We start from the raw sequence: 72,089 nt of genomic DNA, 5'->3' as shown, positions 1-72,089 counted from the left end.
GACAAAGAGCTTCCCAGACAGAAAAAAAGCCTAAGGAATTCATCACCAACAAGCCAGCATTACGAGAAATGTTAAAGGGTCTTATGTGAAAAAAGAAGAGGTAAAAAAGAAAATAGAAATAACAAATATGAATAATAAAATAACAGTAACAATGTACCTATCAGTAATCACTTTAAATGTAAAGAAATTAAATGCTCCAATCAAAAGACATAGGGTAACCAAATGGATAAGAAAACAAGACCCATGTGTATGCTGTCTGCAAGAGACCCACTTCAGATCAAATGACACTCAAAGACTGGAAAAAGATATTTTACACAAACAAAAATGAAAAAATAAGCTGAGGTAGCAATACTTATATCAGATAAAATAGACTTTAAAACAAAGGCTATAATAAGAGATTTAAAAAAGGGCATTACATAATAATAAAAGGATCGATAAATCAAGAGGACATAACTCTAGTAAACATATATGCACCCAAGAGAGGAGCACCTACATACATAAAGCAATTATTGACCGACATAAAAAGAGAGATCAAAAGTAATACACCCATGGTAGGAGACTTTAACACTCCATTGACACCAATGGACAGATCTTCCAGGCGAAGATCAACAAGAAAACAATGGGCCTAAAAGACACACTAGAACAGATGGACTTAGTAGATATTACCAGAACATTTTATCCCAAAGCAGAAAAATATACATTCTTCTTAAGTGCAAATGGAACATTTTCAAGGATAGACCATATGTTAGGACACAAATCAAGTGTCAATAAATTTAAGAAGATTAAAATCATATCAACCATCTTCTCTGAGCACAATGATATGAAACTAGATATCAACTACAAGAAAAAAAAACTGGAAAATACACAAACACATGGAGGCTAAATAACTTACTACTAAACAATGAATGGATTATTAATGAGATCAAGGAAGAAATCAAAAGATACCTAGAGACAAATGAAAATGAAAACACTATGACTCAAAATTTGTGAGACACAGCAAAAGCAGTCCTAAGAGGGAAAGTCATAGCAATATAGGCCTACCTCAAGAAACAAGAAAAAGCTCAAATAAATAACCTAACCTTACAATTAAAAGAACTAGAAGAACAGGAAAACACAAAGTGAATAGAAGGAAGGAAATGATAAATATCAGAGTGGAAATAAATGAAATAGAGTCTAGAAAAACAATACAAAAGATTAATGAAACCAAGCGTTGATCCTTTGAAAGGATAAACAAAATTGACAGACTCTTAGCCAGACTCATCAAGAAAAAAAGAGAGAGGACTCAAATAAATAAAATCAGAAATGAAAGAGGAGAAATAACCACAGACTCCACAGAAATATAACGGATCATAAGAAAATTCTATGAGCAATTATACGCCAACAAACTGGACAATCTGGAAGAAATGGATACATTTCCAGAAACATACAATCTCTCAAGACTGAGTCAGGAAGAAACAGAAAATCCGAACTGACCGATTACAACCAATGAAATCAAATCAGTAATCAAAAACCTCTCCCAAAACAAAAGTCCTGGACCAGATGGCTTCATCGGAGAATTTTACCAAACATTCAAAGAAGAATTATCATCTATTCTCAAACTATTTCAAAAAATTCTAAAAGAGGGAAGTCTCCCTAACTCCTTTTATGAGGCCCACCATAACCTTGATTCTAAAACCAAGCAAAGACATTACAAAAAAATATAACTATAGGCCAATATCTCTTATGAACATTGATGCAAAAATCCTCAACAAAATATTGTCAAATCGAATTCAGCAATATATTAAAAATATCACATGACATGATCAAGTTGTATTTATTCCTGGGATGCAAGATTGGTTCAATATCCACAAATCAATTAATGCAATAGACCACTTTAACAAATTAAAAGATAAAAACCATATGATCATATCAATAGATGTAGAAAAAGTGTTTGACAAAATCCAGCATCCATTTATGATAAAAACTCTCAGCAAAATGGGAATAGAGGAACCATACTTCAACATAATAAAGGCCATATATGGCAAACCTATCGCTAACATTATACTCAATGGGGAAAGGCTAAACGCATTTTCCTTAAGATCAGGAACAAGAAAAGGATGCTCACTTTCACCACTCCTCTTCAACATTGTATTGGAAGTCTTAGCCACAGCAATAAGACAAGAAAGAGAAATAAAAGGCATCCAAATTGGAAAAGAAGAAGTAAAACTCACTATTTGCCGATGACATGACACCATATATAGAGAATTCTAAAGAGTCCACCAAAAAACTGTTAGAACTGATCAATGAATTCAGTAAAATATCAGGTTATAAAATAAATATTTAGAAGTCGGTGACATTTTTACACACCAATGATGAACTTTCAGAAAGAGAAATTAAGAAAACAATCTCATTTACCATTGTATAAAAAACTATAAAATACCCAGGAATCAAATTAACCAAGAAGGTAAAAGACCTGTTTTCAGAAAATTATGTCATTGAAAAAAGATATTGAAGAAGATACAAATAAATGGAAGCATATTCCCTGTTCATGGGTAAGAAAAATCAACATCATTAAAATGGCCATACTACCCAAAGCAATCTATAGATTCAATGCAATCCCTATCAAAATACCAATGACATTTTTCAGAGAGCTAGAACAAATAATCCTAAGATTTATATGGAGCCCTAAAAAACTCTGAATAGCCATGGCAATCTTAAGAAAAAAGAACAAGGTTGGAGATATAGCGCTACTGATATTAAACTATACTACAAGGCTACAGTAATCAAAACAGCATGAGATTGGCATAAAAACAGATATATAGATCAATGGAACAGAATAGAGAGCCCAGAAATAAATCTACGCCCATATGTTCACTTAATATATGACAAAGTAGGTAAGACTATACAATGGGGTAAAGACGGTCTCTTCAATAAATGATGTTGGGAAAATTAGACAGATACATGCAAAAAAAAGAAGCTGAACCACCTTCTTACACCATATATAAGAATGGATTCAAAATGGATTAAAGATTTAAATGTAAGATCCCAAACCATAAAACTTTTAGAAGAAAACATAGGCAATAAACTCTCTGATATTACTAACAGGAATATCTTTTCAGATATATCTCCTCAGGCAAGGGAAACAAAAGAAAAAATAAACAAACTGACTACATCAAGCTAAAAAGCTTTTGTACAGCAAAGGAAATCATCGACAAAACAGAAAGACAACCGACTGTTTGGGAGAAGATATTCGCTAATCATACATCTGATAAAGGGTTAATATCCAAAATTTATAAAAAACTTATACAACTCAACAACAAAAGCAATCCAATTAAAAAATGGGCAGAAGACCTGAACATCTACTTCTTCAAAGAGAAAATACAGATGGCTAACAGACATATGAAAAGATGCTCAAGATCACTAATCATCAGAGAAATGCAAATTAAAACCACAATGAGATATCACCTCACACCTCAGAATGGCTACCATCAATAAATCAAAAAATAGCAAGTGTTGGTGAGAATGCGGAGAAAAGGGAACCCTCATACATTGTTAGTGGGATCTCAAATTAGTACAGCCGCTATGGAAAACAGTATGGAGGTTTCCTAAAAAATAAAAATGGATATACTTTTTAACCAGCAATTGCACTTCTGGGTATTTATCCAAAGAAAGCCAAAACAATAATTTGTAAAGATCTATGCACTCCAATGTCCATGGCAGCACAATTTACAATAGCCAAGATATGGAAGCAACCTAAATGCCCATCAACAGACGATTGGATAAAGAAATTATGGTTTATGTATATATATAATGAAATATTATTCAGACATTAAAAAAATAAATCCTATCATTTGAAATAGATGGACCTAGAGGTTATTATGCTGAGTGTAATCAATCATACAGAGAGAGATAATTATCATATGATTTCACTTATATGTGATATCTAAGGAACAAGAAGAACAAACTAATCGAAAACAGATACAAATATAGTGGACAATTTGGTGATGGACAGAGGGGAGGGAGGCTGGGAGAATAGGGTAAAGGGTTATAAAAGTACAAATTAATAGTTGATAGTTGGGCACGGGGAGCATGGCAGAGGGAAAGCAGGTAGCATTAATATGATGGCTAAGAGGAGGACCAGGGGAGGGAGGGGAGATGGTTTTATGAACATATAGATGCCTAACCAATGTACTGTATACTTGAAACTAATTTAAATAAATAAATTTATTAAAAATATAATAATGCTTGTTTTATATCATTTGGCATCAGGATTGCAATACTAAGTTCTAGGAGACTGTATGAAAAAAGAAAAGAAAATTGTGAATAACCAAAAGTTGACCTGTATCATGGCAATAACCAAAGAATTGTATTGTCTTTTTAGATAATAACCAAGAAAGTATGCTGTTTTTCTAGATAAGTAAATAAAGTCTACCAAGAATGAGGGTAGGGCCATCTGTGTCACATGTTGCTGACGGGAGAATGGAGCAATTGCCATTGGATTTGCCATCACAATATCATTGGGAATCTTCACAGTCCAAATTTTACGAAGGTGGTAATAAAGGCATCATCTGAGCTCTATTGCAGAACGGAAAGAAAAAAAAAAAAACTTTGGAGAAAAGATGTCTATGTTTAATTCCTTTATAGCTATAAGAAGGAAGATGCATGTTTCTATTGTTTAATTGTTCTCCCCAAAGTCTGAATTCTAAAGGATTCTAAAAATTTCTTCCTTTAGAAATATAACATCTACAAAGTCTTAGTTCTAGATTATGTTGAGTTAAGAGTATTGGACATCAATTTATTATAATCGTTCTTTCATTTCCTAATGATTACTATTATGACTACAGTAATATAAAAGAGCCTTACATAACATCATACACTAACTTACCCTCAACCTTAAAAAAAAATACATTATGGAGAAGTTTTTAATTTTTTTTCTTTACCATCTAGTTACTTATTATTTGTACACTTCCATAGAGAAAGGTGCAACGTAAGAAATAACACATTTAGAAAAAACAAAAACAATACAAGAGAACAAACAAAAAAAGAAAAAAACAAAACAAAAATGTGATCATGGAGCCCTTAACCATATTATATGAAAGAGTATTTTATTAATACTATACACAAAGCACATTATTCTAAGTCATGTAAGTTCTTGTCCCTATATCTTTTTTGTGGGGTATTTTAACTTGTGAAATATAAAACTGTAAATAAATAGACAGTAGAGATTTTTTCCATGGAAGTGAGGCTATAGGAGACAATTTGTACTGGGGAGTTGCACAGAACATATGCAAAGTACGAACATTAAAAAACACTCTTTATTTTTTTTTAACAAATATTTTGTATTTCTACCTTGTTCTAGCATATTGCATTTATTTAAAATGTAAAATGTTTTATTTTAAACCTTTATTATTTAGTGGTTTGAAGTAGCGGCTACAGCCAGCCTTACGTATAATCATAAAGGCCAGTTGCATGGAGCACACTATATTGGAAGTGTTGTAAGAATCCTTCCACATACAAAAATTTTCCCAACTCTGTGCTATATGTATAAGCAAAATTCTTTTAAAAAATCCATTCCATAAAATTGAGGATTTTTTTTTCTGTTAATTCGTGTCATTTTAAATTTAATTTTGCATGTATAATACATTGTACCATTAATCTCTTAGCACCCAAAAGTCACTCTCTTAACTTTTGTCATCTGTACAGTGGGGATAAGAACTAAATCTGTCCTTATGGAATTTTTGTAAAGATTAAATGAGTTAATTTACTTCTAGAAAGATGTTTGGTATAAAATGTGTTCATATATGTTAATTTTCTTTTCATATAGTCTATTTATTGAAACCTTAACATTTCAGGAATATTTTGGTTAACCCAGAGAATAATCTTGTTAGTTAGTAATATTATTATCCATATTTTACAGATATTATACATTTACAGATCTAGTGAGATAAACTAGGATTTAAAAGCTCAACAACCTGCAGAGCTATTAAATAATGCAATCATTATTTTACTACATGTCTTTTATTTAATTTTTATGTCCATGCATACTGCATCTCAAATTATTTATAATTTTCTGATCTGAGTTGAAAGATCCTATAGAAGGAAAATTCAGGAAGTTCAAAGAAAAAAAGACTTTGAAGAAAAAAAATGCTGTAAAAGTTACTTACTATGAAAAATAAGAAATTTTTACTGAATTTGTCAAATATGAAACAATTTGTAATCATTAATGTAAATTTTATTAAAGTACTTGAATAGAGGCAGATTTTAGAAATATTAGAAAATAATTATGTCCAGTGGTTGGAAATAATGGATATGCAATACACTTTGCTAATACCAATCTTTAAAATGCTTATTCTGGATTAGGGACAAGTTTGAGAAGTTTATCAAAAAAACAAAGAGAATCAGTTAGCCTGTATCTAGAGTTAATAAATTTATAGAAGATTTGGACATACATGTATGGGAAAATAGATATGGTTGACTCTTTTATTCATAAATTTTTCTGTTCTTTTCATACATTCCATTTATTTCACACACACAAAACAACTCTGAATAAGAATATTTGATTATGTTCTATATTGGCTTAGAAAGCAGATATATAAAATCTTTGATTTTGATATCAACAATAATTTAAATTACCGAAACTACCAAGAAATAACAAAAATTCTAAGTTTTAAATTCTGCATATCAAGTATGTGTTTATAGATGGGAAATTCTAAGTTAAATTTCAATTAATAGTCTGATCTTGGAAGCTAAGCAGGATCGGGCCTGGTTAGTACTTGGATGGGAGACCACCTAGGAAGAACAGGGGTTGTAGGTGTAAAGAAAATAAATAAATAAATAAAAATTGAATTAATATACTTTTTTTCTTTACAAGACACTTTAGTCCTTTTAAATTTGATTCTAAGTCAGGTTTATTAGATTCTGAATTTATTTTAACTTTTTTACTGATTTCAAGAGTTTGACTTGATAAAAGCTTTAGAAAAATTACTTATTGTGCAGCATATATTACTCTCAGTGTGAAATACATTTGCATGAAGTGAGTGTTCAACTATGTAATTAAATATGCTAACATAGTGATTACCTGTTTTAATTATGATACATAATTAGTATAAGCGCATATAATTATATAGTTAGATGAAACATCCATGTGATAAAAAATTTTACATTATTATTGAAAATTAAAATGATGAATTAAATAGTAAAGTGAATTAAATTTAGAGGAAATATTCATGGCTCTCAAGGTATGTTCTGTAAATTTCTTCCCTATTGATTAGCAGTTGTTTGTTTAGGCTAACTAACTGAACTCTTACTGTTGTTTTTAAGTTACAAATGAAAGAAAGAAGAAAATTAGTTCAAAATATTGCATTGAGTTATTTAGGTGACTATTTGAATCACCCAGAATAATTTGTTCTCTAATGGAAAAGTAAGAGATTTCCTAACGTCAAGAGTGCTTAACAGGAGTTCTATGCAATTGATTTTAGAAAAACTTAGAGGAAACATTTTAAAATTAAGGTAATTATATTTGATAGATATTTCTACAGATATAAATTATTCCTTCATATCTAAAGAGTAAGTCAAAGTAGTTATTTATCTAGAAATCTTTTTACTATAATATTACCCTGCTTACTGTTAGTTTTTTATCAGTAATATGTTTTTACTTTTATTTTTTTAATGTCGAAGGTAGGAAATTGGTAAGAGCTGCTTTAAATTTTCATTGAGGTAAAATTATGAAGGCTGTTGCACACAGCACCAATCACATATAATAACCAGTTATTATAAATATACATATTTACATAAATATGTGTTGCATAATTGAGTAATTTAATTAACTCATTAGTAAATGGAACCATATAGAAATAACTCTTGGCCACATTCATGTGCTCATTCCTGTGTTAGAGCAGAATTAGAATTTTTTTTTAAGAAAAAAGTGGAGGATGAAATAAGATGCCCTTGCATTCAGTTATCCTGAAGGATCTATTCAATATTTTTAAGGTATTAACCTCAGCTCCTGGAAGTCATACAACATGACTATCCTTAATTGACAACACAGAATGTTGATACACCAAGCGCTTGTCAGAAAAATATAACCCTTTGATAAATTACACCGAGATTATCTGAATATTCATTGAGAATTGCCCAAAGGATATTCAGTCCATACTGTTTTCCAAATAGTCCACATTTAATAGAATCCCCAATTTGCAGCATATTTAAACCATATTAAGTTAACCTGTCATTGAATTGCCTGGAATGAACTGTACTCTTCATTTTTATATAAAAACTCTGTATCTCAACCTGGAAATGCCAGAGAAACATCCATAGAAAAAAAATTCCTTTCTAGCTTGCACAGACTGTCAATGTAAAAACAGATCTAGAAGACTATTGTGTTCAGGGGTCTGAAGAAATGGAATCAACAGTTGTTGATATTAAAACATTTTCTAGATTTGGCAGAAAATCTCATTATGAATATAAAGTCTTCTGAACACTACATAAGGGGTCTGAGTAGAGTAGAAAAGTAAATGAAAGGGATCATTGCTTAATAGAAACTTGTAATATAAACAAGGGGACACAACATATATTAAGTAAATATACATGATATATCAATCTGCATTTAATGATTAGGCCTTCAATCTTCCTACTGTCTGTCTTTGTAGTTAGCAGGTTCCTCTTTGAAATTCCTGGGAAATGTAGTATATACATATATTATATTATATATTAACTATATATATTATATGATATGTAATATATATTAACTATATATAATATGATATATAATATATATTAACTATATATTATATGATATATATAAATTATAATTAATTATAATAAATTATAATAAATTATTAATTATAATAAATTATTATAATTTATTAATTATAATAAATAATTATAATAAATTAGTTAATTAATTATATATATTACATTTTCAGTCTAATGCCACACTTACTTCTCCTTCAATTCTTGTTCATTCTCATGTCAACGACCTTGTTTTTACTTAATATTGAGATTCATAAGTTATTCACAGAAGGCTGCTGAGTATATACGTGTGGTATCTATTAACAATTCAATCTTACATACAAACAAATATCCCCGTTTAAAAAAATATTCAATGTGCCCTGCAATTTGAAATATTTCACTTTATATTTCGTCTTTCAGTATTACAAAGTGCAGGTTACATTCTTAAAATATTGTTCGTCATGTCTTTTTCAAACAAAATATGTTGCATAGGTTGTAGGATTCATAAAAAGTCTTCAGATATGCAAAAGCATCAATAATACTTTGTGGTTGTTAGGACTTCTCAGTTTTGTAGAGTTATTGTTATTAGTGCTCTTCTGACATGTTGTCAATTCATATAATCTAGATAGTTACCCAATTAGTTCATAATTTGTGTTTTGTAAAAATAGTAATTATACTAGAGTTTACAATCATAAAAAAGTACTTTTTACTAATTTTGTAGTTTTAAAAAAGATCATGTAGCCAGCTCATGTAATTCATATTATATCAAAAAATATTTTTTATCATTTATTTCATTCTTAAGCATGACTCAATGTTATAAAATGTATTAAACTTAAAACAATGAATACTACCAATAACTCTGCTTGTTCTTATTCAAGTATCTTGATTTTATCTCAAGCAAAATTCATAATCATCCTATTGAGAAATAATAAATATACAATAATCTTTTTTAAAAAAAAATCAAGAAATAATATGCATATAACATAGTCCAGGCAGTTTTCAGCACTTTGCATATCAATTCATCTGAAAATGACAGTAACACTGTATTTTATAGGTGAAGAAACTGAGGAAAAGAGAGATGAAGTAATTTATTTAAAGTCATACATAAGTAAGTGGAAATGGTAGGATTATAACCTGGTACCAGGTATGAAAAGTAGACTATCTGAATCTAAGATGCCAACGCTTACCCACCACACCACTTGGTCATTTGATACAATTATTAGAAGTTTACTTTGTATATATAAGTATTTTAAGTATGGCAAATGCTTTCCCTTTATTTTAGAATTATACTAACTTTTATTTTACATATTTTAGTTCAAGCCTGGTATTGTGAAATTCTTTTCTGCGCATAAAGACTTAATTTTTGCCTTTTTCTATATATGAGGCATAAACACACATGTTCAATGTCCTCTGTCAACTAGTTTATCTTTAACCCGTAATTCATAATTTGTTCAGGCTTCTGTGATAAAGACTCACTGAAATTATGTTGATTTTGCATTGATTGTCATAAAATAGTTGCTGCCATTCATTAGTTCTCAAGAGGCCAATTTCAGTTTTGCACAGAACATAAATTCTATTACTCATTTATGAACATTTATTGTTTATTTTGTACAGTATTTTGGTAAATGTTTCTACCTTTATTCTTTACTGCTGATTTTTTAAAAATTTCCTTAGAAAGCAAGTTTATGTAGAATAAATCTTATCTTCAAATTAGATTATAGTGATTAGAAAATATTTAGAAGAGATTCTTGCCTCTCAAAATCTATACATTCTCAAATGGGGAAAACCCTGAACACAATATAGACAAAAGATTTTTACCACTTCCGATGTTTGCATTCTATTTTCAGTTCTTTCACTAACTTCTTTTTAAGTGTCATGATGAAAGATGTGGATTAATATAAAAATACTTTATTATAAAAAATGAAAATGTATGCAAAAGTTATCAAAGCGAGGAATAGTCTTAATGTAAGACAAATGCATGGGGTCCCTATATATACCAAGAGTGACTGAGAACACAAATAATACAAAAATTTCTCTTCATTTTTCATATTTGTGGAAAAATAAAGATTGCCACTCTTATACTGAGATATTTTCTTCGGGAATTCTATGGGACTTTTGATGACATTTATAATTAGTTATTAAGGTAATATGAATTTGTCCAGTAAACTTTCTCTAGTGAATTAGGATGAAATAATGTGTTCCTGTTGTCTCTATAAACTCATTACCTCAAATTTGTAAAATCTTTATCAGACCCCTCTGAAGTTACAATTTAGCCATGATAGCAGGACTACATTTATTCAATATTTCAATATCCAAAATTAAAGACAGAAATCAAGAGGAGACTTTGCGGTTTTATTCATGGCTCAAGATTTCACTGACATTTTTTTCATGACTCTCATTAATCATTGGCATCATATGAGTGTTTTCCTTAGGCTAGTTCCCCTCGTGGTTACAAGATAACTATAGCAGCTCCAGAGCACAAATCCACATGAGAAGGCTCAGAGACAGAATCGAATTTAACTTTTTTTTTTTTAATTGAAAAATACTTTTCCCAGAAAACTTCTTACCAGACTGTTCCTGATATCACAATGGCCTGAATTGCCTCACATACTTATACCTAAACCAATAACTAGTGAGGGAAATTGGTAATTTCAGCATACCCTGATTTTTATGGACTGTTTGTTTTTGTCTCCACCAAATTCATAGGTTGTAACCCTAATCAATGTGATGGTATTTGGAAGTGGGGCCTTTGGAAGGTCATAAAGATGGAGTCCTCATGATGGAATTTGTACTTTAATAAAAAGAGACACAAGAGAGCTTACTTTCACTCTGATCTCTGCAATACAAAAACAACAATAAGGCAGCTGTCTACAGGTCAGAAAGAGAATTCGCACCAGGCATCCAATCTGCCAGTGCTTTTTTCTTGAACTCTTCATTCTGAAGAATTGTGAGAAATGTTTGTTGTTTAAGCCACCCAGCAACCTGAACTAAGACACTGATGTATTCTTTGGTGTTTGAAATTGGGACTGTTTTCCCAAGTCATGGCTGTGCACAAGAGTGCAGATAAAGGAAGGAGTCATCTTAAGAATAGAATTTATGTACAGCAGAACAGAAAAATAGACTCAGCCTGAGTCCTTAAAATTTGTAATTAACCGAACAAGCCCTGGGCTGCTCACTAAAGTATTCTATGTGGAGAATAAATTGCTTAGTGTTTAATCATTATAGTCACTGTTACAGCACTAATCAATGCATAACTTATAAGGTAATATGAGCAATGTGTAAAAAACCTATATAAATATTGCATTACATAAAAGGTCATACAGATTCTACAAGAAAGTTTTATTTAAAAAATGCAGTAATAGTAATCTTAAATCATTGCTAGAATGGAAATGTTTGAAAATCTAGAATAATGTATCCTCAATTCATAGGAATTTTTCACTTTGTTATAACATTGGGAATTTTCAGTTTTAATAACCACCAAAATAGATAGTAATTAAAATTTCTTCTTGAGTAATATAGTTCTGAAATATACTGAACCATTTTAACATACATATTCATGACTAATTTAAATACAATTAAAATTTTCCATTTCTTTTACAGCTCATGATTAATGTTTTAGATAAGTTTATCAAATCATTTTTTAATATGTAAAACTCTATATCAAATCTCACACCCAAATTATTAAATAAACCAAATTTATTCTTATATTTCACTTCAATACAACATTCTTCTACACTCTCCTGACTACCAAAAATAAATCCTTTCCATATATAATACTGTAAATAGCAGCTTTTTGTCATTTTTGTTTAATTATTATTGTTTTTCTTATTTTGATGAAAAAGAAATTCATCAATAAATGAGGTGAGATAAATTTTAAATTTTGTTATTTTAATCCTTCCCAAGCGAATTCTATATTTATATAGTAATGTTGAACTTAACACTTTAAAAAATCTGGACTAATGTTTTTTGTACTAACATTTATAGTAAGTATATCACCATTTTCAATGTTTTCTTTGCTTAAAAGTAGCATTTTTCTACCAAAGAGGCCAAAAGTATATAAAGAATAGTGTGTCACTGAATATGCACTATCCTGATGTGCAGGAGTGATAGAATGCATGCTATGAGTATTAGAAGAAACTTAAAAAAGAGAGATATAATTAATAATTCATATTGGCCTATTACCTGTAATGAATTAATGGGCAGTGGAGGTTTATATATCTCTCAAGTCTAGTAAGGAATCAGTCATTGTGGTTCATATTCTCTAAGGGCTAAGTTTCATGACACTTGCAAATAGCATTAACTCTTTAATAGGTAAAGTAACATATGGGCTTTAAAATAAAAACTCATTACAAAACTGTCAGTGAAAAAGCTGATAAATACAAACATACTTTCCATTACTTTTTATCAGTAAGACAATGCTTTTCCTAGGCATTCTCTTTTTATAAAATATTACACACAATAGAATAACATAGTATAATGTACCAGATTCCATGAATGACCCTTCTGACAAATATATCCTTAAACGCAGGATAATTTTTTAGTGCTTAAAAATGCATCCTTGAGTTCCAACAAATCAAAGACTCTAGAGGACAATAACAAATAAAAATTAAAAATCTTGTGTGATAAGATAATTCAAAGCTAGCTTTCACCTTGAAGGTGTATTTCAAAACTTAATGAGTTTGACCTTAATTTTAATGGTTACACAACTTTAGAGATGAAGGAAATAAAACCCAGAGCTCACCCCAAATAGAAAGTATAATTGTATAAACTACATAAAGCTCAAATTTTCATATAATGTACCTCAGTACAAGGCTGATTGAGAAATAAATCTCCAAAGCAGAAATAAGCCATAAATAAACTTTTCTTTTTTGAATTAGAATTGGGTAAATGAAGAAAAGAAAAAAAAATCTCAATTGAAAATAAAGATCTTCAAATCAGCTGTTGTATAGATTCATGGCATAAATTTACATGGAAATATTTTGGAGACATATAAATATTGGAATTTATTGAGTATTCCAAAATAAATTTCACTTAAAGCACTCTACCAGAAGGCAGCTACGGAATTTATTTCAGGAAGAAAACAATCTCATGTCGATCTTAATTATTATAAATAGAGATCCAAAAGAACTTCAAAACCAAAATTAAGACAGTGCTCGCTTAAAGAAACAGCAAGGAGACTGAATTTGCAGAAAGAACAGACATTAGAAATAAATATGTGAATACTTCAAATACTGATAATATAAGATATAATTTAGTTGAATATATTTAAAGGATTTTAAGAAGTAACTGAGAATATTGATAATATGATAAATCATGAGGAAAATATATAAAGCAACTAAAAAATGTATAACTTTGTAAAAGAGCCAAATAGACTATATATATACATATATACATATATATGTGTGTGTGTGTGTCTGTATATATACATATATACACATGTATGCATATATATATTTATATATATATATATATATATGCCAAATTGACTATTTACTGGATTAAGTAAGCAGCATATTAGATGCAACTGAAAAGAAAGATCAGTTAACTGGACTTTAAATTGAATTAAATTATTCAAAATGTAACTAAGAAAGTAAAATAAATTGAAAATATGAAAAAGAGGTAAAGGATAAGGTAAGTTGATTTAATATATGTCTGATCAGAGTTCCTGAAAGACCTAAAAAGTGAGAAATGTTCACAGAAGAGATATTAAAGAAAAATTTTTCAGAATTGTTAAAAAAAATACATCATAAATTTTAGATTCAGAAAATTCAGTGCATCTCAAGATGAATAATAAAATAAACCCATACCTCAATGCACCTTAAAACATTCATCAAACTCAAAGATCTGAAAACATATCTTAAAAAAAAAAAATGCCGGTATGAGTGAGAACACAGGGATATTAAGCACTATGAGCTCTGTTAAACCAGACAATCCCCAATTTTGTCTTTGAAATTGGAAATTCCTATGTCAGTTCAAAATATTTTGCATTCTTCTTCTATATCTGAGTAATTTCCCATATTTCTTAAATATCTCCTCAGTGTAGAAATCAGAAATCATACTGCCATTAACTACAAATAAACCAATATAAACATAGATACTGTCAGTTGGATGTATTCACGTAGGAATTTTATTTAGAAGAGAGAAATGTATGAAAGAAAGCATTATGCGGATTTCAGTTTTTGCTAAAGAGACAGCTTCTTCTGATTGGGAAGTGGCAATTGATGTCTTTCTGGAATCTGGTGTTCAGAATCAACAGTTCGAGCTGCTACAACTGTTTCCGCATTGTAGTTTGACTTTGTTCTTAGATTGTATTCCTCCACACCAGATTCTAGTCCACTTGGAGAGTCTGTGAACCAACAATACCATTAAATATATAAAATTTATGTCTGGCTAAAGTTGCAAGAGTAGTTTTTAATATTTGCTTCTAAAAACACTGCTTATTACAGAAATTGACATTTATTGTGATTTCAGCCTTTAGATTCTAAGAAGATGAGAATCAAGGATAGGTTAACTAGCTTCAGCGAATTTAAAGAGCATAAAGTATCCCTCTAGTATTTGAGTATGAGACTCAAGCAACCTATGGCAAAATGATTAATAGATCATTTTCTTTGATCATCTGTAACGAAATGCAAATTGAGAGCAAGTCCTTGGGAGATATAATAGGCTCTTTCCAAAAAATACCATAAAGTTCAAGATAAATAAAAGAAATAGCTAATTGATTTTTCTACATATATTGGAGGACATACAAAATGAGCCTTTCATCAGTCTTAATTTCAATCCCCAAAAATGTTATAAGAAATAGGTACTTTCTAAAATTGTGTTAGGAAAAAAAAAAAAAACAAAACTTGATTTCTTCTAGTTATGGGCTAAAATAACTGCAAATCACAAATTGATATCAAACTGTAAATAAATTTAATCTCAAGCCTCACTGTATCTCTGATGTAATAGTTTGGGCTCTATTATAAAAAAGCTTTATAAGCTTTAGCTAGTAAGCATCTTAAACATCTAAACCTTTCCTCCCCTGTCCCATGAGTTATTTTATTTTTCTTTTTTTGCTGTGGTACTAGAAAACCTTGAGACAATCTTACCAAGGAGAAATCAATTCCCCTCATGTTTCACACCCAATGCCAGTCACTGCTTCTAAATATAACTACAGTTAGATTCTGGCATTTCCTCCATGTGCAATACAAGCTTTCAGTCCTGAGAAGGGAAAGCCCAAGTGCAAAAGAATTGCTGTTTTCTTGTAGAGGAAGGTCATCAAGAAGACATTACTGCCAATTTAAACCACCAGCTGGACTCAAGCAACTGGAGGCTCTATACTCCCTCCTCTGTGGATGGAATGTGTATTCTGCTTGCTTTCTCTATGCTATAAGCTTCGTAAGGACACAGCCTTGAGAAACTAATGTGGTGATGAGATCATCTAGATGGGGTAAGTGACTAAACCCAGTTAAGACCTCCTGTGTATGTGACTGAACCCAGTCAAGGACCCTGTATAAACTTATAATTTAGCAGTGGGCGTGGAGAACTACCAGTTTGCAGCCATTCAAGACAACCTTCATCAGTAAGTTCTCTTGCTTATTAAACCTGCCACCTACCAATCCAAAGTAGTCTATCTTTTTCTTAGTTCTCTCTCTTCCTTCCACATAAGGTGGCATGTTTCACATTACACCTGGGAAGCTATCTGCCAGGTTTACAAACCAACATTTACATAAACTCAAATTCTGATAGTATGTATATATGTTGATGGTATCATATTTTAGATGAGATTGAATTATTATGCCAGGAGAAATTACCAGAAATTTTGGATAGAATACACTGAATTAAAAAAAAAAAATTGTAATTCCAATTATTTCCTGGTAGGTTGACTAGAATCTGGATTTAATGGCATCTTACAATAAATGAAAATGAGTTGCCAAAAAGTTCATGGACTAATTTGGAGACAATAATCTGAGGATTTAGAGTGCAATTACCATAAATGGTGAACTCATTCACTCCTCAATAACGGCCCTCTTGGAAGCACAGAAATCCCTCCCTTCATCATGACTTAGAGCATACATTGCTGAGAGAGAGTGCCAGCAACAAAGAAAAGCATTGCTAGTGTTTTTTTTGTTTGTTTTTCTTTTTTCTTTTTCTATGATCTAAGATGCTGGCAATGATGCCATTAGGATAGATTACCAGATTTCAATGAGATGATGTTGTGGGCTGAACTGTGTCCCCCTCAAATCCATATGTTCAATTCCTAACCTCTAGTACTTCGGAATATGATTGCACTTGGAGTTGAGGCCTTTAGAGTGGTAATCAAGGTAAAACAAGGCATGTAGTTGGGCCATATTCAATATGACTGGTGTCCTTATAAAAAGAGGAGACTACAATACATACACACATAGATTAAGAAATGACCGTGTAAGCACACAGTAAAAAGACAGACATCTGCAAAACAAGAGGAGAAGCATCAGAGGAAACCAAACATGCTGCAACCTCAATTTTGGACTCTTAGCCTCCAAATTGTAAGAAAATGCATTTCTGTATTTTAAACCTTCTGAAATTTTGTTACTCCAGCCATTACAAACTAATATAGTCCAGTAGATGGGTACTTAGCAAACAGAAAACAATTAATTTCTTACCTACCAAAGATAAAGGGAATGTTTATTATAATATTCAGCAGAAAAAGGGTACAATCTGAGCACCTTGATCAAACTGGACTATGATAGTAGCAAAAAATATACCAGTTCTAAGGACCAAAATATATCAGATTCCACTAAAGTCTTACTTGATGTGTATAATTAAAAAAATAGATCTAGATCTATATCTGTCTGTCTATCTATCTATCTATCTATCTATCTATCTATCTATCTATCATCTATCTATCTATCTATCAGCAGAAAAAAAAAACAAAAACAAAAAAAAACTTGGCTGAAATTAAAGTATACATTAAGGACCCTCATATAATTCTTAAACTTTCACCATCATATCACAGAACCAGGACCCCTCGATTAAAAGTTAGAATGAGAAACTTTGAGAAAAGACTCTGTGATAAAAACCTAAGATGTGTGGTAATGTTTTCCCACATTTTTCCAAAAGGTATATATGGTTATTTACCATAAAGACTTTTGGGCAAGGGGTAATAAGCATACATTTTAATAATCATATTGAATAGTTTAGCCTCTTACCCCCAGTCACTGCAATATACACTCTAATGTGTACAAAAGTAGAGTGGACATTTACAATAGTGTCAGATTTGGGGATTACACCTAAGATTAATAATACAGACTTCTCTTCACCAAGACTGACCTTTCTGAAGCCAATTCAGTAGAACTTAATAATTATAAAAGAGACCATATGGCCTAACAAGCTTGCCATATTTACTGTCTGACTCTTTACAGGAATAGTTTGCTTACCCCTGGTTTAGATTTCATAGTCTCTAAGGTGGAAATGTATTAAAATGAATGCAGTAATGGCGTCATTGAAATCCTCTTCCAGTTTGGGGTTCTTGATGCCACTGTTTGAACAAGTAAAATGAGGGCTCCCAGTGTTGAAGTATGTAGTTGTACTTATTAAAAAGGCAACATAATGAAGGAATAGAGAGTATACTTAGAACTGAATAATAAAGATCTTAGGAAGATTAAATAAATCCTTATAGGAAAGACTTGCATAAACTTATATCCTTCATGAATGAAAGCTGGATCACCCCATTAGATAACAATCAGCTGAAGTGCCAGCTGTGAACAAAGTGGCTATGGTCAGGTAGTGGAAGAAAAAAGTGTAAATACCAGTTGCAGTCATGTGACCAGTTATTAACCTAAATACTGAATTATCTACTTATATATTTTCCTGTGGTCTCATGTATTTATGTATAAATCTTTAATTTTCTTTTCCTCAGTCTACTTCAATTTTAGATATTTATTTTAGTAGTGTTAAGTTTTAGAATTTGTATAATATAAAAACAAAATGAAATGAAAGGAAAAATGAATATCACTCAGAAATCCTGAAAAATCAAAACCAAAACTTGGTTATGAATCAGTAAATGATAAAGTTTTGGGTTGTTCCAATTTGGGGAAGTGAGCAATCAAGACCACTGTGTTGCATAAATCTAAATGGTATCTTCCATATTATATTATACATAACTGTTATCTTATAGAATAAAATGTGACTAAAGTGCCTTCTTTAAGTCATATACAGCAAGGTTGCCTGAAAAGTCATCACATGTTTTATTTTCATATTTACACTTGATATTTATAATATGTAAGAGAGAAACATCTTCTGTTGTTATTACTCTGGTTGTTATTGTTTGGAAATTTAAGTATGAAAGAAGGGTGTACAGGGATGTTAGACTTATGAACATTCGTTATGACTGGAGTCCCCTCACATCGCTTGTTCATTCTTCATTGTGAAACTTCTCCCTAGCCTCATTATAAGCTAGAGTTACTCTTTTCCAACATCCTTTGAAGAGAGGACACAGGTAGATAATTTCATCACTCAATCAGATACATCCAAATTAAGTTTGGATTCAAAGCAGAGTAATAGAGAAAACAAGAGTCACATAGAATTTATGATTTGGTGAAGTGACAAAGGTAGCATTGACTGAAGTTTTGTGCTGAGTTCTGGTGGCATTGGGTGATAGGCAGCCTGAAAACAAGGTTGAACAATGTTCTCAGGTTCCTATACCTCAAACATGACTTTCTGTCCTCTTGGAGAGACTTGCATTGTCTAGTATTTTTCTTAAAAATGCTTCTTCCTGAACTGTATTGTGTGGGATTTGTTTTGGGCATGTAAGGGTCCTAAATCAAACAACATCTTTACTTTGTAGTATTTGTGACGTGAGTGATAGCGAGCTGAACAGCCTAGAAATAGAGTAACAAATTATTTTACACCAAAATTATATTATACATATGTCAGCGCTGAGCTGACATAAGAAGGGATCAAGAAGGGAAGGTTTTGGTGGTGAGATACTCAGTTGAAAGAACGCACAAGGAGTTGACATGAGAACGAAATGGCAGGCACCAACTTCATTGCTGGGAGAGTGCTTTTGTTGAAGGGAGTGCTGTTCTATTGCGGGGAGCACACTTTAGCTTCTGCTTTCTTCTGCTGCTCCCAGGGGACCACATATGCTTTAAATATGTCAGAGGACAATAGTGGCATTCTGCCACACGTGCATGATATAATAAGCTGAATTATACTTACATAAGTTAGGTGCAGGTGCCCTACTACTCTAAGGTAACATTCTAAATCCAGAGTCCTATCCTTAGCCGTGAGCCTGGAGACAGCCAGAACTGGGACCCACAACATGTAATTTTATACTGACACTATAAATAATTTCTATATATGTATATAGAAAAGAAAGATCAAGATTTTAATTTCAGTAAAAATATTATGTTTTATTAATCATTAAACATTTTACCTACCTGTTTTTTTGTGTTTTTTTTTTTTTAAATATAAATACCATCACTACTGGCACATGAATTCACTCATATTAGAAATATAACTTGAATAGTTGAAACAGAAAATTGACAGAAGATAAGCTTTTATCAAATTCATCCTACAGGAACAATTCACCCCAAGACACATATTAATTTTATTTTACTTTTGACAATTTGCCTTTTTTAAGGTAAATTCTACTGTTTACAATGTTTAATAGCAGAATATCTGGTAAAAGATTGATGGCCATCATGCATACCATATTTTACTCATGTTTTACTTCATATATATAAAGTAAGTATTCTGATTTTCTGTACTTATACTGACTGAATTGTTTTTAAATCTGGTTTATAAACTACATTTCAAAAATTGTAAACATGGATACATAATATTTGTGGCAGTTTTCCAAATTAATTAACTAATTAACATGTCATATATATATCAATGAAATAGCATCTTTGTGTGTGTGTGCACGTGTGTGTTGGGGAGTAGGAAAGATCAGGAAGATACAAGATGAATACCAATCCCTTTTTAGAATTTAAAATTTCACTGTAAGACTGTATAATGAAAGGATAACATGTATTAAAAGCTATATTATGCTTTTTGGAATCTTTAATTTAATGCTTCTCTAGATTTTTATTATTGAGAGCAAATATACCTAATTTAACTTAGCATATTCTTTCTATTTTATGACATTAATGCTATTAATGGGTTTTTATAATTAAATATGTTGTAATAATAAGATAATAAACCAAATATATAATTTAATTAGCCTTTAGAAGAAAAAACCGTTTTAGTTCAGAAAAACATCATTTTAACATATTATTCAGAATCATGGAAATTCAATTTTATTTAATATTTTAAAATATATCAGCTTAATTTTGTCTATATTTTAATAAAATTATTCTCTTTTTAGAAACCAGAAATTGCTGCTGTCAGCCTCAAATCCTTTGGGCAAAGTGGTTTTCAAATATGTAAATTAAATGTAAGAAATCGTAGTTTTATTTTATTAGATGTAGGCATTCTGACTAATAAAATAAAACATTTATCCTATCTATTATGTATGTATCTGTGAGTATCCAAGAGTCAATATACATTAAAATAAATAAATAAATAAGACCTTCATGATAAGAATAAGGACCAGAAAACTCTAATGAAAAATAAATAACTCTCCAATGGTGTTAATGGAAACAAAAAATAAACAAAATTGAAATATTAAAAGATAGTATAAAAGACCTTCAATTCTACTGCCCAGTCAGCCAATAAAACAGATTTAATAAAGTAAGACAAGCAAAGAGCTGTTTCCTAAATATATGCCTTCCCTATTTCCATCTCATTTTGTACATCTGCAATTTTTAAAACAACACCCTCTTAAAAAAACAAAAAGGCAATAAATAAGAAGTGATATAATGTACTTTCTAAAGTGTGGTACAGCCCAATCTTTTGGACATAATTTTCAAGATAATTAATTTACCAGAGTCATTATTATTTAATTTATCTTTTGTACAGGAGAGGAAAAAATAGAGATTCTTATACTGTTTTGTTTTTACTGTAACAGAAATATAGTTTTTTTTATTTCTGAGTTCATTATGCTATTTGTATAAAATTACAAATTATAAATAATAAAAATATAAGGCTTTCAGAGTTTAAAAATTACATTCTAGAAGAAAATATTAAATTTATGAAGTTAAAAACAGCTCAAGATAAAATAAGGACATTTACATATAATTTCATAATGACAAGAGTTAAGATATGGAACAAGTTAATTGAATACTCTGACCAACTAATATCATTCATCTATATAACTTTAACATTTCCTTATTGCATCTGTATAAAAATGTCTTTCCATAATTCTAGAATTGCTGTTACAAAAGTGTTCTTTTAAAAAGTTTGTAGTTTCTCACTGCTTTGTTCCTGGACTAAGTAGGAAACATTCATCTTTCACTATTAACTGTATATTATTGGTGGTTTTTTTTTTTTTTTTTGTAGATTCTCTTTAGCAATTTAAAGACATTCTCTTTTATTCCTAATATGATGATAATTTTTTCTAATGAACTCACATTGAATTTTGTTGAATGCTTCTGCTGTATACATTGATATGACCATGAATTCTTTTTTTACAGTGTTGGTAGGAAGATTATATTGATTCATTTTGAAATATTAAATTCTTACATTTTCAGGATAAGTGTCACTTGGTTTAGCATTATTTATATAAATTTATTTATTATAATATATATTATTATATATTATACATACTTATTTATATATTTCTAGATTCTATTTGCTATATTGTAGGGCAATTTGCCTATAAGTTTGATAAATATTGGTCTCTTTTCTGGTAATATCTTTGGTTGTGATATCAGAGTAGCGCCAGTCTGATAACTGTCGTTAAGTATTCCCTTTTCTTTAATTATCAGAGTTTGCGAAGTATTTATAATATTTCTTCCTTAATTATTGACTAACACTGACTATTTTGAAAGCTATTAAATAATTTTAAATAAAACACAACCAAATTTAGAGAACACACAAAAATATCAAACTCACTATTTGGGCACTTTGTTTGAATTACATTAATTTTTAAAGTTTCAAAAATTTTTAAAATCTGATTGATGGTGAGCATCCAATAAAGTGTTTACTGAAACGTTTATATTTTAGCTCAAAATAAGCATTTCTACAAATGATTTGCAGTTCAATTTCTTTGAATGTATATCTATACATATATGTATATGAAAATATATTTTTTATTTTTTATAAATCTATCAAATGCTTACTTTGGATTAGTGGAATATCTCAGCCTGTTCAGATGCAATTACAAATTATGTACATACCATGAACAAGTCTAAATATATTTCTGTTCCAGAGTTTTTCAATTTTGTAAGGACATTGAGCTTTACAACAATCCTTTATTTCATCGAAATGTTAGTCAAAATATTATCACCACAAAAAGAAATATTTTTCTTAACATCGAACTTTCAACTTTGTTTATAAAAGGATTCATAGAAATACCTGATGTTTAACTTTCGAAAGAACGAGCTTTCAAAATTTAAACATTAATTTCATAAATTTAATAAAAAATGTCTATTAATGGAACTCATCAGTTTTTTTATTTTGAGCACATACTATAAATTGGCACAATATAATCATTTGCTAAGTTCTTATGAAGCTGAAAATTTCACAATCTTCACTTTTTGTATGTCAAATTAATTTAGAGAAAGTCTAAAATGAGCCAAATTAACTTAAAAAATAGTCATTTATTCAAAATAAAAAGTTATGTTTCACAGAATAATATGTAAATGCAGTTCCATGGATGTATATGTCAAAGTTTTGTTTTCAGGAAAATTTTATTCTAAAATAGTTACTAACCTTTAAATAAGTTTTGTAGTTTCTTTTGCAGATTTGTGTCAATAGTTTGCATGTAATTTTACCTATCAGCAGAGATGTGATAGTAGGTACTCAATGTCAACAAACATCTTGTGCAAATTGCATTTTCATTTTGAACATTGTGGAAAAAGGAAATATGATTCTTCATTTTTGTTAAATAGGAACTGTATTGTTAGGTTGTACCCATTGCTTCTAAAGGCTTTACTAAAAAATAAAAAAAGTGTCACCAAAGAATAGAAGTAATAAACAGTTGTTGAATCAACCTATAAGATAAATGACAAAACTATTATAATACAAACTCAAACTATTTTCTGTATGCTTTAAGGCAAGACGATTTGGCCTCTTCTTCCTATATATATCTCACATAGACCAAACTTATAATTTCTCATATTTCATATGGACTTTTAGGCCTGATGGATCTTAGAATACTTAGCTAGCACACCAAAATGACCAGCTGGGTAACACCTAAGATTCACAGGTGTTAGTCATCCCAAACACTGATTTCTGAGTGCACTTCATTTTATCTGTAAATTCACCACACGGGGGAAGTCTACTTTGCCCTCTCTGGCTTACTGTAATAAAATTAATACTAAAACTATAGTAATAAAATTAATAATAATACCTCATTGAAATGAAAAATCCCACCAACTGCTAAACCATAGGAGACAGTGGGACAGCACTAATAGAACATTACAATCTCAGGCAAACTAAAATATATGCCACTCATTATATGAACCTTTACCTTCCTTTCTCTTGGCTACTACATCATTATTTTTACATTGTCACAGTTTATAGCAAGAACACTTTTTAACGGTAAAATTAAATCTTCATTGTCTTGATCAAAAATTTATTTCAAACATTGGAATTAACAATTGATATTTAAAATATTTTGACCATAAAACTATTAAATGCAAAGCCATGTAATATTTGAGTCCATAGATTGCACTCACTGAATATGTGATAGTTGAAGGAGACATTTAACTAAGAAAACACACAGAAAGTAGCATTGTGGGTTATAAAGTTGGGGAATTTTCAGTTATTAATTTATTTGTTAAATACATATTTTCAAAATGAAATATACCCTTTAACTACAACTATACATCTTGTTAATAGTACTGCATGTTCTGGTGGATGTATTTCTATTTGAAGGCATTTATCTCTGAACTCTATGAATTATAGCTATCATATGATTTGTTTACTTTCTTACATGTCTGCATGTTCATAATCCTGGGCATTTTTATAGTTGTCTTCTAACCACCAACTCTTCTCATACTTTGTCTTTGTTGTTGTTGTAGTTGTTATTTTGTCCAGAGTCCATTTTTAAATACTTTTAGTAAGGAAGAAGAGTCTATATATTTGCAAGCTGAAAAATATTTTTATATTTTTCTTCATAATTGAGTGATAACTTAGTTGAATATAGAAATCTATAATCAAAATATGTCCCCCTCATTATTTTGTAGACATTGTTTGCTGATAAATGTAAAGAGTTTGATACCAATTGGATTCTGATTCGTTAAAATAAGCAATAAGAATGTGTCTGTGCACATAATTTCATTAGATTTATACATAAGTGTTTCTTTCTTTGATCTTTATATGAAATAATCCATATTATATTTATATTTTCAATCTTGATTATCCCACAATAACATTTTTATTGTGTATGGATTATAGTTTCTTGTTTATTTTCATGTCTCATATTTTTTGGTTGTTGAAAACTGGATATTTTGAATAATAGTTATATGTGGCATCTCCAATAATCAGATCTCCTTCCTCCCAAATTTGTTTTTATTGCTTCTTGTTGTAGTTTTATTGTTGTTGTTGTTCAGCTAGTTTCCTGGGCCAATTTTGTAAGGGCTGTATTCTTTGTTGTGTGAGGCCACTGAAGTATCTGCTCAGTGATCTTAGTAGTGATCTAATGATTAGACAGAGATTGACTTAAATGCCTTTAAGCAATAAGTTTCTATCATTTCTTAGGTGTTTTGTGTGTGTTGGGCATGACTTCAATGCTCTAGTAAGTATCTTACAGCTCTTCCTTAGACTTTATTATCTTTCTGCACAGAAACTTAACGTCAGGCAGAGGTGAGGTTAAGGTTTTTTAGTTCCCTTCTGGGCACGTGCACGTGTGGCCTTCTAGATTTTTAGAAATGTTTTAGAACTTTCCAAAATCCTCTATGGACATCTTATTCTTCAGTTTTTCCTATTGAGTTCCTTTGGTCAGTTTCTTGTTTGCTCCAAATAGTTTTGCAACCTCGGGAAACTGTAATGTTAAATAAATGGTGCTGATTTTTATTTTGAAAAATGCCCTGGCAAAAGAGATGTTCTGCTTTGAGCAAGCTCTAAGTCAGGTCTTTAGGGACAAGTTTTGTGAATCATGCTTTCCCCAGCAAGTACAATGTTCTGAGGGTGGGTCTTAGGAGGGCCTTCTAAACCTGTTCTGTTCACTCCAGAAGCTGCTAGGTTGCTGGTTTTCACAGTCATCGTTGTTGCCAGATTGACAATTTTTGAGGCAAGGAAGAGAAGTGGGTTTTAGGGAACATACCACAAAATTCCACAAAGCCTACTGGTTTTACCAAGATGAATAAACACGCGTCGGATTATTATAAGATTGTAGTTAATTTTGAGAGTTCTGATAAAGCTGACAAAAAAATTTGCTATTGTTTCTTTTCCTTTTTTTTTTTTTCTTTCTTTCCTTTCTTTTTTTATTTTTTTGCAGGAAAAGTGAGTTTTCAGGGAACACTTTACTTTGCCATTTTGGAAATGCTTCACTCTCAGTATGACTTAATTTGCAGTTCTCTGAATACTAATAAGACTGAGAATCCTTTCATATGTGGATTGGCTATTTGGATTTCTTCTATTGAGAACTGCATAATCAAAAATTCTTCTCTCTTTTTTTTCTATTGAGTTGTTGGTCTTATTTATTATTGTGTTTTTCTACCTTATACAATATATGAGTCCTCAGCTGGTTATAAAGAATTCTAAGTCACTTCTATTGCATTGTGATTTGCCTGTTTTCATTTTTTCAGAGTCTTTTAATAAACAGAAGTTCTAATTTTTTAAATATAATTAATTATTTTCTTTCATAGTTAGTGCATTTTCTTTTTCTGCTGAAAAATATATCCTATACTAGGATTATATAACTTCATAAAATATTATAACTTTGCATTTTACATTAAGGTATGTAATATACTTGGGAATAATTTTTTCATGTAGTTTGAGGTATAAATACAATTCATTTAATTAATTTCCATTTAGACACAGTCTTTTTCAGCACCATTTATTTAGAAATATTTATTTTATCCACTGACAAGCAGTGCTTTCTGTCTTATACCAAGTCTCAGCATATGTAACATATATTAGCACTCTTCATTATGTTCTATTTGTTTATTTATCTATTGCTGCAACGATGCTAGATTATCCTAATAAATATTTATACTCGTTTATATTTTATATTTTTTAGACAGAAGAGAAGAAAGAACAAAAGCTCCTAAGATTTCAAACTAAAGAAGGCCATGTTTTTATGAAAGAAGTTGAGAACATATCGGAGATGCAAATATAAGAACAATACACCATTACAGTATATTAAAAATATATATAGCTTAATTCTATTGCATCATCATATGATTTTGTAAAATGAGATAATCTACATGTCCTATTATCTTTATTGATGTTATTCCTTAAATAATTAAAAATAATAATTCTTATCAATAATAATTATTTTCCATAATTTCATCACAAAAGGTTTGTCTTATTTACACTTATAAAGTGAATAATAATATATTCAGTAATATATATAATTATAAAGAATTGATACTGAATAATAATAGTTTGTTCAATAAATGAATAAATCAATAATTTTAGTTCATGAATTTGGAAAGTAACACAAAATGTTTTTATATTCTTGGTTTAATGTTAAAGTGACCATATTTTCCTTCAATAATTTTCATTATTACAATTTTCTTAACATGTTACTTAATATTAAAATAAGATTTCCAAACATGAAAGTGAATTTTTTTTCAAAGCTATTTAATTTTCATCAACCTTATTTTCATTTTGTTTAAGAGTTCATGGAAGAACAGATTAAGACCACTCAGTGGTTGTTCCTACCCATTCAGCAGGCCTGAGCAGTGAGAGCTGCAGACCAGTCTTCAGTGATGAGCTGAGCACCCCAGTCTTCAGTAGGGAACTGCTGAATAGGCACAGAAGACACGTGAACACCTTCGGACCAGTCTCCAACCTCGGGTTGAGCAGCAGTGAACTCAGGAGCTGGAGCCATCCATTCACCATGAAATTTCTTCTTAGTCACAGCCTTTTCAGCAGTGGCCTGCTCTTCCTTTTCAATTTCTTCAAGATCTCTGTAGAAGGAGAGATCAGGCATGACCTCCTATGGATGTTCACAGGAGATCATGCCATGTGTGCACAGAAGTTCCTGGGCCAGCATTCACCACATCAGACCCACTGAGAAAGCACCCTTGTTTTTGCAAGAAATGGCTGTGCCCACATATCACAGAGTCTGTGTTACACAGAGCAATGATTGGCAGATTAACATAAGATTCCTTTGTGAAAGACTGGTGGTCAGTCCTGGGGTCTGTAACACCAGAAGTCTCAGCTCTTGGAAGGCTGCCTGGATCAGGTTAGTGAAGTTCTCAGGAATGAAGTGGCTAGAAATAGGAGTGGCTCCCGTGGAAGTAGCAAATTTCAGCATAGCTTGGTGGCCAGTATTCCTGGATGACATGATATTGACATCAGCCAGGTTTTCAATAGCAACAATGGCACAAGCTGCCAGCAGAAGCTTCTTCCAAGTTCCCTTCAGATTTATGATGTAGATACTATCACTTTTCCTTTTATAGATGTACTGTCCCATTTTGAAGTAAAGGTTGGTGCCACTTAAATTGGTTTCTGATACAAGAAATTGGAGGACATTCTCCTTCATTTGTAGGATGTTAAGGGCTCTGGACACTGTGAAAGTTTTTCAAGTTACTTGAGAATTGAAGACAATACCTTATAGACTCCTCTCTGGGTAGCTCAGAAAAATAAAGCAAATTTGCCATGTAATTCACTAATATACATATCTGTCATTGTCATTTTTAGTCTTGCCAAAGATTTTTTTGAAACATGGCTTTATTTGAATAAAAATTAAAAAGTGACTTGTTAAATATAGATAAGTCAAATACCAATTTTAGACAAATCATCCTTGTTGGATATAAGTATACTGCTTATCATTTGAAGAGTGCTGCTTATTGCAATATAAGCCTTTATTTGGTGATGACCCTAAAACTCTGTATTCAAATGTAATTAACAATTTTTAATGAATAATATATAAGTCAACTTGACTAATTCTATATACTTTAATTTCCATCTTATATAAGTTTATTTTACATAGTTGTATTTGTTTTAAGTCATGTAAATCTCAGAAAAAAATGTAAAAAAAGGCATAATTGGTAGAAAGTCAATATATCCTCTATTAAAAAATGGTGTGTGCATTATACGTATTTGCATTTATATGATTTTATGCATTTACCACACCTCATAGAAGTATATACTAAAGAGTAAAATTTTCTGTATGTAAAGACTCTGGGATATTAAAAGACAAAGATAAGGTGACATTTCTTCAGTATTCAACTGTAAGAAATACTAAAAAAAAAAAATTAACATATTAGTTAAAATCAATGGTCATGAATTACTAAAGCAATAGTTTATTCAAGACCATCTTTTAATCTATTTGGCTCAGCTAAATTTTATTTTTATTTTTATTTTTCCTGTGCCATGCTGGCATCCACTATTCTGGCCAATATTTTGTTTAAAAATGTTACTTCTCAATTCTTTACTGCATCAATGCATACTTTTGATTTGAATTTTAATTTTTCAATGTTTGTTCCTGGCATGCTGTTTCAGTTTTACTACTATTTCCCATTATATATTGGTGATCTGTATAAATAACTGCAAGTAAATTAACTCTGCTAATATCTTCCGCAACATGGTCCCTTAAATTACAACTTGCTAATGAAACACAGTGGATTTGATAAACTCCACTGTAAAAAAGTGCTTCAGGACAGGATAAAATGTGAGATAAATACTTGGGGTGTTTTTATTCTATTCTTTATTTCTTAGGCGTCCTTTCTTTATTGGTTATTTCCTTTCTCCTTCTTTAAAAAAAATGCACAGAAGAAAGTTGTAAATCTGCTGTAGCAACCAGGTAAATATGACATTGCTCGCTATTCCCTGGAGTGTTTCTATGTAAAAGATTTAGTCAAATAATTGTGCACCGATTAAGAATCTAAAAGTAAGATCGTTGTAAATATAAAAGTAGATAAAATAGAGGCATTAATGTGTTCATTATCTGTCTACTAAGCAGGAATTTATATAGTCAACAATGAAGCAAAGATGACTCATAGAAAATGTCATGTGACTGAGTAAACATGAATAAACTGAAATATAAGTTGATCTCTTTCATCATTTTGTAATCCCATCTGAACACACGTTTAGGATTTTAACTCTTCTTAAATAATATTTATACTCATGTATACATTTCTGATATACAAACACAGTTTCAGCCATTTTAGTAACCAAAGACAATTATGTACTACCCATTCGTTTTAGTGTAAAACTATCAAGATAGGACAGACTGTTTAGAGCAAATAACAGGGTGTACTACTATCATTCTACAACATTAACTTAGAGAGGAGAAAATACAGTTATTTAAAAAATCACTACTTTTTTTTAAGCAGTAGAGTATCTTGTGTCCTCGCCTAAGATACATAATTTTGGATTGGTTAGTATGCACTATTACTTATTTTGTGAAAATGAAGCAGAAATATTCTGTTACCAAAGAGAATATCTTATTTAGTCAGCTCCTTCTCCATACTTGTATAATCAATGCAACATATATTCTCTAAATTTGGCTCTAATATATTATGTGATTTATACAGTACTCAAATATATATGTAAATATATAACATAAATATAATAGCGTATGCAAATATATAAACGTTTATTATATAGTGAAGTTTAGCAAAGAAACATATCTTGAACTTTTGCATTTATATTCTAGGTAGTATACTTTATTCTTCTTGGTTATAAGTTGTGCATACATTAATTTTAATTACTTTAATGTATAGAATATTAAATAATCACTTAACTGAAATATGAAGTTACATATTTCAATTAAAATCTGAATCAAAAATTTTAAGAATCTATCACTTGCTTCTTTTTTCTTGCTTTATTTTTTCAGCACAATATGCAAATGAATGTAAATAATATCTGCTTCAAATTAGATGCCTTAAGAGCCACAGGATTGTTTCAAACTGAAGACATTGCTCAAGTCATATTTAAAATCTGAGACTACCATCTGACTTTCTGTGTGTTCTTTCAAACTTGATTAAGTGGTGGACATTTTCTCTATCAGAGACTACCCTTGCCAGACAATAATCCTAAAAACTTCTGAAACAAAAGGATTTGTATTTGTATGGGAACACACACACACACACACACACACACACACACATTCTTCTTTCATAACAATGTGACGAAAAATCACTTCTGTTACAATCTCACGATGTAAGTGAAAACAGACAAACTTTTCTCAAAAGAAACTGATCTTCATATAGTGAAATAATGAAGCATTGCATTCACCTTGGTAAGGTTCCATGTGATTTTTCCTGATCAATTCCTGAGGAATATAAAGAGTGCAGCAGAGGGGAACAACAGAAACACATAAAGTTATTAATATGTCCTCAGCAAACATACATTTATATCACAGTTGAGTTTTAGTGTATAAAAAGCAGAATGGCACAATAAAGATACAAAAATAATTAAACAATCAATTTAATTGTTATTTAATTGTGTATCTTCATCAGAAATTTAGATAACATTACTTTTCCAGGTAATTATTAAAGGCAGAGAAAATAATTTAATGTAATGAAAATGATATAATTTTGAAAAATTCTCCAGTGGAAAAAGAAAGTATCTATTTTGTTTCATTCTTTTTTTATGGCTGAGTAATATTCTATTGTATATATGTACCACCACTTCTTTATCCATTGATCGATGGATACCCACGTTGTCTTCATATCTTGGCTATTGAAAAAGATGTTTCAATAAACATATGGATTCACATGTCCTTTTGAAATGGTGTCTTGGATTTCTTCAGATAAATACCTAGAAGTAGACTTGCTGGGTTTCTCTTTGTCTCTTGTTATAGCTTTTAATTTAAAATTTATTTGATCTGGTGTAAGTATTGCTATCCCAGTATTTTTGTTTGTTTGTTTGTTCTTTTTCATTTTTGTGAAATATCTCTTTTATTTCTTTACTTTTAGTCCGTGTGCCTTTTGATTTGAAGTGAGTCTCTTGTAGGCAGCATAATAAAGGGTCTTATTTTCTTATCCATTCAGCCACCCTATGTCATTTGATTGGAGAATTTGATTCATTTACATTTAAAGTAATTGTTAATAGATAATTATTGCCATTTTATTATTCATATATATGTATATGTTTTTTCTTCTTTTTAAAGAAGTTCCTTTAAAATTTCTTGTAAAACTGGTTTGGTAGTGATGAACTCTTTTAGCTTTTTCTTGTTTGGGGAACTACCTGACCTTCGATTCTAAATGATACCTTGCTGGATAGAGTACTCTTGGTTGCAGGGCCTTGCTTTTCATCACTTTGAGTATTTCATGCCAATCCTTTTGGCCTGCAAAGTTTCTGTTGAGAAATCAGTTAACAAGTTTATGAGAGCTCCCTTGTAGGTAACTAATTACTTTTCTCTTGCTGCTTTTAAGATTCTCTGTCTTCATCCTTTGGCATTTTAATTATGACTTGTCTCGGTGTGGGCTTCTTTGATTAAAGTTTAAAGAAGCCCACACCGAGACAAGTCATAATTAAAATGCCAAAGGATGAAGACAGAGAATCTTAAAAGCAGCAAGAGCTTGTATGTCTATTTCCTTCATCAGGTTAGAGAAGTTTTCCATCATTATTTCTTCAAATAGGTTTTTAATGCCTTGCTCTCTCTCTTCTCTTTCTGGTAACTCTATGATGTGAATGTTAATATGCTTCATGTTGTCCTTTTTTGCTGTTCTGATTAGGTATTTGCTGCTATCTTATCTTCTAAATTACTGATTCTATTTTCTGCTGCATCTAATCTACTATTGATTCCCTCTAATGTATTCTTTATTTCTGACTGGTTCTTTTTTTATGTTTCTATCTCTATTTTTATGTTTCCTATCTCTTTTTTTAAGTTCTCACTGAGATTATTGTTTAGAACTCTGCTTCTGATAGATTGCTTATTTCCATTTTGTTTAGTACTTTTTCTGGAGCTTTGTTTTGTTATTTCACCTAGGATGTGTCTTTTTTCCTTGCCACCGCCCCACCCCCCATTTTAGCTGCATTCTTGTTTTTGTTTCTGTGTATCAGGTAGAGTTGCTATGTCTCCTGGTTTTATTAGAGAGTCCTTATGTAGTAGGTGTCCTGGGGGGCTCAGTCACACAGTCTCCCTGGTCAACTAAGCCAGGTGCCAGAGGCGTGTCTCATGCAAGTTGTGTATAAACCCCTGTTGTCCTTAAGCCTTAGTTGCTGTTTGCACATCAATGGCGGGGATTAACCTTCAGAACGATTGGCTGTTAGACTGACTGTAATTATAGTGGAGGAGCTGTTGTGCAGGGGATAACCCTATGAAGCAATATTCAAGTTAGCAGAGCTCTAGTGCCTGCCCAGTCTTCTCTTTGTGTGTGTCTTTTTGTAGAGGTGGTTGGTGGTGCTCTTGTGTGGTCTGAAGCTGGCCATTGGGTACGCTGGTTCTGGGGCCTCTTGGGAGGGACTCTGTTGCAGGTGAGGTTCAGCTACTGCTTGTGTACTACCCAGAGCCACTTGGTAGGAGCTACAAAGTGATCTACAGATGGTTGCTTCTCATGCTGGGTTTGGATTTTCCTGAACTTGGAATCGAGGCTGGCTGCAGCTAGTGTGGTCTTGAGGCTGTTAACTAAGACGTATAGGGCATACTGAGGCCAGCTGCTGCTTGTTTGGGGTTGAATCTTTGAGAGATTTTAGGAAAGTCCTCAACATGAGCCAAGACTGGCTGTTTGTATAGAAAAGCCACTGGAAGCATTTTGGGTGGGTCCACAAGTGGGTGGGGCGGGGTCTCAGAGAATCATGGGGACAGAACAAACGATGTTAGGCAGATTGACTCAGATATGATGGCTGCCTGAATCTTTATGCAGGTTTGGGGGAGAGCTCAACAATGGAACAGTGGGTTCTGCTAGTACTTCTATTTGGGAGAAAGCTGCCCCTCCAGCCCTCACCCTGTGAGGAGCCAGAAAGTTTCTCACTACATGTCCCTGGCACCTTTTGTGCTGCTGTCCCAGAGCAGGAGCTTAGAGTGACTGAGTCCACTTGCGAGTAAGTTCCTGCTCAAACCCATTGAGAGGAATGCCTGAGACTCCCACAGCCCTCATTCTCATTTAGCCGCAATCCCTGATGGTTTTCAGAGCCAGAGGTTATGGGGACTTTTCATGGCACTGGAGCCCTGAGCTGGGACCCCTCGCTCCTCAGGGGGGACATCTGCAGATGAGCTATCCCTCCAGATTTTTAACTGCCACACATGAGGGTGAGACTAGCCCATTCCACTCTTCACCCCTTCTACCAGTCTAGATGTGGCTTCCTCTGTATGTCCATTGTTGTAGGACTGTTCAGCTAGACTTCAGGAGATTTGCAATGATGATTAGTTAGTAGTTTAGCTCTAATTTTAGTGTGGCAGTAAGAGGAGGCAAGCACAGCATTTACCAACTCCATCATCTAGACTGGAACTCTCTTAGTGTTAAATTTAATAAAATTATATATCTCTGTATTTAAAAATATTTAATTACACAAGATTAAAATGACTTAAATGCTTATTTATTGTTTTTCAAAACTTTTTAATATTGCTAGGTTTCTATAAACTAAATAAAAGGAAAAGTTACCTAGACAAAAAAATCACTTGTTCACAAAAATAATTTGGATAGTTCAATATTTTAATAATTATTTTATAATTTTTATTTATGGCTTAAATTTCCCACTCCACGTTATACTTGCAGCTGCAAAAAATGATCAATCTATAAGAATATATGGTAAAAATTTGAAAAAGATGTGTAATAGTGTTAAGGGTGTTGTTCTGGGCAAAGATATGCTAATGGCCAACTTCTGTAATCTGCTTTCTTGTTTGACGATTAACTAGGGTGTGGTTAATCTGCTCGCTTGTTTGATGTTAACTAGGATGTGGCTAGGCTTTATAAGCTGCCTCTTTTGGGAGCTTGAGGCTGATCTCTTCGAACACTGCATAGTAGAGTCAGTTGTAGGCCGGCTAATAAAGGCTCATAATTCATCTCAATTGGCTCCGTGGGTCTTAGAATTGATCGCGCCACAACATTTGGAGGCCCCAGAGAGATCTCTCCAGAGGGAGAGATCTCCTAAGACCTGCGACCCTGGCCACCTTGGGCAAGGACCTGCCCCGTCCAGAGGACGACCGCTGACAGATGTTCCTCAGCCCCGGACGCCAAGCGGACTCACCCAAGAGGGCAGGTGGACAAAAGGTTCAATTCTGTAGCAATTGGAGCAGCTTCACTGGTGAGTCAGACTGCACTTGGATCTGTCTGTCAGTGGGCCCTAAAGAAAACTAGTGGAAGGTTGGACGCAGCAATACTTCCCTAGTTCGGTCAAGGTCTGAGACGTCAGACTTGACTTCAGGTATTCAGGTTTCTGATTCAGGTATTCAGGTTTTTGGGTATGTTAGCATTTTGTACTACCTGTAGTTTGTCTTGTCTTGTCTCTCTGTATTGTGCCTATCTGTCCGGACTGGTCGAATGTACTGTTACCCTCCTATTGCCTTGATCTTCATAAGTTTACTCCATATGGTATTTTAATTTTTTCCTTAGGTCTGGCTTCTGTGGCCCTGTCTGACTGGACACTAGGTCAGGGGCTGATCCTAGCCCTGGCTTATTTGGCTTATTTGGATCTTGCCTGTTTTTACTAACATGGGTCAGGCTTCTTCGTCAAATCATCCTACCCCACTTCAGTGCCTCCTTAATCATTTTAAGGATTTCAGGAGACAAGCCCAAGCCTTCGGAGCTAGTGTCACTCCCTTTGACCTTCAGTGGTTCTGCCTGTTAGATTGGCCCACATTTGGAACAGGGTGGCCATCAGAAGGGTCACTCAACCTGCAAACATCCTTTCAGATGTGGGGTATTATCCATGGAAATCCTGGCCACCCTGATCAGGCTCCATATATCGATGTGTGGATCGATATTGTTTCTGATGTCCCCAAGTACTTGAAGGACTGCCGCTGCGGCCAAGAGTCAAAGGCGACTCCCAAATCTGTCCTTCTCTCCACACCAAAGGGGCCAAAAGAAAAACCGTCCAGACAGACACCTAACTCTCTTTACCCTGCCTTACAGGCATCCCCTGAGGACCCTGAGATCACTAATCCTCCCTCTTACTCCCCTCGTAACTCATTCCTGTCTCCATCTAACAGGGAGGCAGAAGCCCTTCAGAGTCCTCCCCACACCCACAAGACCCTGATCTTATCCCTGACTCATCGAACCAGGCAGCAGTCCTGGCTCCACGCCAGCAATTGGCTCCCCTGATTGGGGGAGAAACCGAGAGGCCATTCATGGTCTATGTCCCTTTCTCCACCAGTGATCTGTACAATTGGAAACACCAGAACCCCTCGTTCTCAGAGAAACCCCAGGGATTAACCTCTCTCCTAGAGACTATTTTCTTTACTCACCAGCCGACCTGGGACAATTGTCAGCAACTCCTCCAAGTCCTGTTTACCTCAGAGGAGCGGGAGCAGATCCTGAGGGAGGCTGCAAGGATGGTATTAGAGCCCAACGGGCAGCCTTCCACCGATCCGACCTGCGTCCAACATGTTCTTCCGAACACCTGTTCGCCTTGGGACCCCAACACCGACCAAGGTAAGTAGGCTCTTCAACGGTATCGACAGCATCTGCTCCAGGGCCTCTGGTCTGCCGCCCAATGACCCACTAACTTATCTAAGGTAAGTGAGGTCATCCAAACTAAGGACGAATCACCGGCGGCATTCCTGGAACGACTCTTAGAGTCGTACAGGTTGTATATCCCTATTGATCCGGAGGACCCTAATAATAGGAGGGCTGTGAATTTAGCCTTTGTCAGTCAGTTGGCCCCAGATATTAGAAAGAAACTGCAGAGGATGGAAGGGTTTGAAGGAAAGAACTTGTCTGAGCTGGTCGAGATAGCCCAACAATAGAGTATTCAACAATAGAGATGAGGTAGATATAGCACAGACTAAGAAGATGACCAAGGTCCTGCTTGCAACCATGCAAGGAGCCCAGCCAAAGGGACCGCCAGGAAAAGGCAGAGGCTGAGAACAGGCATCCAGGGCGAATAATTGACCCAGGAGAGTCGGGTTAGACAAGGACCAATGTGCAAGAAAAAGGGACATTGGAAGAATGAGTGCCCTGAAAAAGGACAAGCCCCCCAAAAAGAAGGCCCCCCTCATCCTCTTTGAGGTCACAGAATGAGGAGGTCAGGGCTCCTACATTATGAGCCCCTGGGAGCCCAGGGTAACTTTATAAGTCAGGGGCAAGCCTGTGAACTTCTTGGTGAACACAGGAGCTACTTACTCTGTACTACAGAGTGCCCAGGGCCCACTCTCAAAGGAAAAGACTTATACAAGGGGCCATTGGACAAGGGAAATCTTACCCTTGGACCCAAGCCAGGATAACAGATATGGGAAAAGGAACGATTACCCATTCATTTCTAGTTATGCCAGAATGCCTGTACCTGCTGCTGGGTAGAGACTTGCTACAGAAGTTACAGACCACAATCTCCTTCAAGGAAGGGCATACTGAACTGACTGTCTGGTCAGGCCCACTGGCCAGTCTACTCACCTGCCCATTGTCTGAGGAATACCTTTTGCCAGAGGAGCCCCTAGCAAACTCGCCGGGGGTCTTGCCTAAAAACCCCCTGTTAACTGAATTCCAACAAAGGATTCCTGGTGTCTGGGCAGAGGCAAATCCCCCCAGTCTGACAGCACATCATCCTCCTATTATAGTGACTCTGTCCAGCTCGGCTACTCCAGCCCGGATACGTCAATATCCTATCAGTCAGAAGGCCCAAATGGGTATTGCTGTTCATATTCAAAGGTTGAGAAAGGCAGGAATCTTAGTTCCCTGCCACTCCCCCTGGAATATCCCTTTCCTCCCAGTACAGAAGCCTGGCACCAATGACTACCGACCTGTCCAGGATCTCAGGGAGGTTAATAAGCAAGTTGAGACCATCCACCCTACGATCCCCAACCCTTACACTCTTCTCAGCCAACTACCCCCAAGTCATCAAGTATATACTGTCCTAGATCTGAAAGATGCCTTCTTTACTCTGCTGCTGGCCAAAGCTAGCCAGCCTATCTTTGCTTTTGAATGGGAAGACCCAGACAGACTTTACTCAGGACAGTTGACTTGGACTCAACTGCCTCAGGGCTTCAAGAACTCCCCAACCCTGTTCAATGAAGCCCTAAGTTAGGACTTAGTCGAATTCTGCCAGAGGCACCCTGAGGTAGCACTTCTACAATATGTTGATCTTTTGCTAGCGACTGAAACAGAATTAGAGTGTAAACAGGCTACTGAGGACCTACTCCAGGAGTTAGACAAGAATGAGTATCGGGTATCTGCTAAGAAGGCTCAACTTTGCACTCCCCGAGTGATGTACCTAGGGTACAATCTACAGAAAGGAAAAAGGACCCTGTCTTCTAATTGGATCAAGGCTATTCTGAGGATACCTCAGCCGCGTACCAAGCGACAGGTCTGAGAGTTTCTGGGAGCAGTAGGTTACTGCAGGCTTTGGATTCCGGGGTTCACAGAAATAACTAAGCCCCTGTACACTAGTACCGGAGGGAAAGGAGAGGACCTAGCCTGGGGAAAAGAAGAAAGGAAGGCATTTGAATCCCTGAAGGCAGCCCTAACAACAGCCCCTGCATTAGCTCTGCCCAACCTGGAAAAGCCATTTCAGCTCTTCGTTACCGAGGTGCAGGGAATTGTGAAAGGGGTCCTAACACAGACCCTAGGACCTTAGAAGCGATCAGTTGCATACCTCTCCAAAAGATTGGACTACATGACAGCAGGATGGCCCAAATGTTTGAGGGCAATCGCTGCCACTGCAATCCTCACTAAGGAAGCCCTAAAATTGACACTAGGGCAGACCCTCCAGATCATCGCCCCACACACAGTGGAGACAGTGCTTCGCAGACCACTGGACCAGTGGATTTCCAATGCTCAAATCACCGAGTATCAGGTCCTGCTTCTCAATCCACCTCACATATAATTCCTGAAAACTGCCAAACTCAACCCAGCTAGCCTACTGCCTGACAATGACCCTCGCCAACCCCTGCATGACTGCCTTGAGGTCCTATAGAACGTCACCTGCACCAGACTGGACCTGACAGACAGCCCTTGGCTGAATCCGGACGCTACTCTATTTACAGATAGAAGTAGCTTCATCTCAGAAGGAGTCAGGTATGCTGGGGCTGCAGTGATTACCACTGAAACTGTCATCTGGGCACAAGCCCTAAGCCATAGAACTTCATCTCAGCAGGCTGAACTAGTAGCATTAACTCAAGCTCTGCTGTGGGGTGAAAACAAGACTGTTAACATCTACACGGACAGCAGGTATGCCTTTGCCATGGCACATGTACATGGGGCGTTATATAAGGAAAGGGGGCTACTGACCTTAGGAGGAAAAAATTAAGAATAAGGAAGAAATACTAGCCCTTCTAGAGGCAATTTGGCTGCCAAAGAAAGTGGCAATCATCCATTGCCCAGGGCACCAGAACTCGAGCTCATAGGTAGCACAAGGCAACTCCTTTGCTGATCAAACAGCAAAGGAGGCTGCCCGAAAACCAGTGGGGCCAATTGACATTCTGCTGGCCCTACCACCCAGGGTGCTAACGGACACCCCTACCTACACTTCAGGGGAAGTTGAACTATGCAACAAGCTGGAAGGCAAAGAGGAATCTACTGGGTGGGTTAGGCTCCCGGACAGCCACATCGTAGTACCTGAGGCCTTGAGCCAAGACCTTATAACCCAGGTTCACCAGAGCACTCACTTGGGAGGAACCAAGTTGATTGAACTATTGAAAAGAGACTATTACATCCTGGGGCTGCAACGAATGGCCAAGCAGGTATCAGCCCGGTGCCACATCTGTGCACAAGTGAATCAAGGGCCCTCCAAGGAAATACAAGGGACGAGACTTTGTGGTCAGGCACCGGGGGAACATTGGGAGTTGGATTTCACTGAGGTCAGCCCGGGAACTTTCGGATTCAAGTACTTGCTTGTGTTCATTGACACTTTCTCAGGATGGACTGAAGCCTTCCCCACTAAGCAGGAGACTGCTCAGGTAGTAGCAAAGAAATTAGTCTCAGAAATAGTGCCTAGATTTGGCCTACCCATAACACTGGGGTCTGACAACAGCCCGGCGTTCATTGCCCAGACCAGCCAATCTCTAGCAAAGGTTTTAGGGATCAGTTGGAAAATGCATTGCATTGCATTTATAGTCCTCAGAGTTCAGGGCAAATAGAAAGAATGAATAGAACCTTGAAAGAAACCCTAAGTTCAAGCTGGAAACTGGCGAAAACTGGGTGAGTCTCCTCCCCTTTGCCCTGTTAAGGGCTCGGTGCACACCCTATTGTGAGGGCATCGCACCTTATGAAATAATGTTTGGAAGACCCCCATCTTTCTTCCCCAAGTTAGGAGAAGAAAAGCTAACAGAAGTTCATAATTTTTCACTGCTTAACTCCTTGCAAGCCCTCTATCTCGCACGGCAAGAGACCCACCAACTGGTTTCCGCCACCAGAACAACTGCTCAGCCACACAACCACACTCCAGGTGATTAGATCTGGGTTAAAAAGGTACAGCCTGCTTCTCTTGAGCACGGCTGGGACGGACCTTTCTTTTTCATCCTCACAACACCCATCGTGGTCAAGGTAGCTGGACGCCGTCATTGGATTCACCATACCAGGATCAAGGTTGCGCATCCACCACAGACATCAGAACAATGTACCCTGCGTTGGACAGAGGACCCACTAAAGATAAGACTATCAAGGGTCCAGTCTGGACCATCTTAATCCTCTTGTCCTAAAGTAAGGGGGTCTTTGTATGGCTTTTAGGTGAAACCTGACAGAATAGGAGAGGATTAGACCTACTGTTAACTACGTATGTCAAAAAGGGTGCAGGCAGGAATCAATGATTTGAATTCCCCCAGAAAAACCAGTGGGAAATGTTAAGGGTGTGGTTGTGGGCAAAAATCTGCTAATGGAAATTTCTGCTTCTGTAATCTGCTTTCTTGTCTGATGATTAACTAGGGTGTGGTTAATCTGTTTACTTGTTTGTTGTTAACTAGGGTGTGGCTAGGCTTTATAAACTGCCTCTTGGGAGCTCGAGGCTGATCTCCTTCAACCCTGCTTGGTAGAGAGTTAGTCGCAGGCTGGCTAATAAAGGCTCATAATTCATCTCAATTGGCTCCGTGTGTCTTAGAATTGATTGCGCCACAACAATAGTTCTTATTCTATAATTTATTCTATATTATGTTTTAATTTTATGAAATGTATTAGACATATCACATAGTCTATATTTTCTATATTGATTAATGTTCTAATTGTTGGGGTACAGTATTCTGTTAATATCAGTTAAGGTAGATGGGATGACTAAATTGTTCAGGTGTTTTATATCCTCAGTGATTTTATTTCTCTACTTGTTATAACAGTTATTCAGGTAGAGGTATTAAACTCTTCAATATAATAGTATGAGTTTTTAAAAATATTACATTTTAGTGAATTTTAGAAAGCTAGGATATATATTTTTATATGTATGTATACACACACATACGTATATACACATAATACTTTTCAGATAGTCATCTATTTTGACAGAATTGAAAGCAACCACACTTTACCTATTTAAATTCTTTCATATTTCAGATGAGTCTAATTTCAGCAGTTTAAATATAAATATATTAAGTTAATTTTTTATTGCGATATAGGCAAACAGCTAAGATTGGAATATATAAAAACTAAAAACATTACATTTCTAAAGAAATCAGTATTATCTCAATCTTGAACAGCAATTCACTCTCAGAAATGTGTTCATATAACCAAATGAATAGCTTCACATTTCAATTTTATTTTTCAATTAACATAGAATATTATAGAATATTATATTAGTTTCAGGTACACAACACCATGATTAGACATTTATATATTCATATTAATTTGAGTAGATTGATAAGACTTCTAACCCTTACTTTCTGTTGCTTGGTTCGTTAGTTGACTCACAAATATCTTACTGAACACTTAAATAATTATGTTTGGATTATATTTTATGTAAAAGTTGTACAAGTAATTTTTGAAAGTATGTTATGCTTTTATAAAAATTTGAGATTTCAAAAAATTTAATGGAATTCCACAAATGTCTCTAGTAATGTGAGCTAGTGTTTTTGTTTGCTCATTGCCAGATATAAAAAGTATTATGATTTTATAAGTTTACATTCTAAAATCAGAGATTGCTAGTCAAAAACATATGGCTTTGTCAGAACACAATATTTTAATATGAAATAATAGTAGATAATAAACAATTAAAATGATTTGTGTATTTACTAAATATAAACAAAACTGCTTTGTACTAAATATTTTTTATTTAACTCAGTTAAACTAAATGATTAAATTTAATTCAACAAATATCTATAAACACTCTATGTTTTTATCTCTAATTAATTTTATCTTCGTGTCATTAGAATTCATTTTAATTTTGATTCAAAGCCAAAATTGAGCAATTGTAAGAGTGCAAATAGTAACTCGATGTTTACTATATCCAGCATTATGAATAGCTTTCCTCAGTTACTGTATACTATTATCTAAGATAATTTAGAAGCAATTTCTATGTCAATATTGAAACTACTGTAGGAAAATAAATTACTTTTTTATAGCAACTCTTAGACTGTCATAGTGTTCTTTAGACTATGTCTGCTACTTGGGTCAAACCTTTATGAAAACCTTTACTTCCATTTACAACTGTGTATGTGTGGGTGTAAAAGGTGTATATAAATATATATGTATATGTGTGCATATATATCAATTGTGAATTTATGTATGTCTTCTGTTTATATGTATTTTCTGTTTATATATTTATACTTAGTTATAGAAGGAAATAATTGTTTACTATTTGTAAATACTAAAATTTAGTTGTCATATCTGGAATATCTTACTTTGGCATGTTAACCTCAAATCACTTGTGCTGCCAGGTTTCAAAGTCATACTGCACCACTCTCAATTTATAGAGGAATAGACATCAGGGAAATAAAGTATATTGAGATAGTCAGCAGGCTGGAGGGTATAGAATAGAAATGGAGATTAAAAGTTAGTGGGCAAACAAAACAAAATAAATTTTTAAAAAAGTAGAGAAAGGTGATGATAATGTGTGTTTGGCAGGGACATGGGGGTCGGGGTGGGGAATGATAAAAGCTAGAGGAGACAAAATGCCACAAGCGAGATTTACTCTAATCTTTAAATGAAGGCTTGCAAGAAGATATTATATCTGTCTGCAAGACCTGAGCTCAAAGCTTTTTGGGGAGGTAAAACAACAGAGATAGAATAACCCAGTAATACATTGAAGGATGATTCAGATCCTTCAATAAGATGTGATGAGATGAAAATAAACACAATAAAAGGAAAAAAATAACAAAACAAACAAGCAAACTGCCCTGATGAAATACAGGAAATATGTATAAAAGTTTTTAGGTAAAAAAAAATAACTCATAAAATTTACATGGTGGACTTTTTGGTCTTTAGGGTAATTGCAGAATGTGTTTTACAGCATATCGACAAAGCACAAGCATTAGAGAGGGTCACTAGAATTAGAATTTCCAAAACTTTACTAAAAACTACAAACTTACAAAAATTTCAAAGGGAAGCTCATGGTTTTTAGTTTCCCAAAGCAGTGATGCAGGCAGATAGGTATTGTTATTTATAATCTTAAACCAAATATGATTTATTTGGATCCAGATAGGGATCAAGGGGTGCCAGGATGTGGACATTTTATCATCTTCTTATTAAAATCTGGCTCATATTTGTATCTGGTTTTATAATAATTGAGTTAATAAACTCCAAATTATGCCTTATTCAATTTAAATTCTCTCATTTGGTTGTTTTTCCAATTGTTGAATTATAACTATTTTTAACAAACTCTTTAAATGTTGTCACTCTATGCCTGATTAGGCAGGTGGTATAAAATAACTTAAAATATACAGAAATAAAAGAAAAGCATTTTCATTTAAATATTGTGCTCTCTACTTGTCGACCAAGCATCCTTGATTGCTACAAAATGCTCTCATTCCCAGACAATGCTGAGGTTAGTTTATCTCATTACACTGAAAAGAAGAAAAATCTAACTTGTCCCCAACACATGGAGGAAACAAGGAAATATGTTCTGATAGCAACCCAGAAAGAAAGAAATGCTTGTTTTTAATTCTTCACCAAAATGTACATATTTAAGAATCTCTTTAAGTACGAACTTTATGCCATTGCATAAACAAAATCAAAACTACTGATAGCTGACCTTGTTCTTCTAATTGCTTGTTTATGTCTGTTTTTACGAATTGCATTATAGTTATGCCTAGGAGGACCGATAGAATTTGAATGTTGTGTAAGATGAATTTAAATATGTTTGCTATTTGAAAAATTAGAAAAAATAATTTCTAATAATTTCACAAATCCATACACTGTAATACTTTAATTGCGATAACCTTGATTAAAATTATTGACACAAATTATTTTGGGGGGAATCCTATTTTGCAGAAAATATAACATGAAAACAAACACATTTTTATTACTAAGGGTTGTAATATATTTCAAAGTTCTTATCTGATTATCCCTAGAAATTATTTTTTTTTTCAAACTTAAGTAAATAATATGGAAAAAAATTTATTTAATGAGTAAAAAATGACACTGATAAAAATTAATCTAGCTGAAAATTAACTAATTACTGACTGCCTTTAATAACATGCCTGTCTTTGTCATTCTGTATTTTATAAATGTTTTTATTTTGGAGATCTTCCAATTCTTTAAGTATGATTTAGTTCCAATCAATTTTACTCATAAGTTAGGAAAATATGATATATGTTTTACCAATATTTGCTCTGTGTGTGTGTGTGTGTGTGTGTGTATGTGTACACATGCGCATGTGTGCATGTGTGTGTCTATTCTGGTATTTGAAATAGAAAGAAAATAGAAAGAAAAATATTTTCCTTGCTTGAAGATATCTAAATTTACTTGGCATATCAATGAACTATTCGAACAGACTGAGACTCTATCTGAACCTAAGATCCAAGTCACGCCATTATTATTGTCATTCTTAAGAGAATACCAAGATTTAACTTTTGCTAGATTTATGGTGTTGCAATCAACTCTTGAGAACTGTGAAGTAACTTACTTCTGATATTTATATGTTACCTTATCACTCTTCATTCTTTCACACATTTCTTACTTTATATAAGAATAAAAGAAATGTTAGCATAGTTTATATGATATTTATAGTAATTCCTCCTAAATTCAACACTGGCAATATATTGTTGGAATATAATCAAATCACTTGAAGAAAATCCGCAAAAGTTTATACTCTATCAGGGAGAGTCAGATATATTGACCAAGGGGAATCTTTCTCAGAAAAAGGAAAAGAGCCTGAGAATCTGGCACACATGGCTTTAATCGACCACAATTTTTGTGTTCAGGTGGCAAGTAATTTAATTTTTTGTGGGCCATAGTTTTCTCAAGTGAAATGTGAATGATCATCAGTAATAATCCGAGAGTTTTACCATATTATAAATATTAGGTAACATTCTGCACTAAATTCCCAGTAGTGTTGATTTTCTAATTCTACAACTGCGACACAATGTGATGACATTTCCTGATAAAATAATAAACAATGTTAATACATTTTAAAGAGATTTTATTATGTTTTTTGCACAAGTATCTGTAGTTGTAATAGTAAACTAACACTTTATTTTATTGATGAGCATAATAATTTCTTAAATTCCTTAGTGGCTAATTTATACATTAATTAGAAATTAATATATTTATTCTTTGACAGCTGAGGTTAGATAGGAAATTAGAATGTAACTACTTTTTATATATTTTTTTCATGGAAATTTTGCTTTTATTTAAAACCACAGGGTGGGGGGAACAGTTTCTCAAAGATTATTTAGTGAGTGTCATATTTGTTTATTTCAGTGTGTTCATGACTAATCTTTGCAATATTTCTCTACTTACTTACTCATGATATCAAAGTAAGTATAATATGTATTGTTTCCTTGGACAGAATCATACTTTTCCCCAAGAATTAGAGGAAGACAACTATTTATGGGACAGTAACTGTTTTCTCTGAAACACAAGGCCTACCTATGTAAACATATTTCCGATTTCTCAATATTAATGAATTCTCTTGATTTTTTTATTGTAATCTAAGAGGTATTCATGATAATTAGAGGGTTTTTGAATCACTACATAGGATACTTTACAATTGGTTTAGTTTCGAATCTTTGTCCTCCGAATAATTTTTCCATTGAGGCTTATCACTAAATTAAAAATCTCTATTACTTTTTAATTATTGTCTCCTTCAGAAACATTATCTAGACCCCCAAATTTAAAGTTAATGATCATATAGATCTTTGTTGGTGTTGCTTATAGATATTGTTTTTGAAATACCCTAGGCCTTTTTTAACCTGTACATTCAAGTTGAGCTTTTTAAAAAAATTTTCTAACTCCAACAACAGTGATAAATATTTGTGTAAGAAGATGTTATAAGTAAATGGGCATTTATAAAGATCATATTTTATTACTTTAACATAGTACATCTCTGGGATTTTTATCATGCTACCTAATTAATTTGTGATTGATGCATATTAAGACAAATTTCAGATTGTGTTTTACCAAGTTATAGAATGAAATAATACCATAAAGCATTTGCCAAATCTAGTTGGAAAATTATAGAGACACTGTTTATAATCATTATTGACTTATAAATACTAAAAGTTTTATTTTTGTCTTCTTATATAAAGAAGTTTCTTTGGAATAAAAAATGGAAGTATAGAAATCATTTTTAAAGAAAATAATTTATTTTAGAACAATATCATTCTCTTTACTGAAACTTGAGCATAATGTAGAATATAGATAGTTTCACTGACCTTGTAATATTTATTTATTTTTATTTCTTACTAAAATTTTGTTTTATTTAATCCAGTTATTTTCTCATGGTAATACTAAAATTAGGTCATTAAAAATATGTAATCCAAAAAGATATGAACTATTACGAAATATTTAATCTAACTTTAGTATGAGAGCTTTCTTTTACAGATTCCAAAGGCAACATCCTTTTTTGTTATTGTTTATTAGCTTAAATTCTATACTAACTAATTATGTTTCTGGCAAGATGTTTACTACAGTTTGCTCAAAGATTTAAAATATTAATGACTGCAAATTGTTTAAACATTTAATAAACCATGTATAAAGAAATAAGTTGAGAGTCTGTTTAGAATAAAACAAATTCAAAAACACTGATGCAATATAATGACAATTGCTATATAATTGCTATATATCTTTGTAACAAAGTAAATCTAAGCACTAATAAAATATCATTAACCATTAAAGTAAAAAATCTGTGAGAGATACTGAAAAATCAGTTTAAGCATTCATGTTCTGTGCACTTGAGATGCATAGTTTTACTAAACACTTTTTTGAAGTGAATACTGTTAGTATCTATGCCTAAAAATTGGATTTAATGTCAAAAGGAAAACTTATCCTCCATATTCTATACGTTGGTATGTCTGTATATAACATTTTAAGCTGTCAAAAACTAGAATTTTCAAGAGTTTACTTTGAAACATGAAATAATATTTAATATAGAACCTGACAAATACACATGTATGTAATTAGTTACATCAAAAAATTAAACCAGCTAATAATATATATGAAGTATAAAAAACATATAATTTAGCAATTATTAAAATATAATATATTCTCTTAAAGTAAGGGTTGGCAAGCTTTCTGTATGGGGTCAGATAGCAAGGCCATAGAATTGCTGGGCAACTACTAACTACTGTAGTACAAAAGCAGCTGTAGACAATATATAAACAAAGAAGCGTGGAGTGTGTCTGTGTTACAATAAAATATTTTGTACAAAGAAGGGCCCGTGGTAGATTGCCTCACTCAACACTACCTAGAAATTTTAAGATTATACATTCTAATTAAAACACTTTTCTAGTTGGAAGGTTTCTGAACTGGACATTTCATCAGTTTATTCATATTTAGCTCATCTGTGTGATTAGACAGGTTGTTCCACATAGTGATAATATTGAGCACAAATGGAGTTTTTAAAACTTAGAGAAATTTCTTTTTTTTAAAGAAATACTACTAGAGAGGAAAGAATACAAATATGTCATATCAGATTATGATTAAAAAATTTATTCAAATAATTTTATTATACATTGATATTTTATTTTAGTAAGACGCATAAAACACCTACTTTAATATACATATATATATACATACATTTACCCATTTGTACACAAATATGTATATGCAATTATCTAAGTATATATATGAGTTTGTTAATTTGATTCCAGTGAGATATATATATATATATATATATAATTTATACTTATAAATGTTTGTAAGTTATTCCAAATTTAATTCTGCTTCTGCTGAATAACTGTGCATATAATCCACATATGACATTTAAGTTTCTAGGTTGATTTTCTATTTGCCTGGTATTGAAAAATATAAATAAGAAATGTAAACTTCTCACTGTACCTATACTTTTCAGGGTGTCACTAAGGTAGATCAAGTGCACTGGCTCCAATACTATGAAGCTCATATTGGATTTCAACTTGTGGCTTTAAAACCCTAAGCATGGTGCAATTTTTTGAATTATTCACACATAATCACTCCAGGGGATTACATTTAAGCATGACGAGAAAGCCATGAAGGGTCTTGTTCTGTAGTCGATATTTAGAATACATTAGGGATGATGAGAACATAATGTTCATGTCCTAAATGTGTGAAATTTAACTATTCAGAGATGATGGCAGAGATGATGACAATTTCAGATGTCTCAGATAAGCATTTAATCATCATTTCTCCACTTATTTGTTATTAGAGGAAAATACATTTAAAAAGAAGAAAAAGAAGAGCAATTCACTAAGTGGCTTGATTCTACACAATACATAGTTAAAAATGCCCATCAAAAGTGTTGCTATCAAAAATAATGGAATAAGTAAATTGTCTCAAAGTAATAATAGAAGAATACTATTATTACTGCTGTTAATAATCATTATTTTAAATGAAAGTACATACTATTTTCAAGACCTAAAATAATTAAAAAACATATAAGCAAATTATATTTCAAATAATCTAAACTTTATATGAATTTAGGTGATATTACAAATGATTTGGCACAAGACAGGATTTAATAAGTTTAAAAAGTATAAAGCAAGTTTTTGGATTTCCAGAAATAGTACACAGAAGTACAAATATAGTCCAATGATAAGTAAAAACAGATAAATATGGTGTTTGTATAATTTTATAACACTTACTGTTTTTATAAAGTTTGTTCTCATTTGCAAATCTGTCTCTTCTCAATCTATAAGGTATGAGCTTTCATTATCCAAAAATATGGCTAGATACAACTGCTTTGATGATTGATACATGTGAAAAAGCCCCGATGCTCGAATTAGCTTGGTCTGAATGGCACTTTGAAAAGAACTAGTACACAATTTACTGAGCGAGAGAATGACTGGCAAAAGATTAAAGGTGTAGGCCAGCTCCTATGAGAATCTGTAAACCATAAAATATATTCCAGTTGCTATGGATGCCTATTAGAAGGTGTTAAGCAGCATGATGACATAACATTTAATATTAAAAATGTCACCAGGGAATCCTCTGGTAATGAATTGTTAGGAAGCAAAATTGGAAGTTGATAATTGGTCAGGTTTCAGCTATATTTTGAGCATAGGAAGAAAGAATTTTGATTGATTGATTGATTGTAAAGAGTGTTAAGGAAAGTGGAAGATGGAAATGAAGGTGGCTGGAATAGAAAGAGATTATAGGTAGGTGGAAGCGGAGAAGCAAAGTTTAGTTTAATTTACCAGTGAGATGTCCAACAAGAGATTTCATAGCACTATAATGTGTGAGTCTGGAGTTTAGAGTGTGTGAGTCTGGAGTTTAGAATGTGTGTCCGAAGTTAGGAAATACATTTAAGTGTTGTCAGCATGAAAATGGAAAAGAGGAAGATGGAAATCAGGGATATGTTTACCAATGAATACTAAGATTGTACTAGGAAAGCCTATATTAACTCTCTTATTTTGACAATGGTACTCCAATTTCTTTCTGCTAAATCTCGTTGCCTTTAGTGAGAACTAAAGGAGGTGCGAAGAAAACAGTTTTATTTAAGCAAATACTTTTGAATATATTTAATTTTACCATTTAATTAACACACTTAATCAAAGCTAAAATATTTATAAGAATCAATTTAATAAGACAAAATCATTCCTTATTGATTTTAGCAAATATTATTAGCCTCATATAAGAAAGTTGTTCCAAGGAAAATAAAAACTGTTATGAGAGGTATAATTTAAAATTAAGTTTAGATGATTATTTAGTATCATTTCTATTTGGTTTATGATATGAGCCTTGTATAGTGTTTTTAACAATTAGTCAAGAAATAAAACCAAGATTCAAAATAAATAAACATATAAAAATATATATTTTAAGGTTTTTCTTTAGATTTACAGTTAATAGCTGTTTTTCTCATGGCTGTTTTCTTCCATAGGAAACATTATATTTGAGAAAATTTATTTTATACTCTAGTACAGAATTTATCAAATTTCTGGTTGGCTCTAGGCTGAAAGATACCTTGGAAGTTAATATTGGAAAACAAAAGTAAAATAAAATGAAAGAAGGTAATTTAATCTGAGAAAAAAAATGTTTCTCAGTATTTCCAACATGAAACATTTTTAAAGAAAAAAAAATACACCTCTGAAATCTACAAGATAGTAGTATTTCTTCATGCCCTACAGTCTCAGCTCTCTGAAAAAAAAATTGTACTAAAAAATTATGGCATCTCACATTTATAAGATGCTTAAAAATATTTGTTGATTTTATAATTATTGCTACTTTGTAAGAAGTTTTTATACTAATTTGAATGCCTACACAGGTATATTTTTGTAAGTATTAATTCAATAATTTTTATTCGACATGCTTTTTCAGTGTTTTTAATCTAAAGATTTTATAATAGTTAATTGTAAAAAAATAATAAAAAAGTGACAAAAATTATCTCAAATAATTGACTGGAGGGAATTGTTAAGAGTAAAGATACTCTTTTAATACATTTCTAAACTCATATGAGTAAATGTTAATAGTAAATAAATATTAAAACTTTGAGTACCGAGACAGTGTATATAAATGTGTAGAAGAGTACCTAGCACCCAGAGGAGCCAATATAAAGAACTCTTAAAACTCGATAATAAGAAAATAAACAAACCACTTAAAATATGGGCAAAAAGTCTGACCGGACACCTCACCAAAGAAAGTATAAAAATAGCAAAAAAGCATATGAAAATGCTCCCCATCATATGTCATTAGAGGATTCAAAACCGAAACATAAATGAGATGCCTCTACACATGTGTTAGAATGACTAAAATTCTAAACACAAAAATCACCAAATACTGGCAAGATATGAACCAAAAGATACTCTTATTCATTGCTGGTGGAATGAAAAATATTACAGATACTTTGGAAAACGGTCTGGTAGTTTCTTGCAAAACTAAATATACTTGTACCATACAATACAACAACTGTGCCCTTGAATTTTTCTCCAAATGAGTAGAAAAATTTCATCTACACAAAAATCTGCACATGACAAATGTTTATAGCAGCCTTATTCATAATTACCAAAACTTGTAAGCAACCAAGATATCTTTCAAGATGTCATTACACATTTTTCAAAAGCCATAAAATATTCCCAAAGAATAAATCCTAATGTAAATTATGAACTTTAGTTAATAATAATAGTTCAATATTGACTCATCAACTATAACAAATGTACCACACTAATGCAAGATGTTAATCAGGGAAACTGAGGAAAGGGGAAAGGGATATATGAGAACTTTCTGTATGTTTCACTCCATTGTTCTTTGAACAATTAAAAATCAAGACAAAACAAAGTTTAAAAACGTATAAATAGTAGTTCATAGTTGGGAATGGGGATGGAGAGCTCAGCAGAGAGAATGCAGTTAGCATTAATATAATGGCTAGTTGGAGGGCCAGGGGAGGCAGGGAGCAATTGGAGAGATCATTTTATGAACTATATAGATGTCTAACCAATGTAATGTATACTTGAAACTAATTTAAATTTTAAAATTTTAAAAATTCAAAGAAAGAAACCAGGGAAATCAAAAAAAGTGACTAAAAAGACTGAGTATGCATTCAAGTATTCAGAAAAGAACTATATTTAACTATCATTAAAGTATTCAACGAGATAAAAAATAACAAGAAACAAAAATCTTTGCATTTTATAATTGCATGGCTCTGGAAGATTTACATAATATAGTAAAGTAGTTCAAATTTCATGAATATTAAATAAGATAATGCACTTAAAGTGCTAAATGTATATCTGACATCTAATAACCATGAATAAAATATCTCTGTTTGTTGATATTCTGTTCCTGTAAGAGTTGTTATCTGAAAAATCACCATCTGAATTTAAATTCTGTGAGATGATAATTTAAATAACTCGAGAAAAATTGGAAAGTAAAATATTAGTTGAGTATATAAAAAACGGGTCATGAAAACTAATGGTTGAAATCGATACAGCAAAATATTGTTTAAAAAATTGAATAAATTTCCTAGAGCAAGCAAATAGATCTCATTGAATAAAGAAATAATGAATTTTCAGTTGGTGACCAAGAGCATACTCCCAATTCTTTCTAATTTGCCATCTCCGGAAAAAAAATTGTAATCAAATTGTAAACAATAGGGAAAAAATTTAAAAACTAATTGCACTAAAATATTGATGCATAGGTGTGAGGAAAAAAAGCTATATTTATGGGACAGTTATGTCTACAAATCAGAAGTACAGAAGACTATTGCACATGAACTTTTAAAACAATAGTCAATGAGAGAAACTGCAGAGAGCAGCAGAAGTATCAAAAGAATGAAAACAAATATTACTACAATTTTCCAAAACGGGAAGTAGGAGGACTCTAAAACTACATATCAGTTAGCCAGTAAGCTTGATGTGTGACTTTGGCAATATTCTAAAACAGATTATGTAGCAGATGTTTTGTGAGTATTTCACAAGTATAGTGTTAATCACTAGGCACCAACAGGAATTCACGTGGTGCAAATCATATCAAAGTAATTGCCTTTCCATTATCATTGTAGCAATTAGTTCAATAGATGGGAAGGGGGTATATAGAGATCTTAACATTTTGAATACAGTGAAAAATTTTGCAAAGATTTATATCAAAATTTACATGTGTTTCTAAAATAGTACTGGCATAAAAATGCTATTATATGAATTTTTTTGTCATTAAATAGCTAATTCTTGGTATAAATAGTTCTGAATAAGTATTGTATATCAGAAACACCTGTGGAACATTTTCTAAAAACATGTGCTCAGATCCAGGCCCTTTTCCATATATCCTGATACAGTAATTCTGGTTATATGTAGGCTATTTCAAATAGTAACTCATTTGATAATATAATGTAGTTAATTTTCAATTTAATCTATGAAAATTAACAATATTTATAATTATCCTTTTAGTTTTGAGGCTGTACTATTTACATTTCATAAATGACTTTATTCTATTTTTAATTATTCTATAGCTATTCCACCTATAATTCAAATCATGATAATGATATTATTTTGTTTTTACATTATTAAACTTGATTGTCTAACATGAAATCTATTTTCAACAGAACATGCAGAGTGACCCTTTAAAAAATAAGTAATATATTATGGGTCCTCTCAAAAACCTTCAATGAATTTACTTCTTACATGGAGTGAAACCTTTACCCACAATGTTCAATACAACTGAGCTCCCTCTTCTCCTCTCATATCTTATCTCCTAATGACTTTCTTTCTCATTCACTCCACTGTAGATAGACTGGCCTTTCTCAAATATGCCAGGAATGCCACATCTTGGTGTCTTTGAATTTGCAATTCCTGTACTTCAGATATCCACATGGATATGTTCCACATGTTCTATTCCATATTTATTTTATTTATTGTCTGTCTCCTACACAAAGATTTTTGTTTATTTTGTTCAATGTTATATCCACATATTAGGTGAAGCATACATTAATGAGTGACTGCATAAACAAATAAATTAAATTACTTCTACTCCTACGTGTCCTAAAATATATATAATTACTGTGTTTGCTTGAAATTAATTAGAATATTGATTATATGTTATTGATTATAGTGTTATATGAGATCACATTCTATTTCATGTTGCAATCCTCATAAAAACATTTATAATAATAAATAAGTTAACATTAATAATACAAATACTTTCAAAAAGTATATATCACAGTCACTTTGTTGTTTTATTTAAAATCTGACATTCTAATTTTTCAAGTTGATAGTAGGACTAGATTTAACATACAGAGGAATAAATTTGAACTCATATCTCACATTATATACATTTTTTAACTCATATTGAATTAGACTTAAAGGTAACATGGAGTAAATCTTAGTGGCCTCATGTTAATAAAAAGCACAAGCAAAAAATAAATAAATAAATTGGACTTCATCAACATTTTAAAAAATTGTGCTTCAAAATATGTCATCAACAAATGAAAAAATAACTTACAGGATGGGAAAAAAAAACACTTGCAAACTATACATATAATAAGGGACTTATATCCAGTATCTATTAAAAACATACACATATACACATATAGCTCAAAAAGACTAATAGAATACTCAATGTAAAAATCAGCAAAGGGTTTTAATAAACATTTGTCAAAGAAGGCATACAAATTGCCAATAAGCATGTAAATTATTAGTCATTAGTCATCAAGGAAGTACAAATCAAAACCACTTCAAACCCACTAGGATGAGCAATAAAAACAAACAACAAATGTTAGTAAGGACATAGAAGAAATGGGGAAGAAATGAAACTCTTATATATTGCTGATGAAATTGTAAAATGGTACAGCTACTTGGAAAAACATTTAGCTATTTTTCAGAATATTAAACATCTAGTTACTATATGACCAAGAAATTCCATTCCTAAAATATACCTGAGTGGAGAAAACACACACTCACACACATGTTTATATAATAGCAGCTTATTAACAATGATAATAAGTGGAAATAACCAACATACCTATTAACTGATTAATAAACAAAATAAGGTATGTCCATATAGTAGAATATTACTAGCATTAAGAAAAGATGAACCTAGAAAATATTATGCCAAGTAAAAGAAACTAGTCACAAAAGTCCACACTATATATTTCCACCCATATTTCCAAAATAGGCAAATTCATAGAGACAGAAAGTAAATCAGTAATTACCAAGGAATGGGGAAAAGGAGAGAATGAAGTATTGCTACTGTGAGATATCTTTTTCAAGTGAAGAAAATATACTAAAATTAGGTAACAGTAAAGTTTGCACAACTCTGTGAATATACTAAAAATAAAAATTAAAAAAATCCTGAATTGTACACTTTAGAAGATGACTTTTATGATATCTAAATTATATCTCAATAAAACTGTTTTTAAAATCCAATATATAACGTTGTGACTTTTGGGAAAATGGAAATGCTTAAAACCTTTTGAGAAGCTTCCATTTATTTTTATTTTGAGTGTTTCTTAGTATTTAAACTTATATCTACACAAAAACCTACACATGGATGTTAATAGCATCCTTATTTATAATTGCCAAAACTTGGAAGCAACCAAGATGTCTTTCAATAGGTGAATGGATAAACAAACTCTGGTACATCTAGACAATTAAATATTATTTATTGCTTAAAAAATGAACTATAAAGCCATGAAAAGGCATTAATTAACCTAAAATGAATAAACAAAAGAAACTAATCTGGAAAAAAAAATACATTGTATTTGTCTGCTGAGGCTGTCATAATAAAAATACCACAAACTGGGAGGCTTAACAGAAATTTATTTCTCACACCTGTGGAGCTGAAAGTCCAAGATCAACGTGTCAGTAGTTTTGATTTCTCCTGAGGCTTCTCTCCTTGTCTTGGGATGTCCTCACCTGACCGTTTCTCTGCTTGTGTATGTCACGGAAGTCTCTTTCTCTTCTTATGAGTCATATTGGATTAGAGTACCACTTATATGACCTCAAATAACTGTAATTACTTCTCTAAATAACCTATCTCCAAATACAGTTCCAACAGGGTTTAGGATTTCAACATATGAATTTTGGGGACACATTTCAGTCCCTGATAGCTATATGCTTTATAATTCCAACTGTACGAAATTCTGGGAACAGCAAAACTATGGAGACAGTAAAAAGATCAGTGGCTCTCAAGATTATAGAAGAGTAGAGAAAAAAAGAATAAGTGCACCCAAAAGAATGTTTGGCTCAGTTAAACTATTTTGTTTGATATTATGATGGAGGATACATGTTATTATATGCATTTTTCAAAATATATAGAATGTACAGCATTCAGCCCTAAGGTAAACTATATACTTTGGATGATAATAATGTGTCACAGTAGGTTCATCATTGTAACAAATATATTGCTCTGGTGGTTGATGCTGATAGTGTGGGGGTCTGAGTGTGTGGGGGCAGGGGTATATGAGAACTCTCTGCCTAATTTTTCTGTGAACCTAAAATTTCTCTAAAACACAGTCTATTAAAAAAAAAAAAAAGGCACTATATTAATTTCCTAGGGCTGCTGTTACAAAGTACCACAAACTGGGTAGCTTAACACAACACTTATTTTTTCATGGGTCTGAAGGCCAGAAATGTGAAATCAAGTTGTTGGCAGGGCCATATTCCCTCTGAAACCTGTAGATGAATCCTTCCTTGCTTCTTCCTAGTTAGTTTTGGGTTGTTTGCTGGCAATCTTTAGTGTTCCTCAGCTTATAGCTACATAACTAAAATCTCTAACTTTATCATTACATGTCATTCACCTATGTGTTTCTGTGTCTTCAGATGAATGTCTTTTTATAAAGGCGCCAGCATTATGGATTAGGGGTGCACCCTATTCCAGTATGACTTTATTTTAATCAATTATACCGGCAATGTCTCTATTTACAAATAAGGTCACATTCTGTAGATCTGAAAGTGGGAGTTTCAACATATCTTTTTGGGGGAAGGCGGGAGGGAGACAAAATTTGTCCCATAGCATGACTCTACATGATTGCTTATGGTCTGGCCTCTGACTCCCCCTGAATTCGCTTTCTGCCCATCTGCTCTTTATCCATTGTGCTAAGGCCAAACTGGCTTCATTGTTGTTCTGTAAACTTGCCAAACAGATTTCTACACCAGGGCCTTTGCAGTTGTGCCTTCTGATTAGAATACTCTTTTCTAGAGATAGCTAGTCACTTCATCCAGATCTCAGCTCAACTATAATCTCTTGAGAAAGCCTTCTCTGGCCAACTGAGCAAACACAATATATCTCCTTTATTTTTCATCATAATGCCTCTTGTTATTTGATGTTTCCTTTATTTAATAAATGCTTTTATTCAAGAATATTGTATCTCCATCCACTGGATTGGCATAGAACATGGTAAATACTCAGTAGAGAAATATCGATTGAGTGGATGATGAAAGTCTGATGAAATATCATCAAGTCAATTACCAGCCTATTCATTGTGAGACCCAAAGATAACCTACTTACTCTCTTACCCTGCACCTATCCAGTTCCTGTGTCATTCTCTGTATTTTCCTTAATTGATGACTGGGTTTCTCTATCATTAGATTGAAGTTCTCTCTTTTGCAAGGGTTGATTCCTAACAGTAGAGATTAAAGTAAAACCTTATATCATTAATTTTATCCTTAAAAATCCCTAAGTTCCTTAAAAGTATGATTTTGTCATAATTTTAGAATACAAAACCTTGAGTAGTAAAATGTGTATATAAATGTAAAATATAGACTGTACTTCATGACACATAATAAAAGTTCAGTTTTGAAATGTGATATTGCAATATCTACAATTACATTAGAAAAAAAGAAATATTGTACAGTTAAAATTGTATAAGTTAAATATGAAAATATGACTATTTCTACTTCTGACAAGGCTTCATAACATAACTCTCAAATTAACATTCGTATGGCAGTTGAACTTGTTTGTGTTATTTCTCTGGGCAGTGCTAATTCCTGGTCTTCTGTGCTGAAGTGAGAGCACCGTGTTTCTCCTACCATGGTTAACCTTATTTTATTAGTCTACTAGCAAATGCATGCTCTTAGTTTATCATAATATCCCCAGTCAAATCGCTAGTTGAGTTGATCAGCCCTTTCATTTAACTGTCCCTTTGAGTATAGTATTTCCCTTGGTATATACTGAGTCCTTTGGCAAGATCAGCTGGGGCAGCACACACGATGTCACACTGAGGTGACCCCTGCTAATAACCTGCTGATGTTGCTGAACAGAGCTGAGATACTGCTTCTCGCTCCTCAGGATAAGTTGCTTTTCCATGGAACGCACTAACCCATTAAGTAAAGGAAAACCTTCGTGCCTCTTTTACTTATTTTATTAGTGAGAACTACAGAGCCTGTCCACAAAATTGTTTTCTATGTCTTTTTTATTAGACTCATAGGATTATGCTAACATTGTCCAGATTAAATAACTTCTTTCAGTGAACCACGTCCTGCTGAACAAATGCTGCAATGCTTTATTTGAAAAGAGAAGTCTACTATACATTTCCTATTTATTATCACAGTTTTAAATTGCTTTCTCAGTGTCTTTTATGTATTTCATTACTCTTTGTTTTTAATCCTCCAAGGCATATGACTTAATTGCAATTCACAACTCATTCTTTGACATTGACCCTCTTTCTTTTTCTTCTTGATGTGACTTTGTCTCCTTCAGCAATAAGCCTAGATCACCTCCCTAGCTGTATGACCTCCAGATGGTACAAACACTCATCTTGTTTTTGCACCTCTTAGGATACCTCTCCTCAACATTCCCATGTGCAGCTTAAAGTACCACTGGCTTCAAGAGGTACAGCTGGGCAGACCTCACAGGTATTATGTTTGACATATTGTTCATGCAGATTAACCCTTCTCTTTCCTCTAACTCCACATACAAACTTACATTCCAGGCCACTTGATATTCATAAATATTCTTGTGTTGCCCTGCACAAACAAGACATTACCATGTATAAGCCATGTTCAACTACTTGTTTTCTCAATAGTGAAGGTGTAGAGCATCTGGTCATATGGTCACAGGATTCTCCTGTGACTAAGGATAGGCATTCATGAAACAGCTGCCCAGATTTAAGAGCTCCTGCTCTGAAATAGAATAAATTGCACAATCTGGAACCAAACCCCATGACTATGTCTGTTATAAAAACGTTCTCTAATGAAGAAAAATAAATATGCCAAAATAAACCAATTGCACCTAAAGCTATGCTGCTTTTCTTTACATATGCTTTTGAGTTTCATGAAAATGGCTCAGCTTTGAGGATTTATTCTGTAAATATTTTAAATACTCAGAGAAAAAAATAATAATGATTTTGGTGACATTTTTCAAAAAACCAAAGTAATTATATTAGAAGAAATTGTGTTCGACCTGTTTGTTATTTATCCTCAGTGTATAAGTAATGTCAAAGAAAATTCACATCTCGTAATATTCTATGACTGATGAATTATTTTTTCTTAAAAAGAGTTATGAAAAAAGAAGAATTTGTTGTTGTTGTTGGTTTATGAAGGAAAACAGGCATAAGTAATATCAAATAACAACACAAAGATCATTATCTTTAAAAATTAAGTTTTTTGAGTTTGGGTATATTTTAGTGTTTACCAGTAGATAATAAAATACATATGCATATTCATAAAAATTTAGAAACCTTAAATTTATCATTGGACCTGTTAGAGATATTTCTTAATATCAAAATTAAATTGTCTGCATTTTAAAAGATACTGTGGGGGTGGGGGGAAGAAAGAAAAGACCAAAAAAAAAAAAAGATACAGTGACTATTTCCTATGTTTTAGTTAGAAGGAAAATGAGCTTTTTCTTGAGTCTGTTTCATATGTATACTGTCAATAGCTAGCAGAGACCAAAGTTGCACAAAGAATTGTTATGGAATTAATAAATTATTAATAACTTTAATTCACTGAGAATCTGTTATATGAAAATCTTCTGCTTATAGGCTATATACATTTAGATAATCAATTTTTGAGGTATAATTTACATAGAACAAAATGCTTTATTTTCAGTACAGTTCAATGAGTTTTGACAAATGTCTAACAGCACCTTGAATTAAGGCATAGAATATTTCCATCTCTTCAAAAAGGTTATTTTTTCCTTTATGCAGCAAACTTCTACCCTCTTACCAATTTATGGTTTCAGGTATGCATTTACCTACTTTCAATCATTACGTATTTGGCTTTTCTAGAGTTTTATTTACATGAAATTGTTCAGTAGGTGTTTTTTCTGTGTCCAGGTTTTTTTTGTTCAGAATGAATTTTTAGAAAGTAATTCATATTGTTGTAGTTATTAGTAATTTGTTCATTTTTTTGCTGGATATGTTGAATATACCACCATTTGTTTAACCATTCACCTATTGTTAGACATTTTAGTTGTTTTCAGTTTGAGAGTAGTATAAATAAATCTGATAAAAATGCTTATGTAAGTTTTTATGTAGACATATGTTTGCATTTCTCTTGGATAAATAATTAAGTGTGGGTTTACTAGGTTGTATGATAAGTATATGATTAATTTGATGAGAGGTAATTGATTTATATTCTCATCACAGCGTCCGAGAGTTCTAGTTGCTCCAAATTCTAATCCACATTTGTAGTCATCAATCTTTTCAATTGTATTCATTCTAATGGGTGTTATGGTATTTGATGGTAGTTTTAATATTCATTTTCTTAATGACCTTAATTTTCTCATTATCTTAATGAGAAATTTGTGTTTCTCTTAATAAATATCTTTTCATGTGCTTATTGGCTGTCTGCATATTTTGTTATGTGGAGTACAAATATTTTTTTCAATATTTTTTTGATCATTTGTTTTCCTATTATTATTTGTAAAGATTCATTATATATAAGGACATAATTCCTTTATTAGATAAATGGTATTTCTAGTCTTTTTTTTTTATCTTTCCTTTCTTTTTCCCCCCTCACAGTATCTTTTAAAGTGCAGACAATTTAATTTTGATTAAATGTAACTTATTATTTTTTTCTTTTAAGTTAGTCATTTGATTCTTAAAATATAATTTTATAGTGCATTTTGAAATTTCACAGTGTAAATCTTCAAGCTTTCTTTTTTAATCAGATTTGTTTTAGGGGCTTTCCTAGGTACTTTGAGTGTTCAGATAAAGTTCAGAATTGACGTGTCTATTTCTATAAACATCTTCTTAGGACTTTGATTTTGAATTCTTTTAACTTCATGAACATATTTATAATAATTGTTTGAAAGTTTTGTCTGCTAATTTTGTCATCTCTGTCATTTATGGATGTGTTTCTATCTAGTGATTGATTTCTCCTGATTACCTGCATGTTTATTAATTTTTACTGTATGGTATATATTATAGATGTTACTTTTTGAATGTCTAGGTTTTTTTTTTTAATTATTCTTTAAAAGGTGTTGAGTTTTGTTCTGACAGGTAGTTAATTTAATTATAGTTCAGTTTGATTCTGTCAAGACTTGTTTCTAAGCTATCTAAGTGTGGGTATAGAGTAACCTTTGTTCTGGGAGTAGTTTAGTCCTGCTCTCAAGGTAAGGCCTTTCTAAAATTTCTATTGAATGTAACAGATGTTCAATGAAGTTATTTCACTCTTGTTACATAGTTTATGTAGGGTAGCAAAATTTGCCAACCCAAAATATGGATTATTTTGAGGAACTGCAGACACAGGAAAAGCTCTGAAAACAGAGTAGAAGTTACCCTTTCATAAGGAAGATTTACATCAGGAAAGGGGTCTGTACCAGGAAGAGAGCTAATATTAGAAATAAATTTTACTCCTGAGAGACTTACCTGCAAGTCAGGGGGAACCTTTCTTTACCACGTATGTTCTCTTCTCATCTTCTCATGAATTGCCTTACTCCTTTGAAGCCTTAGACCCATATATGTTTCTTAGTTCAGGATGGCATGTAAGTCTTAAACATGGCCACCTTATGAGTCTCATCTTTGTGGGGCTTCTATATGTAAATACATACATAATTTTTTTTTCTCTCTTATTAATCTTTCATTATAGGGGAATCTCAGCCAAGAACTTAGAAAAGTAGAAAGAAAATTATTTTTTCTTCTGTACTTTTAGTATGTAGTCAAAACCTTAAAGAGAACCTTATTCAAATGTCTGGAATTTTTCTCTGGGTATTTCCTCCATTTTGCCCTGCAAATTTTATTTTTTACACATCCCTGAATTCTAATATCTGCTTTACCTGATATTTGTTAGTGAGGTGTTCATGTTTTGTTCCATTCTTATCTGTCTGTAAACTGGGGTAGCATTGTGCCTCCAGAAAAGCAAACAAGCAGCTCAGGCAATTGTAGGTTTCACCTGGCTTGTTTTACTTTTCAAAGATAATCGACTACAGTTATCCACTAAGTACATTTATAGGTAGAAACTTCATGGAACCAAGTAATGAAAAGTTTCCCATAAAATAATAACAAGGAAAGAACAATTACAAGGAAACTCATAGAGTTTTAAGACATTTGAGATCCAGGCAACAAGAGTTATGTGATTTCCTTGAGCACATGAGACATTCAATGGAGATTCAGGAAAGGTCCTACCCTTGAGAGCAGGAATAAACTACTTCCAAAATAAAGATAGTAGCTATACTAAATAAACTTAGAAACAAGTCCTGTTAAAAACAACTGGAAGCCAGAAACATAAGATTATAGATCTTATGGTAAAATCAGAATAAATGCTTTTTTTTTTTTTTCCTGTTTTGGGGATTCTCTATCTATGAAATAATTAACTCACGCTATTTGAAATGTGTTTCTAATCTAGAAATTCTTTTTAGAAATTATTGCTTTTGCCAATTTATAGTTGAAATATTTTTTCTCTTCCACCTCCATTTTAAGAAATCTTCTTGTCATTCTTTCTCATTAAGTTAATTTGTTGGATTAACTTAGCTTTCTTTTTATATCTTTTTTATGTTAATTTTTATTTCTGAATTGAACTTCTCTTATTTTATTTTTTAGTCTTTATATTTATTTGATATATATTTATTTGATTTATATATATTAGCTTTAATTTCTTAGCTCTAAAGTATTAAAAGCATATTTATTATAATTTAGTTTATAATTTTAAATATTTATTTTTGCCTTTTGAATATTTACTTATTTCTATCTTATTTTAGTTCTATTTCTAGTTTTATTTTTTTAAATTTCTTTAGATGGTTGATTGAATTAATACTAACTACATTAATAGTTTTAGAAATTATCCATTTCAAGTTCCTGTCCTTAATTTATTTTTTATTTTTAATTAAAATTAATTTAATTAAATGTAGTCCTAACTACTTATAAGTTCATATTAATTATCTATTCTTTTTCTCATATTATTCTCATGCTATATTTAATAAATTCAATATTTTTTTAAATAATTCTAACAGAGCATATAGGGAATTAAAGATTCAGGAACAATAATATCTGAGATAATTTCAAGCCATTTATTCATTACTTAAAATGTTTAATAATATCTGAGATAATTTCAAGCCATTTATTCATTACTTAAAATGTTCTTACCTCAAATTACAAGGAGACTTATAAAATAGTGATTCATTTAAAAAAATTACCGAGATACAAAAAAGTACATAAATTAGACCTTCTCTAAATATTTATGCAGCTCCTCAAGTGTATACAGGACACCGATTAGATTTAGTTCCTTCAAGAGTAATAGGGCAATAGTTTCAGGAAACAAAGCGTTTGCAAAATAATCAAGTACTAACCAATGTCTTCTTGTCTGCAAGATTCAGGAGCATGTTTAAACATTAAAGAATCAAAAAGAGCCCTCTTAGAATGTGTTTAGCTCAAAAAGCTTACTGATTGGAGAATGAGATAAGACCTATCCTTCTGCTGTCTAACATGACAGTGGGTGCTCCAGAATCTCATCACCAATCTTGAGGAATTCAACTACCTCTTACATTAAATACAGGTTATCTTGATGAGGACATCTATTTTATGATGTCCAGTGATCTACCCAGAGTTCAATTTATGAAAGGAATTGAAAGCAGAGCAACTCTTTTCTGTATACCACTGAAAAGCTTCCAGATTTAAGAACTATTGCCAGAGTATGAAGTGAAAAGAATTGCAGAAATTGTAAAAAAAAAAAAAAAAATTATAAAATTTAAATAGCATACCATACAAAACACTACATATTTTTGGAGTATGTACATACTCCAAAACGACAAGAAAAGAAAAGTTATAAAACTACTACTGGCTTATTTGTTAACCTTTGTTATAGTGAGAGTGAGGGAAACAACTGTCCCTGAACACACAAGGAGATTCATAATGTGGATGACGTTCTACTGTTTAATTTAGCTGGTAGATATGCGATAATTTGTTTTATTACTGGTAACTTACATTTCAAATTCTATACTTCTTATATAAATTTGCTGTAAGATATATTCTGAATGCAGATATATCAAAATTAAAAAAAATAATGTGTATTTTATTATAAATGAAATACAATGTATTTTTTTATACTAATTTTGCTATCCAAATTGTGACATATTTTGCTATCCAAATTGTGAAATAATCTTTCTATTAAAATTATTCAATGTCATTAATACATATTTTTATGAATTTATTCAAAATAAAGATAAGTTATATATCTTTCTATTGTTTAAAATAATAGCATATTTTCCTCAGAAACCAATTTTGTTTTTTTATTATACCTTAACTTGAACACAATAGTATAATTTTACATTTAATATTCTATTGTTCTGTGTTCCTTATATTATATTTTTTCAAACACAGAAAAAACCCTTTTGATATGCCATAGATATCTGCAATCATATGTGATTTTTTTCTTTTCTACTTTTAGTTGGAAATTTGATTGTTTCCAATTCTGTCGGTTGACCCCAATTCACTATATCCATTTTCTAAATTCCGTGAGGAAGTAGAATGATAGCCTTTCAATTTTTATAATTGGAAGTTGTATCACTTGTAGTGTCAGTCTCTCTGATTGATTACACAAAGCATTATGCTTATTTGGTTAATTGACTTCAATCACTTTAGAGTCATAATTCATGTAATCTACTGAAATGTAAAAAAAAATAAATATCTGTCTCTATCCCAAACTCTGTGAAAATTATTTCAGCAGAAAAGATTGTCAAATTTCCAGGTAAACATATGATTATCTAGCATTCATACATTATGAAATTTTTCTTCTTTTTTTTTCAATTTTACATACCATGCATTTCATTATCCATTATAAAACTAGAGATATTGACCACTCTACAAGTTTTATATAGTGTATACATGTGAGAACACATAGTTGAATTAATAGTGCAATGACAGAGTCAGGTGTATGTGGTTAGGTATTTTACAATTAATTTAGTATATCATTGCTAATGTCTGTCTGCATTAGTATTCCTTTTCAAACATGCTGAAAAGTAATTACAATGTACACAGGACAAATATTAAGAATGGTTTGTCCAATTTACTACTCTACAAAAGAATTAGTGTGATGGCCAATTAAAGAATGCTTTTAAACATAGTTATTATATTGTTTATCATGCAGAACTTACTCAAGGAAGGTTAAACGTGTAATTAAAAACATTAATTTAATTCTTTCTATAAATGACACAAAATTATCATAAAACATAATATATGGTCATGGAAGATGACTTTAATGAAACTTGGAATAATTAAGGTAGTTTATCATGATAATTTGCTACTAATAAATGAGAAGTTTAATAGCACATTTTTAAAATTTTCAGACTAATGTGATAAATTTGATAAAATTGGCTCTCTATATTATATTTGATATATATTATATATACATGAATATTCTATTGGCAGTAGTAACCATTTTAAATAAAGATGGCTGCTTTTATTCTAACTAGATAAAATAGAAAATGTTGATCAGCTTTAATATTAACACTAACCACTTTTTGTTGTCGTTCTACATGAATCAGAGTCAAAACCAACACAAGCAAGGGGAGAAGATTGAAAATCAGAATAGATGAAGAAAAAGAAAAACATATCACTTTTGCTTTCCCTAAAGCTATGCCTCAACTAAATGTGCAATCTTTTGTTGGTGTTCCAGACAGCAAAAAATCTGTTCTTACATGCTTCCATTACAGTTCCTTAAAATCTTTTTTTGTTTCTTGAGATATCATTTGGCTTTCCGTAGAGAAAAAAATATTAATTTTGTTCATATTGTTGTTTCCTATTCTAAACGAATACAATTCAATGTCTAATGGAAACACTCCAGAGCATTTTAAATAGGTGCTAACAATCTTTATGGCTTTTTAACAATGGGAAATAGAGTTTATTTTTCTCAAACATTTTTTTATTAAAAGAATAAAGTACCTATTAACATTTCTAAGAACATCATATATCATAAAATATCTATACTATTTAGTTAATTTAGATAAAATGAAATGTCAGTTCTCAAATACTTAACAATTTCCACTCTCATACAAGCTCTACCATTTATTGTCTAAATATCTCAGAAAGTCACTCAGAAAAATCTCCAGTCACTAAAAAGCAACTGAAGTATAAGAGGAATTAGTGATAAACCATGTTTTTTATTTATATTCTTGAATTATATTCTTATCTTTATTCTTGATAATCATTTTGCAATTATTGCATACAAGAATTTTCAAGTATTGTAACTTTAATTTTTCAGATAATTCACAAATCTATTGGCTCAGGAAAACAAGGTGAATGCTGGAAGGGCACTTATTTTGTATTTTAAGCCAGCTAATACTGAAGGCTTTATATTTCTATTTATAATCAACTAAGAAGTGCTGAATCATGGATGATTATTATTAATGATTGCTTAAGCAAAATCAGAATTAATAATGGGTAAGTGAGTGCTTCATCTTTAATGTATAGGTGAAAAAAAAGTTGTAAAAAAATATGTTACTCTGACTCTGAGTGCCAACTCGTTAAGAATATTCTAATACAGATGGGGGTGATGTTTATCACAAGGTGCCACAAAGGAGAGGAAGAAAGGATTTCCCATTGAAACTCCAAAGAGATGTATTGAAACGTACCCAGTCCCCTTATTTTATAGTAACTTCTACTGTTAAAAAATGTGTGTTGATTTAGCAACCCTGAACTAGAATGGAGTTCTAATAGCTGTTTTAATTTATATATGCATTGATCCTATTCAAACTTTAAAGACCTGTTTTACTTGGAGTCATAACTTGGTTTCCAATTGCTAATTTATAGGGCAGGATCAAGAATATTGAACATACTATAAACCAAAATGCTGTAAGCCCTTACCACATTAAACAATTGAATCTAGGCAGACCAAAAGTAATGTCGATAAGAAGGATCATTTTCAACAGTCATTTTCATTCAGTTCGCCACACCTAAAGTCTTAAAATGTTATGTCAGTACTGGTTTTTAAGATATGAGTAATGACTATTTCTTATTTGCTAATAAAACAACTTTAAAATATTATATTCTAAGTCCGTTTTGCAAACTTGAACAATAAAATTAGTACTCATTGAAATATTTTATTTTAGCCCTGGCAGAATTATAAAGAGTAGATTTCACATCAAATTTACAGTCTGAGTTTTCCTCTCATACATCCTTAATTGTCCTTAATCTATATTTCTTTGCTATTACCACTTTGGTGACATCAAAGCATCTCTGACCTTTTGTATCACACCCTCGCCTTTACCGATAATATTTTATTTTTATTCAATTATACCTTACTTCAAAATCTATGAATCAGTCTAAATGTTAAATATCAAATTATATAATATGTTATTTGGAGTAAAGTTACCATACAAATTTAAGAAGTAGTAAAAAATATGCTTACTTTCTTTTAAAACTACTCTTGTTCAGTACAGATGCCACTCTGGAATTAATTATGGCGAAGTATTTTACATTTATTATTACCACTAATTTAATTGTACTTTTAGAAGTGATTGATAATATCACATGTGAATCACTATTAACAGAGTTTTAGTTATTGTTGAATCATTCATTAACTAATAGACAGTTATAGAGTAATTACTATTCAGAAAATTGTTCTAAACACCATAGGATTTAAAAAATATTTGATGGGTCTCTGCCCTAAAAAAAGTTCACAGATTTTTTATATTTTTATGTTGCTATGAGTTCCAATACATTTATTTTGCTACTAATTTGTCCCTGAATGGATTGTCAATAAAAATGTGTTCTTCTAAACACATTAATAACTCCAATTCAGGTTTTGTCACTATAGACCATGTTCAATTTTTCTGTGAAAGATTTCTACCAATTTCTAGTATTCAGTCAGTGAAATAGGTAGGTATTCTTTGCCTGATTTCTTCTTGGGAGAATAAATACTTAAGCATGACTGTGAAGCTTTAAATAAAAAAATGATATTAAATTCAAATTTTATCATTAACATCTGCCATCATTCTAAAAGATAAATCATACTTGTCCTCAGGATGATGACAAATAATAATAATAAAAATCTACTTAATAGAAGATATAGGTATGCCTTTAAGGAAATAAAATGCTTTTTAGTCAAGATGGTTGCACTCATTCATGTGTGTTTACAAAATGTTATTTTATCTCTGCCTATAATAAGGAGTGTGAGGGTTGGAAGGTATAATTTAAAACAATTTAAATGGATATTTGAGTGTATTTTGACTGATTTTCAGATAAATATTTAGTGATAAAAATGGTCGGAGTTACATTTTCAAATGAAGCATATTCTTATTACATCATTTGAGAATCCTGGAATATCGTCTAGTCATAAGATGGATACATTACACTTCTAATAAAAGAAACATACTTTGACATTAAGAATAACCACTATCAAGATCGGTTGCCTAATTTTATATTAATATAGTTTAAAATTTTTCTATAGTGCAATATATACATTTGAAAGACTATATAGTTTTTAAAATAGCTGGAAAGATGACATTTGAGAGGTAACCCAGTTTAACAGAGCACAATCACTTTTTTAGTTTTAATGCACATAATGTACCTGTTGCTATTCTAACTCTCCCTGACCACCCCAAGAAAAGTCTAAAGCTAAGTTTATGCATTTTCCTTAATTTTATTTAGAATAAATAAACTAAACGATGATTTATTTTATGGTACGGTAAAATTTTCTCAGCTTTTGAACAGTTTGAGTAAACTCACTAAGTAAGATTCATACTACATGTATTTGTAACTTTATTATTCTTTTTTATGGATTATGCTTATAATTTTCATTCAAATAGACTTATCAACTGAACTTTGTTCATTTTCACCTCTTCACAGTATTTTGTAGAATAAATATACAACAATTTCTTTATCCACTTTATTATTCATGGATACCAGTGCTGTTTTCAATCATTGTTGTTATTAAACAAGTTTGCTCAAATGCACCTGTCCAAATGTTTCTATGGCATACACACTGAAGTTGGAATTCTTTATATGTATATTTAACTTTATTTGGCAATAACACCAAATGAATTCAACTGCTCAAATTTTAGCACTAAAATCAGAAGAGCATTGTGTCAGCCAAGCACAAAGAAACTGGCTTTTCTGGAAAGTGTGGTGACAGAGGAATTTACAAAATCTGAAGCAACAGTGCCATTTCTTATATCCAGTCTCTAGTATTATATCTGCTGGTAGGCAGGTAGCACTTTAACTGGGATTCTACTAGAAAGCTTTGAGCATATGGAAGTCTTTCTATAGGTTTTATTGTTCAGGACTACTTAGAATTTGAGTCACATCTCTATTGGGTATATAAATAGGAATAGAGTTGCTGTATCATAAGATATATGTGCTTTCAAGTTTAATGGCTACATCTTAAATATTTTTCCAAAACAATGTACCAAGTTACTTTCCTAGCAACAGTTTATTCCTAGCAACTGTTCTTTAACACTGGGAATTTTCAGACATTTAAACTTTTGCCAGTCTAGTGAATGTGAAATGATACCTTACAGTGATTTTACTTTGTATGTCCTCATTATTAATGGACTTGATGCTATGAAATGCTTATTCTAGTCTTGTTCCCACTTTTCTCTTGAATTGTCTTTTTATTATAAATTTGTATGAATTATTTGTATACTCCATATATTACAGCTATAATATCTTCTCCTAACATGTGACTTATCTGTCCACTCCCTTTATCATATTTTCTTAAATTAAAAAAATATTTTATACTAATTGTCGAATTTATTAAATTTGTTTATTTGCCTTTGCATTTTTGTATCTCTTTTTAAGAAAAGTTTACTATCTAAGATCTGAAGATAAACTGTATTTTCTTCCAAAATTCTGTCCACACTCCTTTTGGGTATAGTGTGCTAATAATACTTAGAAGATCTAGGAAGACATCAAAAAAAGTTGAAATTTATTACAAAAAGAGCCAAGAAGACATTATTAAGAAAATATTTTTAGAGCTACTAGCCTCATGCTATAAAAGTTAGAAGGGAGAAAGAATGGAAATTTATTTTCTGTATCTCCATATGGATAAGAATTTTTCTCACTATCCTTTTTGAATATTTTATGTCCTCTTCATTGATTGGCAATGCTAGCTTTAGTAGTTGTTAGGATTCAATACATTCATGGGTCCCTTTACAGTCTTTCTATTCAGTTTCTTGTTATGTTTTTCAATTCTGGTGCTAATACGAAACAATGGTAAAACAGAAAAACTTTATTACTCTAGAGCCCCATCTCCTTAGTGAGAACTGAATTTCAATTTTCAATAAATCCTCAATGTTGGTCATGTGATTCTGTTGAAAGCCTGCCACTGTTTTTGGAAAAGGTAAAAGTCTTGAGGGGAAAAAGTATATTATATGCTAGACTCCACTATGATCTAAATGTTGTGTCTCCTCCAACATTTAAAATCCTAACCAACAAAGGAAACCTTCAACAAAATGAAAAGATAGCATACTGAATGGGAGAAGATATTCACCAATGATATATTCGATAAAGGATTAATCTCCAAATATACAAAGAACTCATACAACTTAACACCAAAGAACAAAACAAAACAAAAACAAACAGAAAAATAATCCAATTTAAAAATGGGCAGAGGACTTGAATACCTGAATAGACATTTCTCCAAAGAGGATGTACAGATGGCTGATAGACATGTGAAAAAATTCTTAATGTCATTAATCATCAGAGAAATGTAAATTAAAACCACAACGAGATATTACCTCACACTTGTCTATCACCAGTAACTTGACAAGCAGGTATTGGTGAGGGTGTGGAAAAAAGGAATTCCTTTTGCTCTGTTGGTGAGATTGTAAATTGGTGCAGCCTCTGTGGAAAGCAGTATGTGGGTCCTCAAAAAATTAAAATTAGAACTACCTTATGACCCAGCTATTCCACTTCTGGATATTTATTCGGAAAAATCCAAAACACTGATTTGAAAAGATATATGTATTCCTACGTTTGTCACAGCATTATTCACAATAGCCAAGATAAGGAAGCAACTTAAATGTCCACCCATAGACAGCTGGCTAAAAAAGATATGGTAGATATATATAAGGGAATATTACTCGGTTATAAAGAAATGAAATCTTACCATTTGCGACAATCTGGAAGGTTTTTCACTTATGCTATGTGAAATAAGCCAGACAGAGAAAGACAAATACTATATAATTTTACTTATATGTGGGCTCTAAAAAATAAACAAACAAACAAACAAACAAACAAACAAATAGAACAGAAAGAGACTCATAGATACAAAGAATAAACTTATGGTTGCCAGATGGGAAGTGAGTAGAGTTGAGGGGCTGGGTAGAAAAGGTGAAGGGGTTAAGAATACAAATTGGAAATTACAAAATAGTCATGAGGATATAAAGTACAGCATAGGGAATATAGTCGATAATACTGTAATAACTATGTATGGTGCCAGGTGGGTAGTAGACTTATAGAGGAAAACACTCATAAGATATAGTTGACTAACCACTATGGGATATACTTGAAAATAACAGAAATTGAAAGTTAACTGTAATTGAAAAGAATTATTAAATAAAAAAGATCTTTACTACAAAGATGGTGGTATTAGGAGGTGGAGCTTTGGGAGGTGATTAGGTCACGAGGGCTCCATCTTCATGAATGGGATTATTTCCTTTACAAAGAGGCTCCCAAAGGATTCCTAGCCCTTTCTACCACACGAAGACACTGGAAAGTTGGCAGTCTACACTTGGAAGAGGGTCTTTACAAGAACCCAACCATACTGGCAACTTGATCTCAGACTTCCAGCCTCCTAAACT

General features: G+C 32.1%; 2 pseudogenes; one reads left to right on the top strand and one right to left on the bottom strand.

The window, feature by feature from the left end:
- Positions 1–27,582: 27,582 nt before the first annotated feature.
- On the bottom strand, positions 27,583–33,950 carry LOC120615156 (40S ribosomal protein SA-like; annotated as a pseudogene).
- Positions 33,951–37,233: 3,283 nt separating this feature from the next.
- Positions 37,234–40,391, top strand: LOC120615155 (uncharacterized; annotated as a pseudogene).
- Positions 40,392–72,089: the final 31,698 nt, after the last annotated feature.

Source organism: Pteropus medius, unplaced genomic scaffold (assembly GCF_902729225.1).
Source record: "Pteropus medius unplaced genomic scaffold, Ma_sr-lr_union100, whole genome shotgun sequence".
NCBI classification, from domain to species: domain Eukaryota; kingdom Metazoa; phylum Chordata; class Mammalia; order Chiroptera; family Pteropodidae; genus Pteropus; species Pteropus medius.
Note: the sequence above shows the minus strand (reverse complement) of the source record. Positions and strands in the feature narration are given on the sequence as shown.